This window comes from Haemorhous mexicanus, chromosome 2, assembly GCF_027477595.1.
Source record: "Haemorhous mexicanus isolate bHaeMex1 chromosome 2, bHaeMex1.pri, whole genome shotgun sequence".
Classification (NCBI taxonomy): domain Eukaryota; kingdom Metazoa; phylum Chordata; class Aves; order Passeriformes; family Fringillidae; genus Haemorhous; species Haemorhous mexicanus.
Genome location: NC_082342.1, coordinates 10,848,188 through 10,918,020, shown reverse-complemented (window position 1 = coordinate 10,918,020; position 69,833 = coordinate 10,848,188). Strand labels below are relative to the sequence as shown.

Sequence of the window (69,833 nt, the reverse complement as noted above, 5' to 3'; positions counted from 1 at the left end):
CTCTAGACAACATATGGTGTTAGATCAAGAGCACTGAAGACTGCTTTCATTCAGGTACTACAGCCAGGAGAGATGACTTCCAAAGATCCACTCCCTAGAATGAGTGATGCCCTTCTAGGATGTACCATCCACCTACCCAAAAAGAACAAAAGGCACAGTATGTACATACTCTTGGGTAACACTGCTGAGGAAGGAACAACTAGTCTCTCTCTTCATGAGAGGCTTATCTGAATTCTGTGCACCAGTCCTTCTGATCTGCAATGTTTGCAGTTCAGTCACAAATTTTTCTCTACATTTTCCACCTCACTTGAGTGTTCCAAAGCCTAATATGAGAGCAAGCAATGTGCTTTTTCTGGTCTGCAGAAACCAGTATGCCCTACTTTTCACTTTCCTTAGAAAAGAATTTTTTTTTTCTTCAGACAGTGTTCTGTAGAAATGCAATGAATCCTCCAGCCTGCTATTCTATAACATGCTGCACTCCCAAGGTCAATTGATTATTATTCTATATTAATCATTAAACTTCTGATTAACTCTTGCCATCCCTGAAATCTTATAGAACTTGCACAGAACAGTGGCCTTACTGATATTTCTTGCTTTCTTTGTTTTTCAGGTGATATGGACTGGTTAGGGGTGAGCCTGACACTACTAGAATGTAGATAACAAAGCAGAAGAGATTTTAAGATAATTTAAGAGAACTGCAATGGCATCTAGGCACTGATACAGAAACAGCAGCTCTTCTGTCATGCAGAAATTAAACCGCTTGCCTAAGAACTTATTGCTTCTAGGACTCCCAGACCAGTCCTTATAAATAGCAAACTTGTAAATAGTTTGACAGCCTTCAGGGACTGCTGACCTTGAATTCCCTTTCTATGAGTACATCCAAGATCGTGCAAGCAATCCGTGTTAAGCAACACCTATATTTATAAAACTTATAGAAATGCATAATGTAGCAGACCTGGCTTGGAAACAGCTACTGTTTTGACTAGTTTACTGTTCCATGGTAGTAATTCAGGGACAAAAGAAAATTCAGCCATTTGTTCATCCTTGCCCTTAAGGAACATCACTCCTATGATTAGCTTAATGCTTTTTGTTTGTAATCCATTCAACCCCCCAGGCCTCCTAATCCAGTTCTCACTCCCATGCTACACATAAAAATAGTCAGAATAACCCATAGTGAAGCAATTTTTCAGCATTATGCTCAGACCCAGCTTTTGGATCTCTTTGTCCCAGATCCTTGGAGCTGTTTGTCTACCCTAAATGTCAAAGAAGCAGACTCCCATGAACGCTCCTGTCTTTGGGGATTCCCAGCTGCCTCTCAGACATCTGCAGGCAAGGAGGGAGGAATGATTCAGAAAAAAGGCTTGCAACTGAGGTGTGTTTCCTTGATTTAAAGAGAACATAACATAAAGCAGCTCCTTGGATTTTTTTGACCAGGGCCAGGAACTAGATCAGAGACCAGAAAAGTCTTGTTTCAGAGCTCACACTGACATCTGTTCTTCTTTCCAAACTCACATTGAGTATTTCTCAGTTACTGAGAAATTGAAAAAAACCACAAGCAAATACAACCCCACATTTCCACCCCAACTATTAATTCTGATCCTTGACATACTTTAGGGGTTTCTCTTCACCTTAAATATTATTATCAAGGCACTGGTGTTGACTGAAATGTTTCCATTCAATAAAGCTGTTGATTCCTAGTGGCAAAGAATTTAGTAATTTTTTTTAATAGATGCTGTTATATGGGAAGTAGTACATTTGTCTGTTTTGTCAACTGAGCACCGAATTGCTCTGGTGAGATACTTAATACTATTTCTTCAGCCTAATCCAGCAAATGTGGCTTAATGGGAAATATGTAACTTTATTATTAATTTAAAACTGATATTACGTATGTTCTACTTGGACTTGCATTTAAATTTGCTTAATATTCTCTCTATATATAATTTAATGCATTTTAGCCTATCAGAGTTGGCTGATAAACTAATAACATCAGGGGGGTCCTTTAAAGTAGTGGAGTTGAAATATGCTTGTTTGTAAAATTGAAAGAAGTGCACTTATTAGGTGGAAAATTGAAATTTGCAATGTGTCTTGAGTTCTTTTGGTTTTAAAAATCCTGATTATACAGCATTAATGCCTTCAGCTTAAACTCAGGATTTAAACTGATGAAAGCAGGAATAGGGGAACATAGATCTGCAGTGCATTGCTCAGGCCTCTTGAGTTCAGGCCGTTTTGGGGGATTTACAATGAAGAGAAAGATTTGGGACGGAAGGCACCAGGTCACAGGGGCACTCTGCTTTCCATGCAGGACTCCCATCCCCCAGCTGCCCAGACTGTGTGGCAGAGCAGCTCCTGTGCAGCCCCTGAAACTGGGTTTCTTTTCCATGGACACCAGGGAGTGGGTTCCCAAACCTAAGCTGGAACTGGATGCACTGGGAATTGCTGCCAGGCTCCTCAGCTGTTAACCATTCAGGATCACACATTCAGTCCTCTACTCCAAATCACTATGATTATGTTACAACAGCAAAATATAAGATGGGAAGAGTAACTCCTCACCAAAAGAGCTTCACCAAGGACTGAGCACTACTCCAAAGAACAAAACGGCCCCAGCTTACAGCTGAAAAGTAGTTTGTCCAGGCACAGAACTGCAGTGCCAAAGGTAAATGAGGGGGAAAACAAGGCTTTAAAATGCTGCATAAATACAGCAGTATTTCATATAGGAAGTCGGTAAAGACAAAATTTATTTTGTGCCTTTATTTCTGTGACAGAGCCTTCAGTGGCACTTTGGTTCAGAATTGCAAGGAGTATGGGGAAGAACAGAATTTACCAGTCTAGATGCACTGACAAACCTTCTGAAACCTTATAAATGTAAGAACAGACTCCTTAGTTGCCTCAAGTTGAATTTCACTTGTTTAGTTTAACAGAACTTCCATTCAAGGTCCTCCATCACTCAAGGATGTTTTGTGGAGATACTGCAAAAGGGCAGTTGTTTCATTAACAATTTTGCTTTATCTCACCAAATGATGCAAAACCAATTGGGACTCCCAGTTCCCATCAGATAGAGCAGGGATGGCAGAAGAGGTTATCACTGCCAGTTGCCTGCCCTGTCCCTGTCCCAGAGGCCAATGCCACCATCACAAGTCAGCACAGGAGAACAGGCGTCCTGTCTGTACCTCTGCCAGCAGAGTTCATAACCCAGCATATTAACTTAAATTGCCACTTCTGTCATTTTAATTTGCCAGACTGTAATTTGCACAGCAGGAACCCCAGCGCATCCAGCCCACCCCACAGCCTTGTCTGGGAGAAGGGGGCACACAGCAAAGACCCTGGCAAAATCCAACACGGATTCCAACTCGGAGTCTTATATTTCTGATTGTTCAGGGCCATGTGTGTTACACTGTACCATTACACACATCATTTATGGGAATCTCTCTGAATGCACCCGCAAAGGTTTGTCACCTGCCTTGACTTTTAGTTAGAGCTGGTAGGGAATTTCTGCCTGAAAATGTTTTTCACTGATAAATACTGATGCCTCAAATTTGGGGATTGCTCCAAAAAAGAGATATAAGCAGGAAAAGGGCTAATCAGCCATATGAAGAGTAAATGTATTTTGAGGTGGAGAAGGCTGGAGGAGAGGAAGGAGATGGGAATTTGTCAAATGGGGTGGATTGGAAGCACATCTTTGTTCTGTGATTCAGAAGGGAGGAGATGTTTTATACCATGACAAGTCTTGTAGCAGAGGAGAGCTGCTGCCAGCCCAGATCCAACACTAACCCAAAGCAGAGGAAAACACACCCATAGCTGTCTCCTGCAGCATTTCCCTTTGGATCAGGCCGAACCTCCCGGGATGCAGCTCACTGATGCTCTTTGCCCCACATCCTCCACCTGCAGGGAGCTCAGGGATGCTCGGAGCCTCCTCAGGCCCCGCAGCCCAGGGCTCTCCAGGGCTCCCTGCATCCCGCCAGACAGAGCCTCCATTCCTCCAGCACCAGCAGGCACGCTCTGCCACCCCGCCAGCATCACTGCAGACGTTTCAATAATGCATGAGCAAGGCTCCTGCCCTCATTTTTTTCCCAGTCCTTAATCAGATAAAAATGAGATGTTCCTTAGGTGCTGCCGTGCACGGGGCTGCCGCGGCGGTTCGGTTTGCGCGCAGAAATTTCTCCGCGCAAAGCTCGGGAGTCGGTGCCGTGGCTCTGGAGAGCAGCCTCCCAATTAGGCACAACAAAGCACGTCATTTCCATCCTGAGACTACAGGTAAATCCTTTAATTAAAGAAGTCTTACGTACTTCAGTGGTTCCTTCTGGAACCACAGCATCCTCCTGAGGACACAGATGTCCTGCTCCACTTCTCCTACCCAGTCCTATTCCTGGACCTCCTCCTTTTCATTAACGTGAGCATGACAGGGTGGCTCTTGGCTCACTCTCATTCAAGGTCTGACCTGGCAATTGGGGGTCACTCAAGGACACAGCTGCAGCAACTCTGTGCTCTCCCTGGCAACTCCATGGTGGCCAGGATGCAAAAGCTGCACAAATGAGGCAGAGCTCACCCCTGAGGGTTCCGTGTGCCTGCTGTGATTTGCCTCACAACAAATAATTTCCATTCACCTCTCCCCTCCATGCCTGGCTTTTGCTGCACCCAGAAGCAGGTGGAACACAGCAGACATTCCCTGTGGAGTGCATCTGGTGTTGGCCAGGTATTCCCACTTTCTCGTGTGGCCAAGCCAAAGGCACAAACAAACAGGGGTTGTGATCAGATCCTGAGCAGAGATGATGCAGAGGATGTTTGCACAGCTGGCATTTCATGGTGGTCCTGAGGTGAGGCCAGGCCCCCTCTGGCTGCTCTGGGGAGGGACCCTGACCCCCCCCCCCCTGCTCCGAGGTCCAGCCCCAGCTGCTCCAGGATCCCAGCATGGACCAAGGCTCTTCCCATGGGCTCTGTGGGGAAAACACAGGGCAAACTCAGCCCAGCCTCAAAACAGAACTAGATGTAGATGCAAATACCTCTCCAGGATACCTATCCACGAGAAAGGCAGCAAAGTTCATGCATTCAAGAAGGAGACTTGTTTTTAAGGCTTCTTTCCACCCACAAATTGCACATACCAGCCTGGTATTAGCACACCTGCAACTAACATTTATTTTCAATCAATGGCATAAATGAGGCTGTGAAGTTATTTCAGCTACTATGAAATAATTACATTTTGGTACCACATGAGCCTATGCTTGCTTTTCTTTTCCTTTTTATTTTTTTTTATCTTTAACCCAATTTAGCAATTTTGCTCTTCTGCAGATGGCTATAAAAAATATTCAGAAAAAAACCCCCAACATCTGAGGACTTTTTAACCTTCAAAAAACATTCTAGAACTTTCTTTTGTAAAACTTTTGCCACATATTTAAATGGATTGGGGCAGGTCCAGTTAGTATTCACATTCCTACTTGTAATAGTAAAAATATTTTGACATATTTCTGGGAGTAGTCAACCCTGTTAGCTCCCACTTAAAGCGCAATTATTCAGGAATATTATAGATCATTATGTGGCTTTGGGGAAAAATAAGTATGACTCAAGTGCCCATTAGTGAAAGTGAAATGGTAGTAGGACACCTAGGAAAGCACATGTGGTATTCCCATGAATATCAAATTAATTCATTATGATAGCATTGGTAAAGTGTTAAACTATTTCCTATTTAATGACACAAGATTTATTTGCCAAGGCTGGAATATAAACACTACCTGACAAAGCCATAAGAAAGGGCTTGTCTTGGACAGGTTTATGTAAGAGTTGGCCATGGGTGTCCATCCAGTGGTGCTGGTGGTGGCTTATTTATTCTGTCTCCTTTTTTCCAGTTGGAAGAGCTTACCTGTGGTGTTTGGATACCAACCTTCGTGACAAAGAGCTTTTCCCTTCCCAAATTCTGCCTGGATGCAAGCAGCAGCAGCAATAGCAGCTCTCCATTTGAAGTAAGACATCCCCTGTTGGGAGGTCAGAGAGAGCACACACCCTGCAGTACACCAAATAAAGACACATTCCCTAGCAGGAGTCAGGGAAGTGGCTCCCACTCTGCAAAGCACACACAACACTCTGCCTCTGCCTTTCCTGGCCAGCTCCATGCCCTGAGGAGAGAAAATGAGGAGCAGTGATCCCCTCTGCCCATTACAGAGCAGCCAAGGCAGCCACCCCAAGGTACCTGCACACCAGCCCCTGGAGCAGAAGATCTTCTCCCCCATCCTGGGCTTTAAACAGGACTCACAAGCTGCCTCCAGCCTCCTCTGAGTCAGGGGGATTTGAAGGATTCTCGTGGCACATCACCACAGCACCTTTATTGCTTCAGCTCCTCCTGAGCCAGGGGCTGTTCTGCAGATTTTTGGAGTTTCTCACCAGATCTGTTTATTAGCTAGGAAAGGACAGAGGTTATGAAGTGACCAGAAAGGTGGCATTCTGTGGCATCTCTGTTATTGTGGTACATCTACCCAATATGGGCAGACAAACAAAATGTTTCCCCATGATTTTCTCACTCAGTGCAGTTTCAGTTCAACATCTAGCTTGGCAATAGGAAAAATCCACATCTCAGGCCAGGGTAGGGCCACAACGTGGGAAAGAAATAAAGGGTCTGGACATTGACAGGCTACTCTCAGGTGTCACAAATGGGAGAGAAGTGGGAAAGAAAGAGCAAGGACCTCCTGCCTTGCCATAGATCCCAGGTTTTGATCTTCTGATCTTCATCCTGCTTCCTGAGAGGTGGGAAAAACAGAGTGTGCACCTCCTCTCCTCAGAAGGCACCTTTGCAACCTTCTGGAGTTTCCCTCAAAGGCTTAGACATGGGAATATTAAAACATACTTCCAGTCCCACATCACACAGGCAGGACATGCAGTGATGCTTGTCTCAAAGAATTATGGTTTTCTAGACCTAAGACAGGCATTTGCACTGTGACCATGATCATTATATGAAGGGAGGGGAATGATTTTGCAAAATACCTTGACCTCAGAGAGTTATTTGCACAAAAGAGTGCTCAAAATTGACCCAGTTGCTAGTTTTCTATACTGTTTCAATGAATGCTTTTTAACAACTGACCAAATTTTTACATTCCTCCTCAAGTTTCCCAATTTCTATTACCCAGCTTGTGGTTCTATTTAATTAAAAACAAGCAAACAAACAAACAAACAAACAAAAAACAAAAGCACAAGCCAATCCACAATCTTTGAATGCACAACGAGATTTAGAGACATATTTCCAAAAAGGTTGCAAGGCATAGAATTTTTAATATAAAAGAGATGGGGGTGGCTTCCTGAGAAGATTATTGGAGGACCATTTACTAAGAAATCTCTGCAGTCTCCAGTTAAAAGCAAACAAGTTATACAGGAAGCTCATTCAGGAAGTGAGCACCACACTTCAAGTCACCAGCGAAGTTGTCACAGGTCAGCTCACACTCTCAAAAAAAGGTCTGCAGACCATCCCTCACTCTCTGTTTCCCCTTCAGCCCACCACCCTTCCTTCAGTGACCCATTTAGCTGTTCATCTTCTCCTTTAGGGAATGTCTCCCTGCTGCCAGGGCTTTTCACACCTATCCCCTGCTGTCACCCCATCTGACATAGATTTAGTCACCCAGAAGGTTCCCAAGGCAATTGACACCCAACTGATTCATCTCCACCGCGCTGCAATTAAAAGTCTGCCAACCTTGCAGAGGGCTGGGAGTGTTTCTTGTTTATGGTGTAGGTGCAAGTTCTCCTGCCAGGCTCCAAAACTTCCCTGTGACAGTGGTCTGCAAGCCTGGTGTCCTTCCAGAGAAAGTGCCCCCGAAAATGATGACACATTCGAGGGGGATTAAACCACGAGCCTTTTCTTCATGGAAATGCAGGAATCAACGTGCAGTGGAATTAAACCTGGAGTAGTCTTAAGAAAACTCAGTTACAGTCACACCAAAGTCAGCATATGCCAGACTAATAAAACAGAAGAATTAGGAAATGGAGGAGAAAACAGCTACAGCCTGAACCAACAGGGTACATATTTTCCCTTTGCACACCAACACAAAGCTCTCACAGTGATCACAACTCAGTAGAGACTGAGACACTACCTTAACACCACATACAGTTCTGAAAAAACCCACACACTAAAGAAAAAACAAGCACAGGGAGCAAACCATCATTTAGGACTTCTTAAAAATAAATATAAAGAGTTGCTGATGATACTGAAGAAACAGCTGTATTACTGTTACCTCATTAATTTTTTAAGGGGGGTTTTGTCAGGTAGTAACGGGGTATAAGACCAAAAATACACATATATAAGGGAGAATACAACAGAATTTATGTACCTAAATTTTAACAAGGAATTCCATATGTTTCCACAGAAGTTAAGCTAAAGAAAACCCATGTTAGTAGCCGTGTTGTAGATAAAGATCTTTCTAAGGAGTGCCAAAATGGAAAGCATGAGGAGGCAGGAGAATGGTGCAAGGAAATGTAGTGAAACCTACCAATCATTCCCTAAGGTTCTTGGCACACAGGAATGCACAAATGAAATTTGCTGATCACAATGTTAATGTTGAGGTACTGTTAATGCAGAGGACTATTAGGATATCACATGGAAAGAAATAAATGACAAATTGAGCAATATAAATTGGATTAAATTCAATTATACTAACTGCAAGGTGACATGCTCAGGGACAAGTAGCAGAAATCTCTTATAAATTGGGAACTTTTGAGTGGAAATCGGCTGAGTACCCAACAGACTTTGTTAGAGCTCTTTTTTCTGCATAAATACAAAGCCCTTGTAAAACACAATCATGAAAGAGAGAAATGCAACCAATCTTAGATGGGACTGGGCAGCCTCCCTTGGAATTGTGGAGATCTGACCATCCATGTCCAGGAAAGGGTATTTCAGATGAAACAAATATGGGCAATGATTGAGAAAAGAGAACAGTCACAAGAAAATGTGAGATCAAAAGTAAATGTAGACCAGAGAATTTCCAGAAAAATCCAGGCAAAAATTGTACCTACCATTAAACTGGTGATCAATCAGCTTATGAAAGGGATTGGACAAAACAATTGCAGTGATATAGGATTCAAACACTGGATGCTCACAGGAAAATCCCTAAATTTAATCAGCTGAGCAAGAGAAAAAGAGGTCAAAGAGGAGAAAGAACTCACAGAGGTTGCCAAGTAGTTTCTGTATGGGTCTTCACTCTGAGGAGAAAAGGGAAATACCTATCTTTGGTTTGTGAAGGTGAACTGCTGTCAGAGGAGCATAAGAAAAAGTGCTGAAACAACTTGACAAATTAAATTGCAATAAATCACTGAGACTGGAGCCTATTCATCTCAAAGTTCTGAAGGAACCAAACAAAATAGCTGAGCTATTAAACATATGTAATTTATCATTAAAAACAGCTCCTAGATCAGAGATTTGGAGGGGAGCCAGCAGTAGTCCAGATCTATAATTTAAATAGGTACCCTGGGTGAGCCTAAGAAACATTACTGACACGACTGGCTGGGGGGAGCAGCCACGTCAGCAGCCACAACAGGGCTGGCTGCAGGAAGGCCCTTTGTGTGAGCCACAGCACGCAGGGAGGGCAAAGCATTGATCCAGCTTAGGTTTGGGGCTGTGTTGCTTCGAAATACACCAGATCAAAGCTATACAGGAAGAAATCTCCTTTGTGGAGATGAACAAGCTCCTGGAGTCATCCCACGGCCCCATATAGCTCCACTCAATGCCAGGAGCTCTGTGGACACCAACACGTGTTTCCCTTGCACATCAACAAGTCTACTCACCATTAAAGGATTGTATTTTTTTTTTTTTCCTGTGGTGATGTTACTTGCTTTACTGCAGTTCCTTTTCTGGATCAAGATCCCATTATGCAAAATGTTACATACACAGGAAGGACAAGTGAGTGCTATCCAATTATCCAGCCGAGACATGAGAAGCCTGGGCAGGTAGAGGGGGGACTACAAGAAAACAAGAGCTCAGATCAGGAGGATGAGCAGACTCCCCTGTGCACCCACTGCCAGCTTTCCCTGGAGCTGGACTGGAGGAGAGGATTGCAGCTGCATCCTGGGGCATCAGGTCTGAGGGATCCCAGGGTGCAAACCTGTACCTCACTTATTTGGAAGCAGAGCATCCTGTAAATGAAAGATGGTGGGACTGGCCAGCAGACAGCAATAATCTTGCTAAGACCAGTGTCCATCACCTCCTTTCTGGTTCAGCATGAGTTCTCTTCTGTCTGTTTTCAGTCCTTTCTGATTTTCAGTTTAAACATTTTCTGAGAGAAGGGCAAACAACATATAACAGATTTGAGCCTAATGACAATAGACTTGCTTTTGAGTTCATTTTCACACGCCATTTAAGAGCAGCTAATGAAGCACATGTTAAAAACTACTGGTTTATACATTTTTGCACGTTAAAGAATGGAATATAGCACCATGGGAAGTACAGCTGAATTTTAATAACTTGTATATTATAAACATTTTAACATATGCATACCTAATATCATGGGCAGATTACAGCTCTTCTGTTTTTATTGGTGAACTCATAATAACAGTCTTACCTTAGTCCAATTTTTAAACATTTATTCCAGGAAAAGACTTTTTTTTTTTTTTTTAAGTTATACACAGCCTCAGACAAATGCTATGCAAGACAGGTATATTTAAGTAATGTCAGAGAGGTATCTTAAGTGGCACATGCTTTGCAGCAAACTTGACCTTTAGAATTTGAATATAGGACTGGACTTTTGGTAGACTTAGTCTGAAGGCTTATCCTGAATCTCTATTGCAAGAGTTGTATTGAACTGAATGCAAAATAAGAACTATCAACAAAAAGTCTGACTTTATGCTTCAAATGTTTGTAACTTCAGAGCTCTTGCCCAAAATGAAATATAGAAGATGAAGTGGAGTTGACGAAAACTTTAACTGATGTGAGTGCACCACACTTGTGCATTCATCATGACACTTAAATGCCTAGAAATCCAAACCAGACCATAATGTTTTAAATAATTTCATGTACTGCCATCCTGGACTAACATCTGGGGAATTGGGCTTGAAGTCAGAACTAGATCCTTGTGGCTGCCACCAGCCCCATTTTATGGGGTGACTTCCAAAAAGAGCCTTATCAGACCTAACCTATAGGAACCCTAAAATAATGGAGCAAGGGACAAGCTTTCCTCCAACAGCAATTTCAATACCTTTGTAATGCAACATTTCACATTGTCATCACCAAAAAAGACATTAGGAAAAAATAAAGCTTAGGAATTACAACTGCATTTTGGGAGATGGGAGATTACATAAGCATCTTTCTAGCTCTAACAGGATCACATAGTTAATTTGAAAGATATTGTTTTGTGTATTAAGGAAAAAAAAAGTAAAAAATAAGGAATCTTTTATTAGAGTTTGAAAGACCCCCAACAACCCACAAAGGTAAAACATCATTTTAAATGTAAATGTAAATGAAGTGTTTGTTGCTCAATGAACTTTTGCTTGAAAGAGAATTTCTCCTGACTGCAAGGTCTGTGGTGCTGACAATTCCTGATGCACAGACATGTAAGATTCATTGACCTATTTAAATTCATTTCCCTGTTAAAAGGCCTGATTACCAAGGACTGACCAAACTAGTCCCACTCTGTATCTCAATTTGACATCTTCACTCCAGCATGATTCATTACTATATGATAAGGATGCCAGGAAGTAGCAAACACACAAAGTGGGGAGGGAATGCAAACGGGAAATATCTGACATTCAGAGAGGGTGCTTGGAGCTGACAGTGAATGTAAATGAACAGCCAGTTTGGACCATTTCCTGCTTATGCTAAAAAAAGGGTTGCTTTATCAGAAATGAACCCGGTTTAAATCCAAGACAAGAGTAGTGCATTAACGTGGTTGAAAAATACACCTAAAATCCCATTTGCTTTAAAAAATATGGGGCTATTTTGGAAGCAGGTCAGGAGACAAGCCTGTTGTAACTGACTCAGTTATAATTATAGTACAGATCAGGCCCTGACTCCACTGTAATTGTATAGCATGACAGGCTCATGCATGAACGAAGAGTAGGAGTCTTGGCTAGAGCAAGAAAAATACTAATATCACCAACATAACAGTGAAAATCATAATTACAGATATGTCACTGCGGATTGGGGATGCAGCAGACAGGGACTGATTCCTGGTGACCTGGGAAAGACTGACTCAGCTCTGTGCTGCTCTGGCCGCTGAGTTTTGCCATGAGGGAAAATGACTGCTGGGGTGGGTATTCCCAGTGGGTCATTGCCAGAGGATGCTGATGCAGGGACTCATCTCTTAATTCTGCATCTCTAAATCACTGCACTACTCACAGTGTGGTGACCCCTGAAGGTGGGCAAGTGCCTTCCTGACAGGGAAAAGCCAAGGAACAAGCAACAGGGTGCCTTTCTTGCTCCTGCAACTTGTGGGAAAGGCAAGCGGTTCCAGTGGATCACAGTGGGGTTGCACTGCACACCTCCATCCTGCTCTGCTCCCTTACCTGTCTCTCACAAAAAGGTGTCCCTTCTCCTCAGCTAGCCAGCACACACCTTCAGGGGCCACCTCTGCAGCGCAAGAGGTGACCTGCAGCCAAGGCAGGAGAGGGACAGCCATTGGTGATGCTCTTCTCCACCTGGATTCACGAACCGCCATCCACAAAATCACTCTGGTGCCTTCAAAAGGAGCCAGGGCCCCCAGAGAGAAGCAGATGTGGAGAGACACCAAGAACTGGTGTCTTCAGCATCTCACCTCCTGGATGACCTTGGCAACAAGCTCCAGCCCACAGGGAGTTAGGGAGTATCTTCCCCAGTGCAGATTCTCCTGTTACGCTTTTCCTTTAGGATTTGGTGATGATATCAGTGCCTTTTATAGAACGGGGTTAAGCACTTCAATGGGCTTCAGGGTGCCCCCTTCACAAGTTCAGGGGCCTTCTCAGGTTTATGGATTCACATCTGACCTTTTCTGCTTCCCAGAACAGCATCTTTTAATCAACAACCTCTAGGCTGCAGAGAACAAGTGGATGGATCCTTCCTTCCCACCCTTCCAGTGCTGTGTGGAAGATATAATTTTTATATCCCTCCAAAAATCATTGAGAAAGGGAGACAGACACGATTATCCATTTGATTATCCATTAAACAGTTACTGGAGTTGACATTTGAGCATACAACAGAAACCAACAGATGGATATTGGCAGATGGAGGAACATGAAGAAACAATGAGACATCTTCAACCATCCTTCTCTGCTTCTGAAACATGTTATTGTTTCCCCTACCATCTCTCTTGACCCCAGCCCCATTTTCAAGTGCCTCTCCATATGCTTCCTTTCTTTGCCTCCATATGTCTTAAACACGTTAAAAAAAAAGAAAAAAAAAGTTAGAGAAAACCACAATCTCATTTTTTGTGGCCCTACTCAGTCAATTCTCTCTCCCCCTGTAAAATCTGCTTTCTTTTCCCCCTTGTCCATAGAAATGGCTTACAGCACTGCCAGGAAAGTCACCAGCAAGCTCATCCTCCCTTCCGTTGTAGGGTGACTGCCCACCCTCCCTTCCTGAAAACCACCTGTTCTCCAGCTTTCAGAAATGCCATACGCTTCTTGTTTTCCTCCATTCCCATGTCATGACACACTTCCACATCTTCAACCACCCGTTACAAACTCAGCAATTTAACTTCTTCATTTCCACTCTGCTTTGCTCACAGCTTGCCTTTCCCTCGCCAGCTGAACTTCCTCAATATCCCCCTGCAGAAGGAAAACCACATGCCAGCAAACTGAAACTCAGGCACTTTAAAGTTCCTTCTCTTCCTTGATGCTCATTAAGCTTGTAAGTATATCCTCTTTTTTCTGGCTTACTGCTTCTTGTCCACCTTTTCCCATTGCCATTCAGTCCTAAAATTCCCACAACTGTATTTTCTCTACAATCTCCAAATAACAAATATACCAGCCCTTCAAAAGTTATAGACAAGCAATACGTTCTCTTTTGGCTCCTGATATTTTTCCTAAGCTGATTTCTATCTTACCTTTCACTTGGATCAACTCCCATTCTTCTTCAAGTTCTTTTGTTGACCTTCCTACAAAATTTGGGGGTTTTGCCTCTTGCCTTCATGGACATGCACACCTTAATGTCTTTCTGTATCTCCTTCTAGTACACTTCATCTGCAGAAATCCTTCATTTGCCACTTTTAAAGGCTCTGTCCTATCTTTTCTTCCTCTATTCTTGGTACTGATCCACTGGCCCAATACAACTAATTTCTGTTGGCTCTTCTTTGAAAAGGGCTATAAATCCTACCTTCCCTGCTCTTAATATTAGAAATTACTAATGAAGATTAATGGAGGCATTAGCCAGATGCAAGCAAACTTCACTGCTTTTTTACTTATATTTCATTGTTTATTTGGGAATTTCATTTGTGATTATAAACTGTGATAAGACCTTTGCATTTTTTGATGTACCTCTAAGTATCTGGCACACTTTGAGATGTGTATGAATTACACTCAAAATGTCACAAAATTGAACTAATGTTTAAAGCTTTGTAAAATTAATCTCTACCAAATTCTGATGTATGAATTCAATACTTCATTTGGAATCTGGCATGAAATGTAATTACAGTGGAAGGTGAAATAAAGAAGAGTAGTATGAACAGTTTGCATACCTGCTATTCACCATCTGTTCTCTGTGATAGAATGATACTATTTTCTTTACAGAGGATTTTGACTTGATGGAAAAGGGAGAAATGCACTTTTTATTATACTGCAGAAATATTTTTATTTTGTTTTTAAGTACCAAATAAAACAAACTTAATATCTCTTAGTGGGCTGTGATGATATATTAGATGACTTCTAACTTCAGAAGCCATAAATTAGAATGTCATTACCAGGAAATCATAGTACTGCCTAACAGGGCTGTGAGGCACCAACAATAATTCCCCCCCTCATCTTTTGGAGTCTTTTTACCCTTAATCTTGATTATGGGCTCTAAAAGGTGAAGCCACAAGCACTGGAAGTTATCCTAAAAATGTTTTCTGTTTTCACATAGAATCAGAGAATGGCTTTAGGTTTGAAGGGACCTTAAAGATCATCTCATTGCAACCTTCCTGCCATGGGGAGGGACAACTTCCACTAGACCAGGGTGCTCAGAGCCCCATCCAACCTGGCCTTGGACACTCCCAGGGATGGGGCATCCCCAGCTTCTCTGGGCAGGCTGTGCCAAGGCCTCAGCACCCATTATGCACTGGAAGGGGCTCCAAGTTCTCCTCGACACCTTCTCTTCTCCAGGCTGAACGAGGCAACCTCTCTCAGCCTCTCCATAGGAGGGATGTGCCAGCCCCCTGACCAGCTTTGTGCCTCCTCAGGACTCACTCCTGCAGGTCCACATCCTGCTCATGCTGGGGGCCCAGAGCTGGACACGAGACTCCAGCTGAGGTCTGCACAGTAAAGGTCTGAATTATTAGGGAAAAAGTGCCTTTACAAGATTGCAGTAATCTCATGAACACTGGTGAAACAGGGTGAAAACACGGGCACAGGCATCTTAATGGACTGACACCTGGGTTGGGCCATGGTGAGAAATGTGCTTTACCCCACAATATACATCCCTACCTCACCCCTTAACACGGGAGTCGGGAATGAGGGATTAACTGGTCGTGTGAAGCTGGCTGCAGGTGTCATTTCTCCTGCCTTTTTAGAATCCCCACCTCCAGAATAGCCTCTCTTTCCCCCCCGCACCTCCACTCTGAGCCGCACAGCTCCTCCAGCATCCGCCCATCCCCGGGGGCTGCCCCAGCCTGGGCTTCCCGGCGCTGTTTTTAAAGGACCTTTTCCCCGCTACACGGGGCGGGGGAAGGGTTAACTTTTCCGCCCCAGACTGTCCCCTGCTGATCCGGTAATGAGTAAGCAGAGCCGCTGCCCGCCAATAGCTCGGTGTGAACTCGGGTAACCCAGCTGAGCCCTGCGCTGGGGGGGTAAATCAGCCTGACCCCCCGACCTTGCCCAGCCCCAGCCGCAGCCCCAGCCCAGCCGGGGTCCGGCCGGCCCCGGGCGTGTGACTGCTACGTGCTGCTCGCCCGGGTACCAAAGCCTTTTATAACAACTGGGGCTGAGTCAGCTGCTGGAGGTAATGTAATATACCTCAGTCAATAGCTCTGTGTTGCACAACATACGATGTGGCAGTTCCTTTCTAACTTGGGGAGCCACCCAGTCTTTTTAGGATTTCCAGGAAGAGCTGTGGCATCTGACCTTCAAGTGTTATTAAAAGAAGTCAAAGATTGTATAACAGTCTGTCAGAGCTTTGCATTTCTTAGCGGAGTTATGTTTCGGCGAGTGCCTCCACATTTCTGAGCTTCACAGGTTCTTTATCCCTTTACTTGTTTATCCTCTGGTAAGCATTTATTAATAGAGAGACTTATTCCTTTACTGTACTTGTTTATCTTTCAGGGGGTTTGTTTTGCTTTTCAATTTAGAAGCAGAAGGGTCTCCCACGCATTTCACATTTCTATCTGCGGGTGAAGTCACTGCATGGCTGTGATAGCAATCTTCCAGCTGTCCCTTTTCACCCTGGAATCCCTCCCTTCGGCTGATTTTCTGCATTATCACCATAGTTTTTGACTAAGACTATTAATCCACCTGTCCCTCTGTGAAAGCAGCTAGATTGGTTTGTGTAAAAGGGGAGTAAGATGGTATGAACTGTAAGTCTGCTATTAATCCTGTTAATAAGGGATTAAAGTGAAGCCTTGTGAGTAGGAAAGGCTGATTTGATTGTTTGGGACTATAACTTAGCTCTCCCTTATGAAAGCAGTGTTTGCCGTGCATCACATTTTGTCATTTGCATATTTGGTCTCTGAGGAAATCAAGGTTAAATATAGCAAGGAGATTCTGCTGGCTTAAACTGGTAGCACAACTGTGCTCCTTCAGCCTAACACTGCCTTGGATTGCACGAGAAGGAACCCTGCCTGCTCTTGCCTGGCAGTGACTGCATCCTATAATGCGACTTATATTGTCAGCTTATGCTTTGCCTCTGACCTTTACGTGCACTTTGCTTATGTACCAGATAGGATGCATGCCTTATTTTAGAAGGAAAGAAGCAACAGAGGAATGGACTAAAATAAATATCTTGCCACTGCTATTTTCAGTAAAAGGCTTACCAAAGCAGCAGCAGCAGAAAGCTGAAGAGCACCATATATTCCCTGGGCAAGGCAATCGTATGAAGCAACATCAATCTCATTAAAAAAAAATAAAAATGGATACTGTCTCTGTCTTAGAGCTTAGCATTCTGCTTCCTCCTCAGCCTTAGGAGAAGGTCTATAAATTATTAATACTAACATCAGTGTGAGACAACAGATGGTAAAGATTACTTGGAAAAAGTCTTCACATTAACATATTATGGCCCTAGTTTCACAGCACGCTGGGACTGTTTCCTGATGCTGCCAGCCAACCCAGCCCTGGGAGAAACCTCCCAGCAGAGGGAAATCCTTGGGCAGCAGCAGAAAGGTCCTGCCCTGGCTCAGCTGCAGAAAGAGCCACCCAGCTGCCCCTGCAGAGAGGGCTGGGTGTGTGTCACAGCGCCCCTCGGACACCACGCTGGCCCCATGAGGCTCCTGGCATCTGCTACCGGGGGCCAGGCCAAGAAACAATGAGCTCAGGAGGAAAACTTTCAGGTAGCTGAAAAATTTATTCCTTCCTGGTCTGCTTTCAGGTGGCATCAGTTGTGTTGTGTGCTCTGAAAAATAAGAAATACTCATTTACAAGCTTTGAACTTTTCTTGAGCTGGGGGGTGATATGAGATCCAAAGTGACACATAGGTGCATTATCCAGAAATCTGGCACACAATTTAAGTCTTTTCTTGTTCCCTACAATGGGTTACTACTGCTTCTTCATGGTTTACAAATGTACTAAAACTAGTATCAAGCAAGTAAATGAGAAATTCCATGTAAGAAAACAGGTGTAGTGCCTTGTCTCTCAAGGCAGCAGTTGGCACAGCAGAACACGTATGTACTCTTGCTTTGGAGTTACCTCCTATGACCCTCCACTCTGCTCACGCTACTTTTGAGGATAACTAAGTGCCAGAATCTCTGAGACAGAAGGAATTTATCCAGCCTTTTAAGGGACTTGTACAGGAGACCTTTTCTCATGGCCCATTACTTCTGCAAATGCATATGCCATGTGAATGTTTCACTGTGACTTAATCATGGATTAAAAACATAATTCTCATGTCCCTACATCCTCTTTGGTGTCATGCAGAATTTTCCATAAAGCCTGAATAATGAAAACACAAGCAAGTGCTACTGTTCTCGGGGTGCTGGGCCCAAATGTGGTTCTGTGAGTTGAGAAGGAAGAAGCTCTTCATTTATCAGCTTGCTGGAATCTTCTGCTCCCAAGAGATATCTGGGCAATGTGTGGGTTAGGGCACGGAGTGATTGCTGGAAAATGCCTTCAACAGTGTTGCTGCTGTCCTATTTTCATAATGAGTACCAAAGCCTGGCTTAGCAGCCTTTGATTCCCACCTCACCACTGTCAGAACCCAGTAATATCTGTTTTACTGAACAGATACCATTATCCCCTCCATGGCTGCCTTGTGTTGCCCTGCAGAGCCCCTCTTTGCCTTGGCTCTGGCAAGTCTTCTTTAAGGGAAAATGTCTGTGTTTGCACAGCTGGCAGTGCAAAACCCTTGCAGTGGAACTGTTGCTCAGATCCCCATGGCACGGTGTCCGTGCATCCATTCTGGCTTCACGTTCAGCTTTACAGGATGCTTTGGAAAGTTGGGTGCTCTGCAGGGGTTTGCTGTTGATGTGTGGTTCTGCAATTTGTCACAATCCTGGGATGCCACCCTGCAATCAGTCAGCCCTTGAAATGCATTCATTTGGGAATGAGGTGGTTGAGCAACTGTTTGAAGACACCTTATGTGCCAGTGATAAAATGTTGATTTCTGACTTTAATTACTAATTTTTTTTAATCATTTAACAATATAGTCAACAGGTTCTTGGAACTAAGGACAGTTTAATCAAGTCTACTTAATATGATTTCAGAAATAATTTTCCCCCTTTAAAATTTCACTTACTAATGTAGTGCCTAATTTTGATTTATAAAAGAATTCCCCAAAGATGCAGTCCTAGGGCCATTGAAGGCGCAGGCAACATTTGGGTTAAGGTCAGCAGGGAAAGCATTCAGGGAACAGTATTAGTGGCACAGAAAAGGGTTCAGATGTTAGCATCTGGTATTTTGAGATCACCTCTACCTAAAAACAGCTACACTGGCACAGATTTGCATTTGCCTGTGGACGACTAACAAGTGTTTACAGGCTCTGGATTACAACGGTGACAATCTGTTATGTCACAAATAATCTTGTTTCCAAGTGCTGCATGTGGGTAATTTGTAATCTGCTTTCTGTGACCGAATACACCCCTAATAACTTGTTTTTGTTGGCTGATTTTACAGGGACTTGGGAGTCCAGGTCTACATTTGTCAGCTGGGCACAACCCAGAGGGAGGGCGCAGAGCTGCTCCCCAGCTCCTCCTTGGCCCCACTCAGTGCTCATTTTGGGTCCTGGGGGAGAGCTGTTGCCACGGTTTTGAGCAGAATTTGTAAGTGAGAGGGATTTTAGGTTATTTATTTGCCTCCTGGATGAATTTCCAGATTCTTTGCCCCATTGCTGGTATCAGAAGGGAGATAACACACGGCTCCAGAGGCAGAGGTGGCAACTCTCTGCTCCCACTGGAGCAATTCCCAAGGAAGGTTGCTAAGGCTCCCGGAGGTCAAAGGAGAAAAGTAACAAGACATACGTTAAAAACAAAAGGGCAATAAGATATGTCTGAAAGCAAGTTTATGTGACTGTACAAGCTGTCCTGCACTTGCTCTGCCTGCTTGCTGTGCTGGCAAACTCAAATTCAGAGCCATGGAACATGCTCAGTCTGTGTCCATCCATCCATCCTCCCTCAGGTCCCGTCTGGACCTCAGACGGGAAGAGGTTCTTCCATCTTTAAATTATTATATGCACTCCTAGTGGAGTAATCTTTTGAATTGATGTGAATCAGCTGGCTAAGAGGAAATCATGAAGAATCAGGAAAGCCTTTTTGGGTCAGTCAACAAATTATTGAGTCTAGAAAGATGATAGGAAGATTTGGCATCATGTGACTGATGGAATGAAAGCTGTTGCTAGATTACTGTAAGTATGGAATCATCATTGTTTAAAAGAGCCAGTGCCATCTCTGTCCAAATTAGCAGTACAGGTGTAGCTCTGCATGTTACCCTGTGCAGACAAAACAGGTCCTCAAATTCTGATGCATGCTATGTTTTGTGTGAAGGTCAGCTTGTGACCTATGCAAAACAAAAATGCAATTAAAGATAACTTTGAAAGCATTGAAACAAACCTGAGTGAAGTTATTGGTATGTCTGAAGGAGTGTGTGGGGGAAACAGACACAGAGGGAAAAAAGTGTGTTAATTAAGATTCCTGGGAAGGGAGGGAAACAGCTTGCTGCTCTGCAGAGGGACGAAATGCTGAAGGGAGGAGCAGACCTTACAAGGTAATGAGAGTGCTAAATGGCAAAGTTTGGGCTGGGAGAGGGGCAGAGCTTCAAAGGAGGAATGTGTACAACTGGGATTGTAAGCTGCCTTTACATCTGTCCTTAGCAAACTCCAAGATGAAAGCATCTGCACTCAAAGGACCTGCTCCTCCGTTGCCTTTCACCTTCTGAGCTTATTTGTATCTATGCAAAGGGTATGTAAATTGCCAGGGCTCCAGTTCAGTGGTTTGTTGTTTGGCTGTGTGGGGTGAACCAGCCTAAATGCTGGGCTCTGAGTGCAGGGGGACTTTCCTGTCCCACCCTGTGCTGCTGATGGTGCCCCGTGAGTGCTGTCCTGGTAAAGGGGTTTTGTGTGGTGTACACACAACATAACAGCACAAACACAAACACCAACACCTGTGAGATGAGATACTGGAACACACTCAGGTTTCTGGTGTGGCTTTGTGGCTCCTGTGCCTGGGCCCGTGGTGCAGGGACTGTGGCTCTGTCCTTCTGCCTGCCATGCTGCTCCCCTTCATGCTGTGGCAGCAGGGGTGATACCCCTGGGGAGGGCAGCTGAGCAGAAGAGCTGCTGTGCATGAGGTCTCCACCATGAGCTGAGGTAGCAGCCTTCATGCCAATGAAAGGGGCTGGGAACATGCAGGACTTGGGGTGGGAGATGGGAAGGGTGGGTTGAGGAGTCCCAGACCTGAGGGCAAGGAGGGAGAAAAAAATGCCTCACCACGCCAAAATGAGTGCCATCAATATAGTTACCAGGAGAGCATGGAAATTGCATGGGGGAAACACTGAAGGATCAGGAACTGGCAGAGGGCTCTATGGCAGAATGGGTATTGCACTTCTTTTGTCTCATTTTTCTTGTGGGAGTGTTAGTCGTGAGCCTCTAGAAAGGCTTGGGAATGCCTGTATTTAGTGTGCTGCAGGATTCACTGCAGTTAAACCCCAATTATTCCAGTGGTATTAAGGGGTCCTGTGTGGGTTTTGCAAAATTCATTTACATCTACTTTAAGGGCCCTTTGCACAGGCTGAACAAATGATAACACAACTTAAGTGGAAAAAAAAATAAGGAAAGGAGGAAAGATTGATCTCAAAAAGAAATGAGCTTCACATTTGTGGTGCATTATAGCCAAAGGCACAATCACCTAATCTGACTCCTAAGGTTAGCCCTAAATATCAGTGTAGGCAAGTCCCTGGCCAGTTGCCAGTGTCTCAGGGCAGATAACATCAGCACAAGTCGAGAAGAGGTCTCCAGTCTAGCCTGCGTTTTAATATACTATTAAAATAAAATGAGACAGCAATTAGTTTCTCTTCAGCTATTCCACAGCATAACTTCTTTGGTCAATTAGTATGAATAAATAAATATGGGTCTTGAATTATTCATCTGCAAATAGAAGAAGCAACTGCATTTAATATTTCACTGTTCCTTCTCCTTGCTCCTTTGCTTTGCTTGGAATCTTGACTCACTTGGTATTATAGGAGTGCTATTGTCTATTCTTAACTTTTTCCAAACTTAATTTTTCCAGAGGATAATTTTCTTACTCAAATAACGCTTTTAATCTTGGCTCAAGACATATAAAGGTTGGATTTTCAGAGGGTATTCATTCACAGAGTTACAGGGAGATCAGTGGTTTAAAAAAAGAAAAAAAAATCAGATCATTTAAGTGCTCAGTGTGGGCTTACTAACTTTAGATTCCCACTTACTAAAGCCTTCACAGAATCACGGAATGGGACCTTCAAGTTCATCTAGTTCCACTCCCCCCTGCCATGGGGGTTTGGCCTTAATCTTTTCTGCGTAGCTTCAGGGGAGTAAACAATGTCTGATTATCCCACCAGTTAATCCCTTTTCCTAGTAAGAGAGGCAGAAAGAGGGGTTGATCGGGGTTAGGATATCTTTTGCTTGTGTCCCAAGACCTGTAGCTGCTTTGGGCAGGGAGTGCCAGTCTGACAGATTTGCTTAGAAAACTGGAGTGTCAAGGACTGTAGAAACCACCCTGAACCTTTGGCACCTCAGGTTTCATATGCTGTGTCTTTCCCAAATTTTATAAGAATGTGTGATGAACAGAGATCAGTCTCTTTATCTGCTGCATGGGGTCAGTCCTGCCAAAAAAAGGAAAGCCTCATTTTAATTTTAGACTTTGGTCATTTTCGGGAAACCTTCAAGAAGACAAGTTTGGCTTGCTTGTTCTCATATGGGGGTGTTTTCCTCTGGCCACAGGGGCTGATTCTTACAGAAATGGGTCACTACAGTTCTGCACTCAAGTGTCTGGATGTCAAATCATGGAAATGGCCAAAGAAAATATTAAGTATTAGTAACATGTTTAATTTTTGTTGATGTAATGTCAATGCATATAAAAGGAGGAAGAAATGTAAAGTAAGTCAATGAGCTGGAAGGAGGCTGAAAACTCTCAGGGTACTTGAGAGCACCTGCCTTCTGACCTGTGGTTTTGATTTTGGACCAAATTCACACTCATGAGGGAGTGCACCTGCCTTCTGACCTGTGGTTTTGATTTTGGACCAAATTCACACTCATGAGGGAGTGCACCTGCCTTCTGACCTGTGGTTTTGATTTTGGACCAAATTCACACTCTTCAGTTTTCTGTGCTGATGACAAACCTGAGGTGCTTCTCTATATACTTTAAATGTGTTGGTTTTTTTCTCCTTTGAAGTTGCTTGAGGCACGGTGTAAGCTGAATGCATTCTTCTTAGCTTGGCTCACTGCAGTGTATTTTGTGATGCTAATTTCAATGGGATTTGTTTTCTATTTTAGTTTGGATATTGCTTTGCCTTTTTCTGGCCTGCTTTTATGTTCTGGCTTCCCGTATTGCTAGTGTAAGACCTTTGAAGAGCATAGTTTGGGTATGTTAATAGAACTTTTCAGTAGTGCACAGCTTTAAGGTAGAAATCCTAACTGGGTCATGGCAGCAGCCAGGGGAGGATGTGACATGGATGCTTGTGGTTATGTCTTACAGGTGCTGCTGTCTGATCTGCTCCAGCCTGCAGCGTTTTCCCCTGTGCTTAGCTGCCATGGTGATGGGTGACTTGGACATGCCATAAATAGACAAACTAGCAGGGCTTCCATTGGGGCTGAGCATGAGGACAGTCCTCTGGCTTAGTGCTCTCCAGTTTTTGCTTATGTGTGTGGAAAATGCCACTGAAGGCTCTTGCCTACCAAGCCAATGTGGCGAACACCGCCGTACCTGCGAGTGTACGAGAGATTTACTGGGAGGGCTGGAGACAAGGAACAGCTTACTGGATTCTGGCCAGCCTGAAGCTGAGGGATTTGCCTCCTCAGCCCAGTTCCAGGCAACATTTTGCAAAACTGGCACATCTCCACAAGGATTCAGCTCAGTAGGGAAGTGCCACTGTTGATGTCTCCGTGTCCCTTCAAAGCAGAGACAGTGCCGTAGAGCTGGTAGTGTTTGTGGTCTCAGAGCTGAGGTGGGCACAGCCACCAGGAGTTTCTGAAATCCTCCTCATGTGTAAAATGTGTGCCAGACTATGGGGCAGACAAGTCCCTCTCCAAGAGGCCAGGGAAGGATGCTCCCTGTGTTCCTGCAGGTCATGAAATAACAGAGGGCTTGCAGCTTAAAGCTGCTGATAAAGTTTGTGCCTTTTTGTGAGACAATACATGAGGTGCAGAACAGGTCTGTGGAGAGAAAATTAAACCAGAGCTAAAGCAAGGCAAGGACTGAAAGAATAAATCTTGAAATTGGAGCTTGAGACTCAACTCTTGCGTCTGCAGGGCTGGGGTAGTCCACAGCATCATCCCTCACAATATTCCTCTTGCTTGGATTGAGCAGAAGGGCTCCTTCCCTGCCCACGTGCAGAAGGAAACCAGTGTGTGCAGCTGCTGCTCCTGACCCAAAGCCAGCCTGGAGGGCTGGCAGCAGCATGGCCAGGGCACCCTGCAGGGACCACCTGCCCTGTGGTGCCACAGGGCCACGAGAGAGAGAAGCCCATCCTGTGCAAGACCATCCCGTGCAGGCTGGTTCCTAACCTGGGAGAGACCACAGAGGACAGGCCAAGGGAAAAAAGGCTGAAAATAGTTCAAAATATGGGGGGAAGCAAGAAGAGAAGGCTTTTAGGAAGGGCAGTTTTCATGTATGGAGGTTTACAGAATTAGTTCAGCAAGAGGGAAAAGAAGCATGGATGAAAAGAGTAAAGCAAGTGGAAGGAATATGGAAGAAAAAAGAAAAATTGGGTAGGAGGACTAAAAGCATTAATAAGGGTGGTTGGAATTTTTAATCTATTACACAGGCTGTAAATATGATTTTTCAATAAAGTTAGCTATTATTTTTTTAATGTGTTAGATGAGCTCTTAAATATAATTTATTCTGCTCTTTCACATATAAATCTAATTTTTTTAAAGTAATTCCTAAAGTAGTCGATATGAAATTTTCTGAACCAATTGAGTTGGATTTGAGTGCTACATATATGTCAAAATATTTGAAATGATAGCTTTTGCAGTTGTATTGGCCCTTTACAAAGAATAAACCTTTCAGGAATGTGTCAGGTGTCAGAGAAAGGAAAAGAAACCATTCAGAAATTTAAGTCCTTGAAAAATAAGAATTCTTATATAATGTCTTCAAAATGGCAATGAAAATACAGACTGTGTGTTTGTATGTTTTTAAGAGACATGTATGCATAAAGTATAGATATAATGCAACTAAATACTTTTTAACTAGTGAGATGATGGCATATCAACCAAACCTCTCCCTGAAAAGAAGACAAAACAAGGAGAGTGAAAAAAGTGTCACCATTACTCATATGCAGTACTTTGTTGTGCTGGGGAGAGGGCATTGGATAGAGCTCAGTGACTAATTTGTTGCCTATTAGTCCTTCATTAGTTTTGCTTCCACTTCAGTTTGATTTATGTGCTACATAGAAGGATTTGCTAAACAATTTCTGCAAACAAGTATTTGTTGGAGGAATATGATATTCAAAACTAAAGCTACAAGTTAAATTACACAGATTAGTTACAGGCTCTGGTTTTGATCCCTAACTGGATTAATAGAAATTGGATTCTGGTTCAAGTACACAAAGCCAAGACTAGGTTTGAGTTTTAAAAACAAACAAACAGTCCCCAAACTCCAACTTGATTCCTTCTCCTGACAGTTCCTGTTGCTGCAGGAGACCTGTGTGTGTTGATGGGGAGAGCACACACAAGCACAGAGGTGTTCCCAGAGCAGCTGGGTGTTGCAACACCAAGTGGCTCTGTGTGCACACTCTGTGCCCTGATTTGGGAAGTCACTTCCACTTCCTGGCTTTCTGATATGCTGGTCCTTGCAGCAGGATTGAAGCACACCCTTAGGCTCTCTGACATGGCACCTACATACCCGATGGGTTTGTTGCTAGGACTTCTTGTTTCTTTCTAAATATGTCCAAATAGTAACAAGAGGCTTTGCAACCAAAGAATTCGGGTTTTGTAGGGATCAACTGATTTAACCTCATGTCTGTCAAATACTTTAAGCTGTTGTGTAAGCTCATTTGAGTTCATGAAGTTGACTCATGTTCCTAACTAACTGCTGTATCTGCATGGCCAGGCCTTGCATCCTGTTCTCACCCTACTGGATGAGATGGCTCTGGTAGGTACAACCTCTTCAAAATATGTTTTTCACAAGGTGGTCTTTTTTCCTTGATAAAAACCCACATGTAATATTGTTGGCTGATAAAACTGTCATTGCATTTTGCAATGAAAATGTTTCCCTTGTTTGGTAGTTTTGCATTCAAAGTGTGCTAAACTAAATGTAAATCCAAGTCATCTGATTCTTCTTGTATCAATTTTGTTGGAATGGATCCCCGATAGCTCCTGCTGTTATTTTATTTTAAATGGCCAGTATCTAATTTTTTTTCTCCCCTAAAATTCAGTGAGAGATCTCCTTTAATGAGTATCCAGGTCATTTTTCTGTGACCTATTTTTCTGCTGGTGTTGAGTCAAAACATAGATCTGAAGTGAAAATGAGAATAGCTTGTCAAGATCCACAACAGCATGCAGAGGCCTGGCAGTGGGTAAATGTGAGTCAGAAAGAGAGGTTCTCATGAACCTACATGATTTTTCTTTTCCGTTGTATGTGACAGAAAGGTGCTGCATGACGAGGTATTTTTGAGAGAGACATGAACCCTGCACCCTCTATCAAAGCTTTCAGCAGAAGATGGGAGATCCTTTTAGCAAAAAGGAGATAGACTTTAAATGAGCAGTGGGTCAATTCTGTAAGCTTTGTGCTTTGACTCCGTGTCCAGGGAGTCATCTGGGGCACTCTTGCTGAGCCAGGAGGGAACAGGCACTTCCAGTTGGGTTAGTTCTTGTCTGCTGTGGACTCAGCAGAGGAGGTAATCCATGGAGATGTGGCACAACACCATGGGCAGCTGTGAGCAGCACAGTAAATCACCAAGCCAAATGGAAGAACCAGCTATTGCCCATTCTCCTGTGGGCATGGAGAAGTTCTTTCAATAATCCAATTATTTTGGTGCCATGCAGATGAGTGCTGTAGCAGCTCTGGGCCCAGGACTGAGGTGGTGTGTGTGCCCTCACCTTACGCAGACAAATTCTTTGTGGTGTCATCTGCAGTCAAAGCTGAGTTTTCATTTGGTTGCTGTTTGAGTGTTGTCTTAAGCTTCTCTGGAATGTGGTGTCTCTGAGATGTTTTTTTCATTATTTTTTTATATTTACTCTATTTTTTCAAGACTATACCAGAAACACTCATAAAGCATCTCCAGTGCATGTGTTCTTCCTTCTGTATCTGTAACCTCATGGCCTTTACTGTGTCTGCCACAATAGTCTTCCACTTTTTCACATGGTTTTCTAGCCCAGGTCTGTGTGATATGGGACTGCTGAAATCACTTTCTTGATAATCCTGTGACATCTGTTTTGTAAAACCCAGAACATATTCTCTGATGCTGTGAGTATTAAATTCTTTCAGAAAAAGTTGTCCTATGTCTTCAAGACCCTGTTTGACTCAGTTTATTGCTACATGCCAGATTTTTGTTTCCTTTTCTTAAGTTTTTTCCCCCAGTCAATAACTAAAGCCCTTATCTCCATCATTTTTTCCCCATCTCTGTTGCTTTTCACATTTGTACTGTATCTATTAAGCCACCACCACTACCTCACAATTGCAAGTCACAAGTAATTAATGTATTGAAAGCTGTTCCAACTGCCCTCCAGACCCCAGTCCAACAAAGGAATTCTGTATGAGAGTAGCTGTGAGTGCACGGACTTCCCCAGTGGATTTAATGGCCCAGAGATTTTGGCAATTGTGAGCAGTGGTGCCACAAACAAGCCCCAGCAGAGCTGGATGCATGGCTGTGCTCTTCCCTACATTATTTGTCTAGCCTCTATATGTTTAGGCATTCAAAATTGGCTTGCCTGCTTGATCTGGGAGTAGGTTTGAAAATGGGAAAATCCTTGTCCTAGTCAGGTTTGATTAAAAGATCTGTGTCCATCTGGGAAATCACAGCAACATCAGTGCATGGCAGCTGCACGTGGATTGGGCCAAAAAACAGAGCACTCCTTAAAGGAAGACAAGAAGAGCCAGGCTGAGAGTGCAAAAGGTGGTGGTGGCATCCATATCCTGGTGGTGAACTTAGATGATGATGCCTCACTAAATGAGGTCATCATCTCACACAGCCTCCCCCCCATGCCCAGGAACAAACACGTGGCTGAATTCTGATGAAATATTTGTCAGTCAGTGGGTGTTTCTTGTGTTTGCTCCTACAAGTATGGAGGCTAAATCACTTGTGTCAGGATGATATGAGTAAAATGAAGGTCACTTTCAGAATACTTTAGCATGCCTTGGAGGCACTGCTGATAAGGAAAAAGACAAAAGGACAAAAAATACCAAACAAAATTAACTTTTAATTTCCCACCAAAACTATGGCTGTCAGAAATAGCAAGATGTGTGAAATCTCTTGTAATATACAGCACAGGATTGTATATTTAATATCTCATCTGATTCAGCCTATCACAGGGATAGAACATGTAATTTTGTGTGTGTGTGTCTGTATAAGCATAAATATAAATATAAATGGATCTGTACACATGGCTCAGAAAAAATTTGGTGACACTTCCATATCTAGTTTCAGTTTAAACATCTTTCTGCACTAAATTAGGAGAATACATAAACAAATCAGATATATTAATTTTCTGTTGAGAATGCTTTGGTGATTGCTTACAAAGAAAAGTTATTTACATGCTGATATAAGGCATTACTTAGCATAATGAGTGGTAATTTTCTCAGCCTCAAAGGTATTAGGCTCCCTTACATGTTATCCCCAGCTCTGTTCCATGGTTGTGCTGCCCTGTGGGATGCCCAGGTGCATTCTTGGGGTTTGTGTGATGATGGAGTTTTATGGAGCTGGCACAGAGCCCCGCAGCCAGCGTGGGGGTACCAGACAGGCAGTGCCTGCCAGCCTCCAGCCCTCACTCCTACAGCCAGGAGGCAGAGCCAGCTGCACCCAGCACCTCCCTCACGCCAGGGAAGGGGCTTTGAGCACCCCTGGGTGTGTGTTGGTGGGCAGCTCACCCCCCTGCAGGGGTCCTCAATGGATGGGCACTCTGTGGAGCTTGATTTGGGTTCTGAAACATGACTAAAACCTCTCCTAAAGATAGCTGGTGATAATGTTATGTGCTTGTAAGGTGTAGGGGGATAGAATATAAGAAAATAAAGGTAGTGTAGAAAGTAATCTTACCCCTAAGGAGTTTCAGCTGGGCCAATTATCAAAGATCAGGAACAGGCCTGACTTCAACAGGCCACAGCTGTAACCAGTGAGAAGAGTGCTATAAAAGAGTAGGGGAGGCTGGGTGAGGAGAGAATGAGAGTCAGTGCTCTGAGGAGCTGCCCATGAGAAACACCGGGAAGGTATGAAACTTTTGTGATAAGGGGACAACAGAATGGAACCCCTGCAATACGATGACAACAGTAAGGGATAGCTTCCTCCTCACCCTGTCAGGGTACATTGTCTTCATGTAATCACAGAACATGCTGAGTTGGAAGGGACCCATCAGGATCATCGAGTCTGACTCTGGGCTCTGTGCAGGATCATCCCCAGGAATCCCACCCTGTGTCTGGGAGCATTGTCCAAATGCTTCTTGAACTCATTCAGGCTTGGTGCTGTGACCACTTCCCTGGGGAGACTGTTCCAGTGCCCGGCCACCCTCTGGGTGAGGAATCTTTTCCTGGTATCCAACCTGAACCTCCCCTGACACAGCTTTGGGCCATTCCCTTCTGTTACTGGTCACCGAGAGAGGAAATCAGTGACTGCCTCATCTTTCTCTCACGTTGCAAACTGAAATGAGGTCACCCCTCAGGCTCCTTCAGGCTGAACAGACCAAGTGCCCTCAGCTGCTCCTCATATGGCTTCCCCTCCTAACCCTTCACCATCCTTGTGTCCCTCTTTTGGACACTCTAATAATTAATCTCTTTTTTTTTTTTTTTTAATATTGTGGTTACCAAAACTGAACAGAGTACTCAAGGAGACAAAATATATGTAAAAATGAAGTCACAAATGTTGCAGTGTCTGCAGATGTTGTTGATCTGGGGCTTTAAAAGAAGACTGTTTCTAAAGAGAGCTTTCAAAATCTTATTTATAAAAAACTTTGGTTTTCTGGCCTGAATTGTGGGAAGCCTCTTCACTTATTTTGAGGTTTACCAAAGAATATGTTTGTGTTGAGAGTCCATCTCAGGAACATGAGTACGTGTGTTCACACACCAAACAAATGAAGAGGACAGGAAACTAATTCAAATCTCCCTTGACACTCATTTGGTTTTGCTTTGGTATTGATGTGGCACTGAAACCACTTTGCCTTTTGGAGTCTCTGGCTTTTTGGTTTCTGGGTTTTTCTGAGCAACTTGGTCTATTTGAAGGCATTCCTGTTCACAACAGAGGAGTTGAAACTAGGTCTTCAAGGTGCCTTTCCAACCCAAACCATCCTGTGGTTCTGGGGAGAATCATGGCAGGGAGATTAGGTGCAGCGGTGGGATCCATAAGGTAGGTGAGAAATGGCATGAAATGTGCTAAATGGAGACAACCAACTTTGTTAACAGTTGAATTCAAACCAGTGAATGCTGTGAGCTCTGCAGTCACTCTCAGTTTTGATCTTAAATTATGAGCTGTTCAAAAATATATTGTATGTTCTGCTTAAATAGTTTTATGCCTGTTTACATTTTAATTGACGTGGTGTGTAGACATCTGCAAGCACTTTTCATGCAGAAGACATTTTTAAATATTGTATATCAGAGGTGCCTTAAAAATGCATTTTTATTGTGTTATGAGGTAAGCATTTGCTGAGAATCTTGCCATTAAACAATTAAGGCTGTAAGGCTTTTGCCTGTAACTGGTCTAGGTTCTGTTTTGTCAGCAACAAATGGCAAGACTGCCTGGCAATGCCAAGAAGATCTTGCATTGAGCTACAACCAGGTCACTGTGCCTGTGACAGCAGCCAGAGCTTGCCCATGTTCCAAAATGGCATGACCTGGTCTTCCAAAATCTCCTCATCTGCTCCCACACAGAGGTCTGGGGCACCCACGCCTTCACCTTCACAAAGCACGCAGGAGTGGGAGCACTTTGAAGAAGAAAATACCTGCTTTGTCCTGAAATCACATCTCTGATGCACCAGAGAGAAGGCAGGACTTCAGGTGAGCCAAAGCCTTGGATTTACTTCTTTCAAAAGGGCCATACAGGCATTCAGGTTGGGATGGATATCAAAAGATCTGTCATCCAAGCTCCAGCTCAAAGCAGAGTCACCATGCTACTCAAGCCCTTGTCCAGGCAGCAACAGAGCCTACCCAGCCTGCCTGATGATTTCTTCAACTGCCTGCCTGCCCTCATGGACAACAAATTCCTCTTTACACCCAGTCTGATATAAAGATGGATATATAAAGCTCTTGTTTCAGCTTTTAGCTGCAGTGTCTCATCCTGCCAGACACTGATGGGAGAGTATGGCTCCATCTCCTCCATCACTCCCCTGTCAATACAGGCAGCTGGACACATCCCCTCAGACTCCTCTCAGTTCCTCCAGATATTCATAGGCTAAAAAAGACCTCTTTTGCTTTTCTTGCCTTAGTGCCTGTTCTGTGAGGGTTGCTCACAGCTGTGTGACTTGGGATGTTGGGAGGAGAGGAGGTGGGAAGGGCAGCACTGACAGGGCCTCTGAAATGGGACACCACCTGTGCTGGCTTCTGCAGCTCAGTGGTGCAGAGAACTGGGTGTCCTGGCTTGGGGGCAGGAAGAGGCCTGGGCTGGCTCTCAAGCTTTAAGCCAGAAGTCATCATTCAGAGTAAACAGGAGGTGTGTGCATGCAGAACAGGAACACAAGTGTGGGATGTTCAGCACCCTCTGCATCCTTGTGCTCCAGCAGCACAGGAAGGTGCTTCCAGCCTGTGCTGGGAAAGGTAGAGTGAGTCTCAGCACTGCTTGTTCAAGCCTTCAACTCCACCAGAGCACTCTTGAGGCAGGACAGTAAGTGCACAGTACAATCACTTTAGTTCCACTATGAATACAAAATTTTCTCAATGACTAATCATGGGCAGGCGCAGTTAATAGAAAATCTCGGCAATCAGAAGGCCTGGCTTCAGCACAGGAGTACCTGGGTCCTTCAATTTTGGCAGATATTGCAGGTTCCCAGCACATTTTGATTTAGTTTTACTTTGATTTCTGTCATTTTTGTTCACTGAAGAAAAAAGCTCTTTTCATTCCCTCTCCAGTCTCTTTGTTTCTCTGTTGAGTACTGGATATGCTGTTACCCTCTTACCTAAGCCATTGTAATGTCATTAACTGCTGGCAGACCGTGGAACACAAAACAGATCTGTGATTTCCAAGGTGCTTTATTTTCTTTTTTTTTTTTTTTTTTTAAGTGGTTAGAGTTTTTCAACAAGTTGATTGGGGGGAGGAAGCTTCTACAGGAACTTTCTTAAAAGGGTTCAGGAGAAATCTACTCAGTATTCAGGTTCTGAAAACACTGGGAAAAAAACACATGAAAATGAATTGAACTTTAGTGTCTTCTGTCCTTCAACTCTAGAGGAGTTTGTTTTAAACTTTTATCTTTCAGCTGTGGACAGATGAGACCAGACAGCCAATTAGCAATGGTGCATATCTGCTGACTAGACATCATGGGACAAAGCTGCAGCTTGTTCAAAATGGTAAAATTCCACTGCCTGCCCTGAGTTTTCCTCTGCTCCGGACAGGGATCCTGCCTGGTTAGTGTGTGCAATGCAAGTGTGGGCATAATTCCACCTAGGTCTCCCTTAGAAAAACAAGGCAACCTCAGGAACAGAAACCTCGCTGTCTGCAGGCAAAAATTCTGTAGGAATTGGGAGTCTTTGCCAGAGCTGTTGTGAAATAACATTGGGGATCATGGTATGGCTGAATGTTATTTCTTTCACGTTGTGTGAGAGGCATTCCTGCTGAACCTTCTCTATTGTACTCTGCAAGGCAACTGTCTCAAAAGAGCAGCTTATAAATTTGGAAAGAAGGAGAATCTGTGAAGTAACTCCCACTGGATTTTTCAGCTGTTCCTATTTATTTGTTTATTTATTAACTCTTCATGCAAAAAAGGTGAGGACCACAAAGCTATTTATTTAATTTTTGCCAAAACGAGCTCCATCCCCATTTCAGTGCAAGCATCAGGTAATTTTAGCTAGAAATTTTCCCTGAAATCAGTATTTTTAAACAAAACTATGGAATTAAAGAAATAATATAATTGATTAGCAGATGTTAAAAGGTTTCTGCTTTCCAGCATTTCTCTGTTGATAAGTAAGTCAAAATAACAATGGGAATTGCTTGTGTGGAAGACTAACTACAATCATGCATTAAGATGTAAATTAAATGCATTGTTGTTGATTTTCCTGTTCAAGTAAACTACTTCTTAGGATGCACCTGAATAATAAATTTCCATGGGAATAGGCTTATATTAATTTTTCCTTGCTGTGTTTAGGGGTTTTCCAGAGATCAGGTTAAGATTAAAACAATTGTTGTCTTGAACACCAGGAGTGAAGTGAAATTTTAACCAAGAATTAGGAATTTAGGGGTCAGGCCTCCCCTTTTGTTGGTATATCTGTCACCCTCCTGCTTCTACCTGTGACAGCAGCAGCAGCAGCATGCAGCCTTTGTGGTAGTCGTAGGAGTGGGCCAAATATTGCTGCAGATCTTGATCCATCACTGAAACACATGCCAGCCATAGCATATCACACCTAAAATCTCCTCCCTGACTGGTCTCTGCTGAGTCTGTGAAGTTCTAGGAGAAAACAGGTGATTTATTTTAAATATGTGAGCGGTGATGACCTCTTGACTAACACAGGCTATGGGTCTAATTGACCTTGGCAGCATGAAAGGGTCATTTCTTGACATGGCTGAACTGTTCTAGAACAATTTATCCAGCATGCTGGGTACAAACAGCCTTTTCTTCAGTATCAGGCATGCATGTCTTATCTTTCTACCTATTCTTTTTTTAAAGAATCTTAGCTATTGTGAAGCAGGCAAGGAAAAATGTGTTCTCTATTTATATTGTTTGTTCTCCTCAGCCTCTACTATTCTATCTTGGACAATAACATTTCATGAATACCTATTTTTGCACTTTTTTTTTTTTTTTTTTTGCTTGGATTTTAAAGGAGCCTCTTTTTCTTCTCCAGCACTGCAGAACAGGGTCTCAGGGCATTTTTTTGTGATGCTGATATTGATGGACCCTTTCCAGTTGATTGAACTGATTTTAATCAACATCTAATATTGTCTTGTGAGTAGGGGGGTAAGGAAAGAAAGAAAAAACAACTTGGTTGTCTTAAAACAGCAGTTCTTGAAATAAAGTGCAGACAAGTGATAATACCTAGTAAGAACACTCCCTTCTGCTTTGTTTTTCAAGAAAAATTTCACCTTAATAATGGGAAGAGAAGAGGTTTTTTTGGTAGTCTGGAATGAAGAATCTAGTTGAGCTCTGCTTTCTCTCTGTGTGAGAGTCTGCAGTTTGATTTGGGGTTTGGGGAGTGCTGTGGTGGGTTTTTTTCCAATAGAAGGGACAAAAGGTCATGTCAGGTTTTGGTTCAAGATGAAAATCAGTGTTTTCTTCTCTGTGGATTACCAATGATAGCCTCTAGAACAGATTTACTGAATTAGCCGTGTCCCAGTGTAGACAGTGACAAATTCAAGTGTGTTTAAATGCAAGGTTTACTTTTTCCAAAGGAAATGTTGTAAAGGCACTGCACATGAAAAAATATCTCCGGGGAAGAAAAACATGGTTATGAAATTGAAGTGAGAGAATTAAATTCATATCCTCACCAAGCCATTCTCCATTGCCCTGGCAATTCTGTTGTTGGTTTCACTTGGGCTTTTTCCCTTCCATTTTACTGTTTCACAGATGGTTCAGGGTAATTCAGAAGCATATTTTTCTTTATTTTATTTCATGTAGCAACTATCAAACATCACAGTACAAGGGCTTTTAGATCTCTATTGCTTCTTGTTTTCCTGAGAAATATTTTTGTCATTAATTTAAAATTTTGCATTATTCTCTGTGTTTCTCTCAGAGAAGTAGAAGATATAAATGTTGTAGACAACATTTTAACCATGACATTTTAGTCCCCAATCTAAGGCTGTGTAGTGCTAATTTTAATAACGATTTTGGTGGAAGACATCTAATTCCAGTGTAGAGCATGAATTTTAGAAGAAATATACCTGTACAGTCCTATTAGGATGTCCTTGTTTGAAAATCTGGAAAGTAAAGCATAATGCAATTGAAATCAGTGATGTTATGAATAATGTAGGCCATCCATTATCCTTTGTAAAAAGTTGCACGTGCTTCTCGAGCCTACCTGGATACATCCCTGTTATGTGACCCCCATAGCAATGAGAACTGTGCAGTACCAAGGAGACCACAGAGGATTATGTTTTCCTGGAGTGTTCAGCCAAAACTGCACCCAAATCACACCAGCATGCCTCTGTGTCCTCACAGAGGAGCTTCTTCGTGGGCTGAAACTCTCCTCTCTGCAGGTGGAGGGGCACAGGGCTCATGCCTGTCTCTGCCTCACTTCCCCTGGCTGGGTGTTGGAACCCCACACCCCCAAAGAGAAATCTCTGTGTTTCTGAGCACAGGGTTTGGCTCACAGTTGCCACAAGCCTGCATCCCTTTATTGTTTCCCAATAAAAAAAGCTTCTTTGGCTGAGGTCCTGCAAAGATTTATGCACATGCTTGGTTCTCTACTCTGAGCCCAATCTCACTGGTTTCAGTGGGACAACAGGTAGTGTGCACATGTAAATCATCATGGGACTCATTTCTGAAAATCAGTGTAAATAGAAAATAGATTTAAATGTGTGTCTGATTATTCAGCCTTCTTATGTAAGGGGAGAATGAACAAGAAGCATTTTCTCTTGAAAACAGAGCTTGAAAATCCTGCAGTCAGGCATTATTGCAAAATTGGTATTGAAAGCTGATTTTAAACAAATTTTGCTGCAAAATAAACTTGATCATAAATGTTTGTACGTCTTATCTTCTCAGTAACTAGTGGTAGGTACTCAACAACAAAAATTTGTTTTGGTAAGAACTACTGGGTTTCTCACTGAACCTGTTCTAATTTTATGGTGCCCTTGTATCTTGTCATGTAAGATCAGATCTTCAGATTCTTTAGAGAAAGTAATCTTTCCAGTAATCAGAGATCCAAGAGGGTAATGTGGGATTAGAGCAAATATGGTATGGCACTTCTTTCTGTAGGATGTGCTTTCCTGACTAGGATACTTTCTCATGATGTTCTCTGCAGCTTGGGATGCTGTCTGAACACTTCAGCCACTTCATAAGATACATTGTTTTTTTTTTTTAATTTTGTGTAAATATTTTCATTTATTGGAGAAGAATTTTTTTTTCCTCCCTTAACCAAGTTTCTGTATCTTGCAAAGAGCAGACACATCAGGCTTCAGCAGGTCAGCCAACCTTTGTGCGAGCCTCCTTGGAGGGAAAGAGAAAGATCTCAGGAGGGGAAACACAGTCTGATCCAAGCTGTATGTGAGTTGGAGGTCACACAGGGGTTTGGAGTATACCAGAATATAGTGTATATCGAGGGTGCTGGGGTTAGGTTTCAGTGGGGACATACATGTTGTTGTTTTCTAATTATTTGGGGAGAAGAGGAGAATAGGAATCTTCATGGTGCAAGTGGGCTGGGTAGTTAAACTGAGATAGAGAACTGAAAACCAAATGTGCCATGTTCCTTTGGACTGCATCCCTGCTTTTCTCAGCATCACTTCACAGTTTGTCTTTAAATCCTCTTATTTAGGACTAGTAGAGAATAAGATAAAGGGAGTTAGCCAGTAGAGGAAAGAGGGGTGTTGATCTCAGCCTTGGTTACTGAAGGGCTTCTGCTATTGTGGTGTAATCCTTTGCTGGAATGAGCCAAACTCTGTTACTTAATTGGGCAAAGTTCCCCTTGACTTGTGCTTGATTACCAGCCCTGGGACCTGGCTCTGTGCAGTTGTGATGAGAGGTGCCTCAGCATTTCAGCTCGGCCTGCCAGTGCTGATCTCCCCAGCTGCTGCTTCCCAGAACTCCCCAGCTACTGGTGCTGTGCACTATTTGAGGGGGGAGGTTTCTCTTTGAGCAGCTGCAAAATGTTGTTAGTGTGCATGCTGAAGGGCAAAGCCATCAGCTGGCAGGAGGGAATGAGGGTTAGGCAAAAGGCAGAGCAGAAATCTCCCCCTTTTTCTCCCTTCCAGCCCATCCATGGTGCCCTTGCCAAAGAAAGTTTTAGGGTTGGCTTTTTTTCTCTCTTTGTCTCTTTGTCTTTTTCCCCTTCCCTTCCCTTCCCTTCCCTTCCCTTCCCTTCCCTTCCCTTCCCTTCCCTTCCCTTCCCTTCCCTTCCCTTCCCTTCCCTTCCCTTCCCTTCCCTTCCCTTCCCTTCCCTTCCCTTCCCTTCCCTTCCCTTCCCTTCCCTTCCCTTCCCTTCCCTTCCCTTCCCTTCCCTTCCCTTCCCTTCCCTTCCCTTCCCTTCCCTTCCCTTCCCTTCCCTTCCCTTCCCTTCCCTTCCCTTCCCTTCCCTTCCCTTCCCTTCCCTTCCCTTCCCTTCCCTTCCCTTCCCTTCCCTTCCCTTCCCTTCCCTTCCCTTCCCTTCCCTTCCCTTCCCTTCCCTTCCCTTCCCTTCCCTTCCCTTCCCTTCCCTTCCCTTCCCTCTTTCCTTGTTCATTTCTTTTCTTTCTTTTCTTTCTTCTTTTTTTTTTTTTGTTTATTTGTTTGGGTTGTTTTTGTCTTAGTGTGATGGGGTTGCTTTTGTGGTTGTTTTTGGGGATCTGTGCAGTGCAAAGGCCAGTGGTATTTGGCGTTAGTTAAGACCTTCTATAGGTCTGTCTTGATGGTACCAGAAGATATGGGCTGCTGGGGGCTTGTTTGTTTGTTTGTTTGTTTGTTTCAATGGAGCCAGCAGACCTGCTTGCAAGCAGCTTTCAGCGTCTTGGGAAGTTAGAGACTACCCATGGTGCCTCTTACAGGTCTGGGGTAAAGCACTCTCTCCTCTAAGTGACAGCAGGGTTAGTAAAGCACTGGGCTGAGCACACACATGTGGGGCTGCCTAAAATTTTCTTCTTCGGACAGATTGTGAGGTTTCACCTGATGCTTGTTGTACGTGGCTTTCAATGGATGCAAGTTTGAAAATCTGCATGTCAGGCATGTGCAGCCATACCCCACTGCTGCAGTGCTGCTACCATGTGCTCCTACCATGTGCAGGAGTCACTTCATGTAGAAAATAGTCTGGTCAGTACTGTCTTTTAAAACCAAATATTTGGCTGTACTTGTCTAATGGGCACTGGCCATGTTTTATTGCACATAAACTCAGAGAACACCATTCATCCCTTAAAAAAAATTAACAGTCAAACTGTGAAGACTGGGAAAATTAGATTGTACACAGGGCTGTTATTAAACCACCTCAGATGCCCTATCAGTCTCTGAATTAAGAACAAACAAACAAACAGAAGGTGCAGACTGCCTGGTGTTTAACAAAAGAAGGGCAATTAATGAACTGGGTGTGAAGCTGCATTATGATTTTTATGAAAGATTTTGGGAAGGGTGTTAAACTAGTGGAATCCATAACATTTGGCACAGGGTTTACTGGTTTTAAATTCACATTCTTTGTACATTCTTAACTGTCTCATGGACATCTAATAAACAGAAGACACTTTCTGTGTAGCATTTTCGCAGTATCTTCTCTTTGTTGTATAAATATGAAATGGTTAAGGACGGAAATGTTAACTATATATAATTTTGTTTCTATTACAGAATTATTAATGACACGGCAGATGTAGTGTTTGCATATTCTACTTTGTCATTAAAACCTTGCTGTGTATCTCCTTGATGGTAACTCCTTTTAAGCTGAGCAGTAACGTGGCTTGAATGAAGACTTTAGGGTTTAGCAAATGAGGAATACACAGGCTTGGGATTCAGAGGAGCTGATGCTCTGTCAGCTCTTCTGTGTTGATGGTGATGTGCTCCTGTCATGTTCACTCTCTGTGCTTGAGAATTGCCTTTTGAGAAGCAACAGCATCATGCTGGCTGAAATTGCTCTGGGGTCAATATCTTTATCCTTCTTCAAGTAAGGAACATGGATCCTGCCATCCTCTTTATGGCCCACAAAGTATTTCCATTCCTTTTGGTTTAAGACTGTAATTTCTATTGTTTGTTCAGGTTCCTTCCAGTCCAGAAAGTGCTAATGAATAGGGCATGAAATGAGCTGTATAAAAGGCTGGACACTAATGCATGGGGCAGAAGTAAACAATTGGATTTCTAAGTGCACTTATCTAGTTGGTTTTCTAGGTAGAGGGGGGAATATCACTAGGGAAATAATGCTGATTTGTTTTGTTATGAACAAAACCCTGATATTGTGGCCTAATTGTCTGAATTTCTGGAGTTGTATACCATCTGAAGAGTGATTTATGAGAAAAGTAAGGAATACTTCTCCTTTGTTTGAAATTGGTGTCCCCAGATATGCAGCTGCTGTATATACAGAGCCAAGAAAAACAGATGTGGGAAGAAGAAACTGGAGAACATAAGAGCATACAATAAAATAGATTATCCCATGCCCAGAAACCCACATTTCTCCAATATATGATGGATATATAGCTTACACCAATACATAAAGACAGTATAAAGAGAAAGGGAGGGACAGGTGAATTACAGCAGTGCAGTCCCTTGTCCTCTGTAGCTTTTATGGGGCTGCTATGCTTGGCTGCAGAGGGATTCTGTTTTACTGCATCCACTTTGTGTTCCACTTTCCTGCTGCATTTTCAGGAGTGTTACTTTGTTATTGAAGTTGTTGGTGATTTGTGGTTTTAATTGATGGAGACCATACGTGGGGAAAGGAGCTTCTGGTGCGTCTTCGTGTCATTGTCACGGCTCTTTCTTTGTCAGTACCTTTCTGCAGTAAATCTGCCCCTGCACTTCTGACAGGGCAGCTCTAGCAACTGAGCTGATTGATTACATGTAGGCTCACACCAGTCTTTCAGAAAGCAAATCAATTTACATTTCTCAGGGAGTGTGCTCTTTTATTATTTTGCTTAACTTTTACCAGTAGCTGAAAGGACTCTAAGCTTCACTGATATTAATCCTGTTTTACATATTGTATCTAGTCTTTGATACACAGGACACCCCTAACAACAAATGGATTCAAGGGCTGTCCCTGTGTAATTAATTCCTCTCTTTTTGTTTTTAGGCTGGTGGAATAATGGAAAAGCATTTAATTAAGGGTATATTGGTGAACCTTCCCTGAGGCCGACTCATGCATAAAACTTAGAAATGGCATGCTGCTCAGCTAGTAACTTTTCAGCAGGATCCCTTCCTTTCAGCCAAGAGACCTCTTGTTTTGAGGTAGTAATTGTCTCTTTCAGATATTTGGCCAAATCAAATAGTGGTGCAGATCAGCATTGCTTCGTTGCCTGTAGCAGATTAATGCCCATTCCCAAAGCCAAAGGCTCTGACTGTACACATAAAGGCAACCTTGTCACAAATTAATAGGAAAGTTACACTTGATTTTATGTGACTGGCACTGGTTGGTTGTTTGGTTAGTTGTTTTCTAGAATTTAAACCACTTGACGAAATCCCAAAATGTGTATGTGGCACTGGTTTTGTTGTGTGGGGATTTTTTTATATTAAATTCTGTTAAATCTTCTTGATATCTGTGTTGAGAGACTGATTACAGGGACTTGCTGGAAGACAGGCAGAAACAAAACTCTATGTCATTTCCAAAACCTAAAATAAAATAATGTTTTTACCCGATTAACCCTGTTGATACTCATGGTTTTGCTTAAGAGAAAAATAAACCAAACCTAAACAAGAAAAACATACAAACAAACACCAACCCCCCAAAGCAGAGTACAGGGAAAATATTACAGCTCAGTGGGAGGCATAATACAGATTTACTTCATGTAGTAATGCCTTTGATTTTTTTCCCTTTCATGTATGCTGCTATCCTTTATAATGCTAGTTTTTGTTTGCATGTCTCTAACTATGGTGTTTACTCCCAGGAATTGTTTTGTGATGGCTGATTGCCCCAAATAAAGGATGGTTAGATAACCTCGTGTTTAGCTAAAAGAGCTTGGGTTTTTTTCAACAGACAAAATACAATTATTGTTAGAATACAAAAATCAAATACAGTTCTTCACCCAGTAACCTGCAGAGAGAATAAAAAGAAATGTGACTTTCTGTAATAATTTGTAGCTCAATATTCACAATTTTGTTGAGAAATGTGATTATTTTATTGCACTGCAAACTAAAATTTTAGAAGCATATACTTCTGCTTGTTTTTTCCTACTTACAATGTATTCAGAGACCCAGTAAAACACTATTAACTTGGCAGCTAAACACCTAATAATGGTTTCCATTTTACACACCAAAATCTTGACTCAGAATAAAAATTTGGGAAGGTTTAGGGAAACATGCTGGCAAGTGAAAAGTGACACCTGCCAGAGATGTGACTACTGTCATCATTTTGATGTATATTCCACAATCATTCCCTCTGATATCCTATATGTACAGCAAAGATTGTTCTAAGACAAATCCCTGATAAAAACATACACAGAGACAGTTGGAGACACAAAATTCAAGAAGAGATTTTGTTGTTGGACCCTTCTGTAATTTCATCAGGTATATGTGTTTTCATTGCAGATTTGTTAAATGACTGTGCCACCCCAGTTACTTTTATATTCCAAAGTTGGTATTTTATATAAAAAACCAGCGCTGATACAGTGCAAAATGCATCTTTGTTTGCTTGAGATTCTGTAATTTTTGGGATCTCACAACTGTAGGAAAAAGAATAGTGCCGTAATGAGTAGAAGTTATGAAATCTGATTTCCTGTAGCTTTGTGCTAAATGTCTGAATCTTCTTGTGTCCAATAAAATAACACAGAAAATTTCCCTCTTCAGGAAAGGAGGAACATTATCTTTCCTCTGCCCTACCATCCATACATGTACAGAACTTGATCAGACAGTATTTTTATAACTGCTACCATTCTGTCAAAACCTTATTGAAACTGCCCTGGAAAACTGGGAGTTATTTTGCAAGGTAGACAAATGGATAGAAGCACCTGTGCAGGCAGTTGTACGAAGTGAATTCCTCAGTAAGATGGACTGATAACAAAAACTGACTTGCTTAATTCCAGCTGCTCTGACTATGCTGGAGCAGATAACCTGTGCCTCCGTTTGTCACGGAGGGAGGAAGCGAGAGCAGCCCCTTTATCACCACATTTGATTTGCTGCAACTCAGAAGTGTTGTTCAGCTTCCAGGAGATCTCTGAATGGATTTCATTCTGCAGTGGTATCAGCTGGAGGGTGATTGATTTGGTTGTGCTCTTTTTCTTCCCTATTGTGTAAGAGTTGTGGAGATTTAAAAAAAAAAAAAAAATGTTTCTTTTACAGCATTAGCTGAAAGGGCAGGGGAGAAAAATAAAAATCAACAGCATGTCCCCTCTCCATCCTTTTCATCCACCCACCAGTAAAATCCAGGGAAGCTGATTTGCTGTGCTTCAATTTTGGCAATGTATTTTTTTCCAAACTGTTAAGCTTTCATTGTTTATATTTCTTTAGAAATGGGAAACATAGTATTACATTTTGAAACCTCAAAATATGCACACAGTGGAAAATGTGTGAATTTAAAAATATTGTACAGCTTGAAGAGTGGTCAAAATGCTGCCTTCCAGGGTGGATGAGTTGTTCCTTTGGATCCACATTTTCTGATGCCTGCTGAGGTTCCATAGCTGGTCTGGTCAGAGCCTGGTGCTAATAATGCCAAGCTCATGGGTTGGATCCCTGTGTGGGCCATTCACTTAAGAGTTGGGTTTGATGATCCTTTTGGGTCCCTTCCAGTTGGAATATTTTGTAATCCTGATTATAAATAAATGCTTGCCTGTTCCAGTATTCAGGCTTGGCCAGCCCCTCTCTGAGGAGCATCTGTTGGGAGGTCTAGAGAGAAGTGTGTATCAGGATGGTTTTCCCTTCCTCTCCTTTTCCCCCTTTGTCTTCATTCTTCTTCCTCTAAGGCAACATCTGAGGCTCACAGGACTGGGGATATTTGAATAAATGAGCAAGGCTGACATCACTACCTTTTATATTGACTATCTGCATAAACCTAAACTTCTGGAGTATTTAACAGTCAGCTAAGCTAAGCAGATTGCCCAGAGTAGGTTGTTTGAAATAGCTTTTTGTCCATCATTTACACACTCAAGCAAGTTTTATTAAGTGGAGTTGGCACTGCAAAAATCAGTTCAAGTTAAAAACAAACAGCAAAATACCACCAGCCTCACAGCAAATAATTTCATCCCCCATATGTACATATCTCTACAATGTATATTTTTTCTCCCTAATATCACCCTGGCTACAAATACAAGTGCTAGCAGGGTAAAGTTTCGTGTCAAAACCTTGGCACTTGATGACATTGCCCAGGTGGGATCTTCTGAGATGAAAGCCATTTGTGTGTGAGGCCTGATCCATTTGCTCTGCCTGGTTGTTCAGCAGTTAGACTTGGGGAAGGAAGAAGCTGTTGATGAACAAAAGAAAAGAGAGATTTATACTTGGTCTTTCCTCTGGGGCCAGAGCTCTGTGTGTGTCCTGACAAGACTGCTAAAGCTGAAATTTCTATGGCAATACATGGGTGCTGATGAGGCCCTTCAGAGCCATCCTGAGTACTCCCTCTGCCATCACCCTTCTTGCCTCTCCACTGCTGTGGAGGAGGGAGATGCCCACCCAGCTGAGTTTCTTCATCTCTCTAATGCTCTTGTCAGCTGACTTGTCCCCCTGCTTGAATTAATTTCTGCTATAACACTGAAAAGCTGGCTATGAAATCTTTCAGGATCTAGCTTTTGTTTTTCCTCTTTAGAGCAGCCTCTCAGGTGGCTCTTTCTCCTGGTGGTTCTGACTCATGGCACCTCTGGATCCTGCTCCTGTCTCTGCTCCACAGGGCTGGGGAACAGCCAACAACAGCCCTTCAGAGACAGACAGGGACTCTGAGACTTCTCATGATGAATAATCTGTGTCTGATGCCTCTGATGGCCTCAGGCAACTCTGCTTGCTTCTGGGTCTTAGAGCTGCTTAAAGATCTTTGCTGGAGCCTCTGGGCCCTGTGTTAGACAGCATTTCATCCCCTACAAGGCTGCCATTTATTCAGATCTGTGGAGCTATGTCAGACTTAGGCAGGCCTGTCTTGCTCTTGGCTAGAGGGATTGGTGATGTCTGACCAGCAGACACCTTGCATGGATGCAGTTGAATCTTTTTACTGGAGCAGCTTTTTGGGAATGGTCTATTGGCAGCAGCAGCTGCTTCTGTCTTGTTCCATTGAGTGAAAACTGCTGGGGTGGTAGAACAGCATTCCTGTGTCAGTGAGGAGCTCTTCTGGAGCTGTTTCAGACTCTGTAGATGGCTTGCTGGAAGGAGTTGGCTGAGGAGCAGTTGTCCCAAGCTGACTGTGACAGCTAGAGCTGTCCTGATGGATGCTTTGTGCAGCACTGCATCCGTGGGGCTGAGCCTGGTCACCCCCACCACCAGCCACGTGCAGGGCCAGGAGGACACCACCACACCACCGGTGATTTTAGAGAGTTAAGCAGCAGAGTTAGCTCTGCAGGATGAGGTACCACCAAGGTTCTCATCTGGTTGGCTTTTTTTACTTCTAGTGCTCAAGTACTAGAGATGACAATCACCAGGAGCTACCCCAAGCATCTCCTGTAATAACTTCCTTACTGGATCTAAGCCTTGGAAATGTTTTCCACTCCATTCCTGTCTTGTCTTCAGTCCTGTAAGAGCTTTATGCTTCACCCAGTTAAAACCTTTCCAAGACTCATGTGTGGTAAAAGTTTTTAACCAAAACCAAGCTTTAGACTCACAGGCTATAGTATGTGTGTGTCAACTTCAGCTATAGGTGTGCTTTTCCCTTTAGGTTATCCTAGGCAGCAGGGGACGGTTCCCTAAAATGGTATCTTGCTGATGAAAATATTTAAAACAAAAAACAAAAACAAGAAAAAAATGCAGAAAATTTGCATGAAGAGTACAGTACTCGAGCTGTCCTAGATAATGACCTCTCTGAGAAGCTTATCAAGCAAACACTGAAGAGTCTTTGAACTTGCCCTTAACACAGGCATTGATATTGGGCTCATCAGTGCTGCAGAATTACAGTATACTTCAGGGAATTGTTTATCACTGCAATCCTCAAAAACAGGATGACTGGCATGGTTAGAGGCAAACACCAGACACTTTGTCCTGGCATGGGCTGGGCTTTCAAACACTTGAGATGATGAAAGCTGTATTCTGTCTTCCTTTATGGATGTTATCCTGCTGCTATCATCTTTAAGCATCTGGGAAATAGTTTTGCATTTAGATGGACTAACTCGGGATTTCTAAATAAAATAGAAATAATTTCCTGCATTTTATTCTGAATTTTTGAATTTTTTATTTCCTCTCAGAATTTGTGATTGCACATGTGAGGTACATCCAAACTGATGTACCTTGTGCCTTGGTTTCTACCACCTTGGGGCCTCTTTGGCTCTAGGCTTTTGGGATTCCTTTACTGAAGTGATCATTTCAATAGACAAAGCACTGAACTTTGAGTTGGGTTTGTTAGAACTTAACAACATCACTGTATTTTTCTCTGTAACTGTAGGAAGAATACTTGTAAGCTGCTCTTATAAATTGCTTTTGTTTTCAGAACTTTCTGAAATTAATTCACTGATGACTGATCCTTCTACATCTGGAGTGCAGCAGTGCTGACAAACAACTTTTTGCAGGCAAAACGCTGGCACACTTGCTGTTCACACTTAGGTGCAGGAGAGGTTGTTGATGTAAATGTTGTGGCTGGGCTATTGCAGCACGGATCTGGAAAGGCAAAGAGAAGCTCATTACAAGAGGAGACCTCAGGAGGAGCAGCACCATTCTCTCTGAAAGTGGAGAATTTTATCATCTCCCTCCTCCTGTGTGATTAGTCATTGGGAGAGCAGCTGTTCACCACGTCCCGGGCAGCTTTCCAGCAGTGTGACATTATTGACATGCCCCAGTCATCACCCATTTCTGCCTACACTTCTGGCTTAAAAGCTTGAAGTGTTCCTTTCATCAGCTTTTGGGTCCACAGGAGGCTGGGGCCTGTGTGAAAGTGAGATGAGGGTACCTCTAGAACAAACAGGACTCCTCGTTTCACGCGTCCTTACTGCAGTTCTCTTCTTTCACTGGGATTACACTTGAATTAGTAAAGCCAACAAGGGGCTCCCTCAACCTGGGGATCAAGTTGCCATGTAAAAGTTTTTTAATTCAGCAATTCTGGGTTAAATAATCTTCAGCAGCTAAATTAAAACTCATGTCTTTTTTTTCCAAGAAGGTGGGTTTCTAAGTGCTTGGATGCTGCTGAGCGGCTGATGGAGGGATTCCACAGATAATCTTAACATTTTTGTGTCCTGAAATTTTATCTGTCATCCCTTCCCCCTCCAAGGGGGACATCATTTCATCTTAGTGGAAGGGTTTTTGGAAGGGTTACAAAAATATCTCTTACACTCACTGAAATGTGACTGATTCACTTGGAAATAAAACCTATGCTAGGAAGCCCTAAGAAACAGAGGAGCTATGGCTGTCCCAGATTTTGGATATGCTCTTTGGTCTCTCTTTGCACTTCAAAAGCATTATGTAATTTTCAGAATTAATCAATGAGTTACGCTGATATGGAGAAAACTAAACCAGAAAGGTTAGTCGCTTGAGAGCAAAACCAAAAAAAGAGCAATAATCCTTTTCTTCTTAGTCCCACAGAGTAGACATATTTGATGGTGTTGTGGCTTTTTCTCTTCCTTCTTGTTCCAAAGGAGGGGGATGTCTCTTCATGCCTGGTGCTGTGCTCCCACAGACATGCTTGGGGCTGGCTCCCTTTGAGCAGGGCTGCTGTGGTCAGAGCCTGAATGACCCCCAGGGCCTTGAACCACTGGCAGGGGAGGAGCAACTTAAGGACCTTGTGGGGAAAAATGGAGATAAACATTGTACTCCAACTGCTGGTTGTTCTGTCATTGCTCCCTTGGAAAATAAAGATGAATAAAACAGCAGAAGAGTGGCATATTTAGGGTTTGGGTTATCTTGTTTTTCAGCATCTGGGCAGCTCAGTAGCTGCTCCTGAGAGCTCCAGTATCAACTGGACAATCAGTGCTCAGAGAAAGGAGCTTTATGTTTCCTTCAGTACTAAAGGACAAGAGCTACCTGCCTCGCTGGCAAATGTGATTAATTGTCACTTGTCTGGAGGAGAGGAGTTATGGCCTGCTGGCTTTTCAGACTGCCTTGTCTGCCTCTCCTACAAGGCTGTGGAAAGGAGTGGAGGGGAGGATACTAGAGAATTCGTCAGCGTGATGCTGATATACAGTGAAGTGCATGAGCATAAATATACTTCTTTTTGAACTGATTTGCATCCACAAATAAGCAGATTACAATAAAGCATGGGGTAAATATCTTAATATTTTTTCCCCAGGGAAGAGCAGTCATGAAAAGCAGATCAGCTTCCAAAACTGCTCCTTTCCCAAATGCAACCTTTCTATATATACAGAAGTGTGGTCCAGCACTGACATCCTAATAGCAGTGGAATAAAATTGTATTTTAATGCCTGTGCTTATTCCTTGTTCCCTCAATAGCTGCTCAAGACATGACTCTGCTGATAAGCATTCATAAGGTTTTGTTTAGAAAAATTGTTTTCTATGTTATCCCTGCAAGAGAGTCTGGGCAGAGGTTCTTGAAACAGTAGGGCTTCCATTTTGCTGAAAATCTCAACTTTTTTTTTTTTTTTAATTTAATTTAAAACTACTGTAAAATTCTTGTGTTTAACACAAAAAAAAACCAACAACAACAACAACAACAAAAAAGTATTGAGTTTTTGTTACTTGAAAAATGGAAGGAAGAGCCATTGAAAGATTATCTTCCTCATAATTTGAAATTCATATTTTTGCTGCTTATTTAAGCACAGAAAAGTCACAATTTTTATAACTAGTAGGTATCTGGATTATGCCCCAAGAGGTCAAAAATTTAGTCCTAGCTGTGTTGTGGGTCTGTGTCCAGATAAGGGTGATGATCATTCTCATGGTTTTATCTGGGGGATTGTGGAAGACTGGACTGTAATGAGGCATTGAAAAACCAGACCTGGGCTTCCCACTGGGTCTTCCCCACTCCAAACTTTTCTCCTGCTCTTCATTTTTACTTTATGATTGTTTTCTTTTTTTGTGTGTCCTTCTTAGCCTGCTCTCCTGACAGCCCAGCTGGTACTGTTCATAATTGGCAGGCCATTCAGGGCTTAGACAAAAATAGCTGTAAATTAAAACACGATTGACTGACCACTCTCTCCCCTGCCTTGCACCTTCTGTAGATACTTCTATGTGTGGAAAATGAGTGGGAAATTATATCACTTTGTTCTAGTAAGATTTTATGCATGCTTTGCAGGGATGTAAAGGAGCACAGATTGGTATTGTACAGACACAGAGCCACTAATTTACATTAAGGCTCGTGTGCTAGTTCTTCCTTTGGTTCACACTTTCCACTTTTCATGCATTTCATTAATTTTAATTATTTATAATATTAATAATAAATCAGTCTTCCTTCTACTCTGTCCCAGGGGAACCCTATCATGAAAGTTAAAAATTAGGTATATTATTACTGTATCTGCTAAGCATTAGGAGCCAGATAATTCTAGATAGTGATATCTGGAGAGTATGCTGATAATTTTAGATAGTCATTCACCTAGATAGTGAATTAGAATTGAAAGAGGGGTGGAGGGTGTCAAGCTATTACAAGTTCTGTAATAGCACCTCTGGAAACCTCAATGGTGATTTAATAATGAAAAAAAGACTCTAAAAGCATTTAAAAAAAATAAAAATCCAAAGCTTACAATGGTCCATACCTGTAACAAGACTGATTAATAAAACAGTTTTGAAATGCTAATTCTTAAGATGAAAGGCTAATAATTAGTCTGTGTAATTATTAACCAACTTTCAGAACTGACCTGACAGCTGTTTCCTGTGTTTTGGAAAGAATGATGGGCAGAGGGAGAAGGCTGCCACAGTGATCCACCCATCCTTACTGACAGACACACACTGGGAGGTGCAAGGCCCTCAACTGGTGCTGCAGCTCAGGTAGAAGGAAGGCAGGCAGGTAAGCAGGCTCAAGCAGAGTGAATGGGAGACATACTTAGGTTTGACTTCATCTAATTCACCTCCTCCACTGAAAAATGAAAACTTCTGGGAAGTTTTTGGCATGGTTTTGGTGTCTCTTTTGTTGTCTGTGCACCTTGCTGAAGGGGCAGTTCTTCTTGTAGCAGGTTTACAAAGGAGTCCATGCCCAATGTTCTGGTCTAGCATGTCTAAATGGGGTCACAGCTCTCCTGAGTCTACAGGCTGGTAGAGCTTTTGCAGTAATGGCTTTCCTTAGAGTAAGCATCCAATTTCTTTTAAATCCTTTTAGGTCCAGTTGACCCAGGAGAAGAAATTCTTAGCAGGAATTTTCTGTTCCTCCCCCATCCAGTCATTGTACAAACAAGAACTCAGCCTCTATGAGTAAATTACTGTGTTTGGTTTAAATGTCTTTGGATTTCTTCAAGTTCAAGATGTGCAGCCAGACTTGTTTTAATTCTCCCTTCCCCTCTCCCATGAACTTTTGCTCAGAAAAGACTTTCTGAGATGAGTTTTGACTAGCTTCTGACTTAGCATATACTTTTTTTTCTATGTGCTTTCTGGCATATTTGTTATGTTCACGGGGTAATTGCTGTTCTGTACCACATGGAGACCTTGATCTGCCACTGAAGCAAATGCAGTTCCTGTGTTGCAGGCAGAAGCTTCCTTTTGAAAGTTGTCACAAAGCTCCTGCTCTTGCAGAAGATAATAAATTTCAAAGCCATCAGGAAAGCTGTCAGAGGGATCAGGCTGAGTATCGCCCTAAGGCACATGGATATCTGTTTAATTTTTTTCCTTTTTTAATTAATTAATACAGACTAAAGCTTCTCAGGACTTGGAACGTTAGGAGTATCTTCGAAGTGGATTTGTTGGCAGAGGCTGGAATGCAGGATCAAAGATGCATAATGGATTCTTTACTGCATGGCCCAGCCTCAAAGAACTGGGTCTCATCTCACAGTGCAGAAGTCGAGGGTGACTTTTTGATTTTTCTATTGTGAACACCTGTCAGAGCTGTGCTGTGACTGTGGTTTCATTGAGCAGTGCTTAATGCCTTGGTGACTGACTTATCCTAACGTTGAAAGCATATGTGCTATGCTTGGGTTATTTTGAACCAAAAGCCCATTTTAGGATGCAGTTAGCTTCACACACTGTCCTTGTTGCAGAAGAGGACAGAATTTGAAAATGTGTGGATTTTAAATGGAAAAAGAGTGTTTTTATGTGTTGGACAGTAATTGTTTTCATGTAGAGGAGAGCATGCAAGTGCAGAATATGAATGTTGTGGGACTGAAACAAAGGGTGGAGAAGGAATTAGTGTTTTGCAGGGCACTGTTGTAAAGCTGATGACTGACTTGCTTTGAGGTTTTTTTCCTTTCACAGTTTCTGGTCCTGGAGGAACCAACCTAGGCTCTCCATAGGGTAAACTAGAACAGAACCTGAAGAGCTGTTCCAGAGGAATGGGGGGAGGGATGTGTGGAAATGGATGGGCAGAGGAACTGGAGGGAAATGAGTTCCTCATTACCACTCTTCTGACTTTTATACCTATTTTAATGGGTTGCTCTTAGTCCTGGTGAACCTGCTGTGTTGGTGCTTTTGCCTTTCCCTGCATGGTCAGATGCTTGCTGAAACAAGGATGAGAGATGGGAAAAATATGTTCATGTTGTTTGGCAGTGGGTGAATACCTGAAGTGATTCCAGGTGAAACACCTTCTAGACTGCTGCCACACCTGAACTAATTATCTTCAGAGAGATATTTTTATTTACTGTGAGGAAGTCCCCAGAAGTTGTGCTGTCTGTGTAGGCAGAAGAGTTCAAATCATTCTTATAACCCCCTTCTCACACTCATTTTCAGTTGGAATTGTTGCTGCCTGTATTTTCCAGGTAGTATTGAGAGCAAACTGATAATTGTAGCTTTGGTAAGCTGTTGGAATGATCACTTTTTTCTAGGTTAAATGATTTATGATGTTTTACCACAGTCTTATAAACAGGAAAAGCCAGCCTAAAGACTGAAGAGAGATACTAATTAGAGAATGATAGAAATACAAATTTAAAGCAGCCACAGTAAGGCAGAGAATTTAAACAAAAGAGCGTCCCTTTTATTACAACCTAAGCCTTAATTACACATCCTAAGTCTTCTATTACATCCTAAGTTTAATTGCAGAAAACAGGGGATGGGAAAACTAAACCTTCACAGCCATATTTGGCAGGAGCTCCAGAATAAGATTTGCCATTAGTGGAGAAAGTAGGAAATGAGCCCTCATGAGGAGCACTTGGGAGACGTCAGAATGCTCCAACTTGGCCAAGAGGAGATGAGGAGAGCCTGGAGCTTCTGCCACCATGGAATGGGACAGAATTAAGTCGGTGAGTGCAGGCTGGATGCCCCCTGAAGTAGTTAAGGGAGAAGGTGATGGTCAAATATGACCTGGTCGTGTACTTTACAGTTTTGTCCCTTACAAAAAATGTTTAGCTCTACATTGGTGGTGTGAATTTGTCACAGGATGGCTTAACAGACTCCCAAATTGTTTACAAGCCATCATGAACGGTGTTTTCTTGAGCAAATGTTCAAGGAGTTGTTATTTTGGGGGATTGGGAGCATCAGTTGTTGATCTAGCAGAAAGACCATATTTAGTAAATTGTGGAAGTTTTCAGAATGCAGCTCCTTGACCTCTCAGCATTTAACGACAGCAAGGTTTCTCTACTGTGTGTGAACCCTCTCCTGCAGACTTGCTTTGTTTCATTTCTCCCCATCCTCCCCAAAGTGGTCACTGAGGAGGGACGTGCCCTGCTTCAGCTGCTGCACAGGGCTATGAGCAGCCCTGCAAGCTGGCTTCTCTTCCAGGGAATCCTGGACTTCATATGTTTTCCTAGTTCAGTTTTCTTTGTTTCCAAATACACTGGATTGTCTAGCTGGTTTAAATTGAGTGTGTTCATTAAGTCTGAATAATGAAAGCATCTCTTTTTCCTCTTGGCTTAGTACAGACAATACAAAAAAGCCATAACCTAGATAATCATGGAGGCTTAAACTCCCCCAATTCATTTGCTAAATGTAGATTCCTCAAAGTTTCAAGAGTTAGAAAGGGTTTATTTTTGGTTTGGGTTCTTATGTGTGTATGTGCCTTCTGAGACAGAGTTGCCTTTAAATTAAAAATAGGTGACATTTTTTTCCTAACAAAGAAAAATGCACTTATTTCTCTACTTTTGGTTTATATTTTGAATTCTTGCTTCCAATAATGAGAGTCCTATAGAATTTCTGAATAAAATCATTAAGTATTTTACATAAGAGTATTTTCTAATTACATTCTGTAACCTGAAGTTAAACACCCAGAAAGATGATAGAGATTAGTAGACAGTCTATATTAAAGACTTAATATGTGTCCAGAGTATCTTAATATTTCAATGCTTAATGTTATCTACCTGTATTATCTCTGTAGGCAGAAAGTTGTCGTCTGTTTTCCCTTTTCCACAGACGAAGTGACACCCAGAGACAATTAGATATATCTCTTCCCAGTTGTTTTTAAAAGGGCCCAAGTTCATGCAAAAATAGTATGGCAGCGTCAGGAGCTAAACTTTACTTTTGGTCTTAGACCACATTCCTCTTCCCTCAGCTGCAGTGACTCCAAAGGGGATTTTGAAAGCTTCATACCAGGAACAGGAGCTTCCTGTGGATGCTTTCCCTCTGCTGCTTCCAGTGTAATTTTGGTAGATGTTGTTCATGGTCTCCTTTAGTAGCAGTTTATGTGAAGCATGGAATTCCTCAGAGAGAGAGCAGTTAGTGAGAGACTCACAAAAACAGTGTGTGGAAATGCAAGAAGGTCTCTACCTCCATTTTAAGTTCTGTGGGTTGTTGTGAGCTCCATTCCCAGCTGACAGAGGCAGTAGCTAAGTCTCCATGCTACTCCATTCCCAACTCAGTTTGTGGTCTTTCTTCCCAGAATCTGACCAGGAAAACAGTGTGTCACCATTGCTGCTATCTATTCATGGACATTCAGAGGGTACAGTGGGATTTTTTACCCATACAGAACTAGTTAGGACTTGGCATTATTGTAGATAAAGAAAATGATAAATTCTTCTGTGCTTATATTATACAGTTTTTACATCTGTAGTGTAAAATACATCGGCAGCAAAACCTGGGCTGTTTTCTTCTTCTGCCTTTTTTCTGTTTAATGCAAAGGTTTGCCCTCACTATGGGATTTCTTTGTCAAAAACATTGGGGTGAAGAGCCTTGCAGCCCTCACCTTGTGAAAGAGCTTTAGAGCAAGCTGCTGCCATGCTCTCCTGGACTGGGGACACAAAACTGTCTGCCTGACACCTTTGAGAAACGAGAGTATGTCTCCACATCTCTACCTCCTTTGCATAATCTGTGATATCTGAATTAAGTTTCATGACATATTAACGCTTTGAAGCTGAGTTAATATACTGTGTTGTATATAATACATTATGTATGACTTGGGCATCAATTGTGCTGGAGCATCAGCAGCCACAGACTTGAAAATGTCTCTTTCTGTGACAGAAATCCTAAATAATACTGAAACCAAGTTCTGTTGGCACGATTCTATTTTGTATTCCTTGTCCCATTGCAGCATCTCTTGCAAAACCACTCATGTTCAAGGCATCTAGATTCCTCTTCTCTCCTCCATGTACTTGTCACAGAGTCCCCGCTCCACATCTTTGGTATTACAAATATTCCCATGGTGTCGCGCAGTTAATTTTAATTTGTAACATCAGAAGTGCAAGGATTATGTTAGCTTTGCTGAGCCTGGGCACTACCATGTGAAGAGGAACAATGATGAGCATTAACATTTATAACAGCGATGTGCTGCAAAGAGTAAAAAACAGAAAGAAGACCAACCCCACTGTGTTTTTCTCTTCTTGTATGTTCACATATCGTGCTCCTCCCAAAGTGAGCTAAGATAGAGCTTGTTTTGTAGAAGTTGTCTTGTGAACTATTTGTCAGACTACATTGGTCTGACATTGGATACAGTATATACATATATATATATAGGCAAATATGCAGTCACAGGTTTATTGCTCTTAATATAACTCATCTTAAGCCTGATTACTTTTGTTTCAAAATTAGACTCTCAGAACATATTAATTATGGACATATCCCCAGACAACATGGCTGTCCATGGGGGATTTCTGCCCTTAACTCTGATAAGTATTAACAGGAGCTACCCATGTAAACTCCTAGAGGACCAAAAGAGAAATAAAGTTCTGCTAGGTGTGTTTTTTTTTTTTTTTTTGTTTAGGGTATAGAACAATGCTGAAATGTTCCAGGAGGGAATTGGTAGAGTGCCTGATAGTGCCAGTCTGAAACCTTTCTTCTCTTTACATAAATACTGTAAATATTCCTATGTGCAGAAGCATGTAGGGACGGAACAAGGGGGAACGGGTTCAAATTGAAAGAATTGAAAGAGAACAGATTTATAATAGATTAGATATTAGGGGAAAAAATCTATACTGTGAAGGTGCTGAGGCCCTGGAACAGATTTCCCAGGGAAGGCTGGGATTCCCCACCCCTGGAAATATTCAAAGCCGGGTTGGATGGGGCTCTGAGCAGCCTGGGATAGTGGAAGGTATCCCTGCCCATGGCATGGGGGCTGGAGTGAGATGATCTTTAAGGTCCCTTCCAACTTAGGTCACTCTGTGATTCTCTGTGGTGAATTCTGGAACTGATAAAAGCACATAACACTGCTATACACAATTTTGTATATTTTAATGTTTATACATAACGTGATAGTCCTTTTTTGTTTGGTTGGGGTTTTGTTGTTGTTTTGGTTTTCTATCCTGAATTAGGCATTAGGGAATGCCTTTTATTTCTTTCACTGGAAGCGCTGGACTGAGGAATGCTCCTATTATATAAATAATGTCTACGTGACCTGATGTTGTATGCCCTAATTATCCACTTGTCATAATTCTACCACCTTGAATTTCTTGGGAAATAATAATCTCATTGGAATTAGCAACAGGAACAATTTTCAGACAGAGGGGGTGGCTTGTGCTAGATGCTAGATAAAGTTAGAGATTACTGGGTTTGTGTTGTCTGAGACTTCTGGTCTCTAGTGGAAGCTAAGCATATAATAATTAAAATAGCTTCTTAGTGATGGAGAATTTACTGCATCTTTTGACAATTCATCTCAGTAGCTAATTATACTTAAAAAGTGCTTTTTATCTTCAGATTGAATTTGCAAATATTGGATTCTGTTGTGTGTCTGCCCACTAATTTAGAGTCTTATGAAATATCTTCTTCTTGTCTAGTCCCTTAAAGATTATAATCTTCTCTTTGAAGCAAAATACATTCAGTTCAGTGTCTCACTGGAAGGAGTCTTTTTTTTTCTTTGCCGGAACAAAATCATTCTTGTCGCTCTGTTTCCAAGCTTATTTATTTTTATTTATTTATTTAAATTAAAGGTACTGTAGTTTCCCAGAGGCATTCCTGCTTTATTCCCAGAGACATTATGGTTTCCTGTGCATGTCTGCAGCTGTCCCTAGCTAAGCAAATGGCACAGACCTTCGTGCCTGCCCTCGTGGGGAGAGGTCTGACACCCCTGAGCTGATGGAAAGAGCAGGCAGGTGCCATCCAGAATCCAGCCTAAAGGGTTTTATTGTCTAACACCATTCAGAGGCTGCACCCAGGAATAAAGCAGGATCTCTTCCAAACTATCGTGCCTATTCTTAGCAGCAGCTAAATCTTATGATCATGATGGTAGGCCCGTGTGACTGGAGGGCCGTGTTCCAGGGCGGAGGTGAGGAGGAATGCATAATGCCTGCCTTATCTTGGGGGGCTCCTCAGGGAGGAGAAAGTCACAGCTTGCTGGAGATACAGAGGGAAATAATAAGGTGTAACACAGTTGTAGCTGTGCCAGCTGCTCTGCAGGTCACAGCAGGGCAAAAGTAGTCTTACCCAAAATGTAGTGACAGAATAAAAGTAATTGTGTCATTTTCTATCAGTCCACTCTCTGCAAAGTATGCAAGTCAGACTCTGGGATTGGTGAATTATGATGCTGACAAAGCAGTGCCCTGAAAGTGGGAGGGGGGGGGGGGGGTAAAAAAAACATCCAAATGAGAAAAGTCATGGGCTTCTCTTAGGGAATAGCTGACCCTCCTCATCCAATCACTCCTGAGTCCAGCTAGCCCAGCTCATGCAAGGGAGTGCTTTGATATCGCTTCACATCATTTATTCTTTACCCACCTGACTTGCTAGACTGGTTGGAAATTTCCTTTTTTGTATCATACTGTTAATGAAAATGAAGGAAAACTGGGTAAGTTGTGTGTGAGGGTGTCTCCCCCATCACATGGAAGAGAAACAAAAAAGAGAGAAAAAAGCTCACCATAGAGGCATGGAAGGAAACTCTGGTTGAAAAGATGGTAGTGATGAAAAATAGGAAAAGTGTGACTGTGACCCCTCTGTCTGTGGATAATTTATTTCTAACAAGATGTAACAAATATTATACTTCCAAGTATTTGTCGTAATCTAGTTGCAGATGAAGGATTGTTCAATGCACCTTTACTTTCTTGATCTTCTTCTCCTGCTCCATATTTTTATGACAACACAGATATAATGGAGCATTACCAGGATCTTCCAGTACTTTTCTGTAACTTAGTTTTGTTACAGTAAATGCATGCAGGCATCTTGAGCTTTTACTGTTGGTACAGAAATGATTAAAGCATCTTAGGTGGCCTCTTTCTTGAGGTTTTCATTTGATGTTTAGGTAGGTTTCTGTTCCTGATCAAAGATTTATTTTAGTGAAGGACAGGGCACAAATATCTTCTCTTCAAATTTGCTGGGCTGTGCGTGTTAGCATATTTTATGATGAAATACACAGAAGCCAAGCACTGACACTGCTCCAAAGTAAAACTGGTAGCAAAAAGCTGTGCAACTATAAAACTCATGACACTGTCATAAAGTATGGCTTTTTAGTGTGGATGGGCTGACACTTTTCTACTATTTCATCTTTTTAGCTGATTTATTAAGTAAGGTTGAATGTCTCTGTGGGCTGAATTACTGTAGGTATCATCTCAGAAAGTGATCTCTGCAAAGACAGGCCTCAGAACATCGCTTGATTTCTGTATTTAGCTCTGGTTCTTAGAGCTGATCACTCAGAATAGAGCACACAGCAAATATCCACAGCATTCAGAAGGTGCATAAAGTCTGAAATTAATTTTTTTTAAAACTCTTTCACATTTAATGTAATCCTATCAAGGTGGGTGGTGCGTTTTATTTTCTGGGCATAGGAAAGTGGGGAAAAAACCCTCACACCATGCTCTAAAGCCTCATTAACAAAGAACTTTACTCAAGGAGGAGATGTTAATAAGTAATGAAACAAAGGCTCTTTTATGGAGATTAAATGTCCATGTGTCGAAGTACAAAGTTCGTGTTGCAAAGTGCAGCTGTTCCCCTGCTCACAGCCCCAAAGCCTGGGTTCAAAGTCTGCCAGTTTTCCTGCCATGGAGCTGACCGGGGCAAGGTCCGGCCGAGGTTCAGAGGTCAGTGGCTGGAGCCTCGCTGGCCCCGTGGCCCTGCTGTCTGACACACTCGGGATAAGCAACTGAAGATTATAAGTACAACCAACAAAAACTTCCCCTTCCCTTTTCTGTCGCGTCAGATTTCATTAAAGAGGGAACTTTTTGGAAGGAGTCGCTGGAGTGTTTAAAAATAATGTGCTGCATAATGGGGTGACCTCACCAAACCCCTGTGAAGGAGCAGAGTTGGAAAATGATGCATGTGGGAAGTAGTGCCCGTGTGCGTTCTTCTTCCTCCTGAGATGTATTTAAATGAGGAAAAATGAACAGCTAATTCTATATATCCAAAGAGATGAAATAGCTCTTTTAAAAAAAGAACCAAGAAAGAAAAAAAGCTCGTCCCTGTGTTCCCTTTGTGTCACGGTAACGGTGTTCCACACCACGGGGGTGAAGAGAACTTAATGCGTCTGGATATCCTGCTTTCAAATCCTCCTTTTTCGCCTCCTTCAGAGGCTTTTTCGAAGCTAACCCCAACTTTCTTATTCATAAGGGCTGAAAACCCACCTGTGCAGCTTTTTTGATTAGCTGTGGTCATATCAAAGGCTGCTGTACCCAAGCACAGACCCTGAGTGAGAACGGAGACTGACGGCTGAGAGCAAAGGCTAGTACAAACACCCTTGGAGAAATTTATATTTCAGGCAATGCTGTAGCTGTATTACAGACAGAGAAAAGTTTCCTATCTGTTGCCACATCCTTTGTCATGGAAAGGATGATAAACCATGGGTGGTAAACCAAGTCATCAGTGCTCAGTGCCCACAGCATGCCACAGGTCTGAGCAGGCTGCTGTCATCTCACCTCACTGAAAGGAACATGCATGTTCAGAAAGCTTTCTCAGACTTCAGAAGTATGCCCCTGTTGTATCATGGCTGCTCTATGTCTGGGTTCAATAAATTTAATTATAGAGAGCCACAATTAAAACCAGGATTCATAGAAGGACTGTAGTAGCCAAAACCGTGAGTTCTAGACCAAAAGATTTGTGTGTTTAGAAACGATGATTTTTTCTTTCCTGCAAACATTCATGAGTCCACCAAACACCAGAGGAGCCTTCCTCTGGTGGGTTAGTTCTGTGCTTTTCTTATTACTTCAGGTCTGACCTTCCCCTTCTAAGCAATATATCTAAGAAACTAACAAGGACCCTACAGAGAACACTCCAGACCATGGCTTGTGAGGACTTGGAAGAGAGCACGAGGTACTCAGTGCTTAAAAATAAGTGGAGGGGGTAAAAGGTCAGCCAAGGTCCACAGGTCCAAAATAATGTGTTATAGTGGCTAAGCCCTTCCTGGGAGAATGCTGAGAAAAGAAATAACAGGAACTGTACCTGTGATGTTCCATTCCTGTCTTGGACAATGGAAACTCGGGAATATTAGGGAATTTTTTTCTGCTACTCTTTGTTGTCTGCATGCAACTGCTGCAGTGAGCAGACCAAATCATTGAGCCATTGCTGGAAGTAGTGGCTGTGGCAGAGCACATCCATAATCAGTTCATTTGATCTGCACTGATGCAAATCCCTGACACAGCAGCAATGGTGAGTAACATTTTATGTTGCTCCCACTGCTGAAGTTCCATCCGGGTCTCTGGTCTCTCTTTGCTAGGCTGATAAATACACAAAAGGTGGGGAGAAGATGATAAAGTTAACAGCTATAAAATGTGTACATTGCTTGCTGCACTGATAAAAGTCCTTCAGGTGACAGAGCTCTTCTGGGTGCTGACTACAGATTTGAGCCTTGGCTTGCCTCATCTGAAAAGCTGAACCCTGTCAGGCCATTACTACTGTACTGAGTGGGATTCCTTCATTCTTTTCTGTTGGCATTGGCCACATATTAATAATAATAATAACATATTTTCAGGGGAAGGCATAATGGAAGGAAGGAGGAGAGTGCCTATAGCCCCATGGTTAGTGAGGTTTCATGGACCAGGGCAGTAGGCTGAAGTTCAGGTACATAGTCCAAATCAAGCAAAACAGGAACAGGGACTGGGTTTGCAAGGTAGCAACTGTGCTGGCTCCACTGAAGTAGATAGGTGAATCTTTGCATCTCCCTCTTGCCTTCCCCTCGCCCCATTTTCATCATAGTCTTGTGTTCCCCTGTCACCTGGCTTCAGTTAGAAAGACAAGAATAAACAGGAAAATTACTTGCAGGTCAATTCTTGTTTTCAGATTTCTGCTTCTTTACTTTTTCTCTGTTTTTTTTTCCCTGTTTTGTTTCATTTTAATTTTTTGCCTAGGTGTACCTGCTTTTGTTTAAAGCTGCCTATTTTCTTTCTCAGAAGATAGTTTGAGAATCATCCCACCTGTTGCCTGCCTGAACCAAGAACCAGATCCCAGAGAAGGACTGTGCCATACTAGTTGGTTGCAGATCTACTAGGATCCTAACGTTGTGAGAGATCTAACAGGTAAGTAAAAGTTAAAGTTTATTCAAGGTGCCGAGACTCTTAAAAGAGAAGACTGTCATTGCCCCTTCTGGAAAAAAAAAAAAAAAAAGTGGCCAGAAAGCGGTGTATGCATGCAAATATGACCTGCAGGATACTTTTTAATCTGGGAACGAGTATCTTTCCACTAAGAATCTGTGCCTGTCAAATGTTTTCTTCTCAGTTTGCACACTCCCCAGTGCCTGTTTCAAACCCCTCCAGGTAAGGCTATCAGAAAAGTGCTCCCATCTAGCTTCCTCCTTCTCATGCAAATACAGGTGTCTTAAGAAAATGCAGGGGGATTTCCTTTGGCAGGAATACTGAAAAAAGCCAAACCAGAATACTCCAAAAGTTATTTTTATTTGTTTCTCATTATTGCTTTGGTTTTGCTCTCCTCTTCAGAACTTTCTTTTCCAAGTGCCTTCTTCAGTCAGTCTTGACCACACTGGCTGGGTAGAGTAAGAGGTTTGTCTGCAGCTACAGTTTTACTGCTTTATTCTCCTGGGATAGTTAGGGCAAACTTTCCGCTACCCATTGCTTATTCCTAATGTAGGTTGGGTTATATCATCAAGAAGGTGCTTGTAGAGATACTCAGAGAGCTCTCTAAAGCAAATTGCCCTGGATCATTTGGCATCATATTCGGTAAAACTGTTTGCACACTAGGACTTTGCCAATTTTTAAAAAATTCAGATTTGAAATAAAATACAAAGTACCCTGAGTAGATGTTAAAATTAGAAGAGGATTCTGAGTAGCTCACTACTTTATATGTTGGTAATGAGGAAATAGTGCACATTAGATGAGTTACACGCATTGTTACACAATTAGAAGGAAAGAGCGGACTAAAATGTAGTTATTTTTATAGTTCTACAGAGATTTAACTATGCAAGGACTTTGACAAACTTCTTCAAAAGAGTTGTTCAAAAAGTAATGTTTGTTTCCTCATATTCAGGTTTAAGTCTTTCCCTGGCAAGAAGCTCAGGTTTTTGCACTTCAGTCATAGAGCATGGCATAAGCATGTAAAATAATGATTGAAAATAAGCTTTTCTGAGAAAAGAAAAAAGAGTAAAATAACCAAATTTGCTTACAACATATGAATTATGATAGACGTCGTATAAGATATATGATATGAGAAAGGTTTGAGTCTTTATTATGAAAGGACCTTGTTGTTTTTGGTCTTCCTGTCTGACATGAGATTTCACATGAAAATCCAGATTTGTATTGCTTCTGTGTTAAGTGAAGGGTTCTGCATGATCCCCCTGTTGTGTGTCTGGCTGCTGGTTTGCCACAGTTAAGGGTGGAGATCAGTGGTTTATTGTGAAGATGCCGGTTTTAAATTCAGAGTTGAGATTGTGCTAGAAGCTTTGGTTTGCTGAACTCTCAGTTCTCAAAACCAAATCTCAATAAACTGCCACCTATGGTGGGAGTGATTTAAATATTTAATGATGTTTTGACTGGAAAATGAATGAATGTAGAAGGATCTTCTAGAGTTAACATTGAATTAATTTCTCGCCAGTGTTACTTTTAGCTTGTTCTTCCCTTCTCTAAGTGACTGGCACACGCTGGGAGTGATCCTTTGTTCCTGCTCTTGTTCCCCAAGGTGCTCCCTGCCTGACTATCAGCACGGATACGTAGTTTTCATCTGTGGAGATTTTTCTAACTTTCTAGTCATAACTGAAAATTTATGTGCTCAGTTCAACTCGACGAATCGCATGACAAATCTGCAGCAAGGCAGACGCCATCGGGGAGACAGAGAGGCTGCCTGTCTGTCTTGCCAAGTATCTCAGCAATCCTGGGACGGCAGCAGCTCCCTAATGCGACAATGAGCCGTGTTGACTTTTAGATATACACGGGTACAAAGTTCCTGCTGAAGATTTCACTTCCCCAGCGATCGCTTGACGCAGCCGGGTATCTCCGCTGTGCTGCCCTATCTGCAGGGGAGGGAGAGGGAGGGGAGCACATCAGGGCGTTCCAGTGCCTTATCAGCCCTGCTGGTGGGTGATGTGCTCCTCCAAAGAGGAGCGAGTGTGCTCCTCACTGACTTCAAGGTGTGTGTGCCTGCACGTGTCGCCCATTTTCCGTAATGCTGCTGGAATGTTCACTAATTAGCTTTTGCTTGTTTACGTTAATTGAACTTATACACTTAGGCTGTTTTGATATATTTATTTTTATTTCAAAACTCTGTGCTGGTTTTGATGCTGGATATATAGCATCACCTGGCATTTATTTTCTGTGCTGACAAGCAGACTTGTTTCCTTGTGAGGAGATGAATTGTTTACTTTTCAGACAAAATACGAACATACTCTTTGGAATTATATTATAGCATGAACTGGTCTATTTGAGAGACTGGTAGGTACACAAACAACAGGTGCTCAAATTTATTGTACAACTAAAATAGCATTTGCTGAAAAATATACTAAGAACTCAGAGAATGCAAGAAGGACTTGAAAATGTGTCCACTTTTTTTATTCATATCCCATTTTGACAGCTCATTTTTAAGTAGCAGTGAAATTGTTTGGGCTTATTTGGTTTCAGAAGAAGTGGAGACAAGATAAAATAATTGGTTATCTTCAGTTAGGTGTTAAGATGTACTTTTTTCTTTTTCCAGAAAAGATCCTTAAATTAAAAATAAGCTGGTTGATTTTCTATGGATTTCATCTGAGCCATGAGCTTTAGGTCAATGAGACTTTGATTTCTTTTTCAAAATGCCAAATCAGTTTATGTGAGGGACAGAACTTAAGATTTTATTTCAGTCTCAAGTTTTCTATTTTTCTGAGTGTGTTTACTGAATGGGCTCCCGGAGTCTGGAATATTGGTGATGCAGGGCTTGCTTACTTTGACTAGGACCAGGAGTCAGTCACTGCTTGTGCACAAAGTGAAATGAAGCCATGGAAGAGAGGAAAAAAAACTTGGAACAAGAGCTTATGAAATTGGCCACCCAGCTTCCTTGTAATATAATGGTGATGGCAAAAAGACTCTTGAATCTTACCGTGCTTCATATCTCTGTGGAATTCAGCAGGTGCCTCTGGGTGCAGTCATTACACCCAGCTTCTATAAAGTGGTGTTGATGTTTTCACAAAACTAAGCAGATAGCAGCCCCTGAAACACTAACTGCTTGGAAAGGGATAGGATTTAGTTGCATTCCTTCACTTTGATTGTCATAAATGTAGATTTCACACAAGGAGGATAAAACAGCACTGCAATTTAAGCAGCTTGTCTCTAATGGTTGGATTTTACTTCTCTCTGTTTATGCCCTCCTTTTTTCCCTTCTTTGCCATTGACTTTTTCAGCAAGGAGCTAATGTAAAGATGGTTTTGATAAACAAATCCTGTACATCTTAAGCAGCAGGTCAGTGAATCTTCCTTTGAGCAGCAAATCTATTCCAATACTCAGGATTTTAGCCAGGGCCACAGGGCAAAACTCATACGTTGCACAAAAAAAAAAAAAAAGAAAAAAAAAAAAAAGCCAAGGGACTTTTAATGATCCAGCAGAGATGATAGGACCTTGGCATATGAAAAACCCTGATGTAGTAAATCAAAGCAGGCTGTCTTGAGTGTAGTAATATTTCTATGCTAATAAATTAGTGTCATAAGTGATTTGTCAATAAGATGTAGAATATGCTATGAGGGAAGTCAGACAATATTTTTCTTTCCCACAGAAAAATAGGGTGAGGTCATAGCAAAATCCTCAACATGACTTTTTTCTAAGAAATATGTGGGTGCTCTGACCCACTGCATGATATTTGCATATTTAAATTCTTAATGTGCCTGAGATATCCTTGCATACCTAAGCAAGGTAGGTGAAGATGGGCTGAGAGAACTGGGGCCTCTGGAGAAGAGAGGAATCTGGGGATACCTTTTAGTGGCCTTTTAGCACTAAAAGATGACTTATAAGGAAGATGGGGACAGACTTTTTAGCAGGGCTTGTTGAGATAGGACAAGATGGTTTTAAACTGAAAGAGGGTAAATTGAAACTAGAGATGAGAGAGAAATTCTGTATGATGAGGGTGGTGAAACGCTGTTACAGATTGCCCGGAGAGGTGGTAGATGCCCCAGCCCTGGAAGCTGATCTAGGTCAGATTGGATGGAGCTCTGAGCAACCTGGTCTAGTTGAAGAAGTCCCTCCTCACTGCAGGGGGTTGGACCAGATGAAGTCCAACCATTTTACTTTGCTTTTGATCTGATTTGTCTCACCAGGCCCTGTTGCACACAACCTTCCTCCACTGCTGCTTCATGCATCCACAATTACAGGCAGAAATCTAATCTGACCATTTGGCACCCCGATCTCCAGTGATAGTACAAAAACTCTTAGGAATATCAATGGATTATCAAAACTCTAAGAAGCCATATTATATAGCTTTGTTTTAATTCATTCCTGCTTTTAATGGATTTGGAAGTTGCATCTTGGAAAAAAAAATAGAAATTTTAAGTGGATGTAATTCCTCTGGAACTTGCTGGATTGGCTGCAGCAGAGCTGTAAGCCTTCTGTGGATCTACCTAAACAAATGTGATACTGAGAAAAGAGTTTCTGTCTTTCTCAACATCCAGAGAGTTTTGGAGGGTAGAACATGGCTGGTTTATTTGCCATGTTTTTCAGGTAAAATTTGCTGATCTGTGATAAGATCTTCTTCTGGAGTAGTAAATCAGGGTCTCTGCAGCTTGGACCCATCAGCCAGAGCACATCAGCCACAGCTCAGGAGCAGGTCTGAGGTGGAACCCTGGTGCATCCTCTCACACATCACAGTGTATATTTTCAGAACCACCTCTGTGCTGTACCCTCTGATTGCAGTTTCTCCTTGTGGGTTTCTGATTTCAGGTCGTGATTCCTGGGCAGATGCTTATTCCTATCTCTGGCTGCTGACCCTTGGTTTGACTTTCTGGTTCCTGGTTTTTGGCCATGAACGTTTGCCTCATTTCAAGTTCTGGACACAGGCCCTAACCTTTGGGCTGGATAGCCCCTGCTCCAGTCTGTAATCCTAGACAGCCACCAGGTCATCTGTAGTAGAGAGTACTCTAATTTACTCAATAACAAATAAAATCTAGCAGATAAATTTGGGGGTTTTGTTGGTGGTTTTTTTTTTTTAATTTATGGCAGCTGCAGCTATTTATTTATAAACTTCTACTAGTCTTTTGCTAGTCTTCTACTAGTATTTCACTAGATTGTGAAATCTGAGCTTCTGCTTTCCATGAGTTATTGTATTGTGCCTAATGACCATCCTTTCTTAGGGAGAATATTGCCATGTCTGAGCCAGTGGAGGGGGTGAACAAAACTGTTAGCATGTATAAACATTTCAAATTGGTGGCCACAAGTTCAATAAATTACACTAGAAAAGGCAACAGTGTCAGAACTTCCATTTCATTTCTATGGGACATGTTATAAACATTATTGATGTATTGTATGCATGTTCTGCTTTTTTTTTGATGGGAGTTCATAATGTCATTCCAGCACACATGACATAAGAGTGCAAACACACTCAAAATGTGGTCACTCAGACCCATAAGAGTGTCGTGACTGAAACTTGATGAAAATATGAGTTGCAAAGTTCACAAAGTATGAAGATAAATTTCCAGAAAGAGGAAGAATTGAAACTTATAATGTGTGTTAATGTTCGGGTGGAAGAAGGGTCAGGTTGCTTTGGCAGGAGAATAAATGGGTAAGGAGTACAAAGCTGAGTGGTAAAATGAGCTGAAGTTGATTCTTAACCAGTTACAAGTCATATGGTATAGACAATAATGTGAATCTGAGAGAAAAGAAAACTGCTTTTATATATGCTATACAAGTTACATTGTTTATACACAAAATGGTGTAGCATAGGAATTTACACATATATATACATATATATGTGTGTGTGTGTGTGTTTGTGTGTGTGTGTTCAACAGAAAATAGAAGTCACAAGATCTGGGTAAAGTTTATTTTATTTTGCCCATCAAAAATTCAAGGATAAAGCATTCCATGCCGATGCAATGGTTTTACTTTGTAGTATTTTGATGGAATTAGGTATCTGAAATCCAAGTAATAAGTAATCCATCTGTCCTGTTTCTATGTAAAAATGTGTGACAGTTGCCAATCTAGGAAAAATGGGCTATTTTGCTAAAGGTAAGTTATATTATACGCTGCTGTTCATGGCTGTTTCATAGAAATTTGAACCTTCCTTAATTTTAGAGCTTAAATCAAGACACATCAATATGGAAACACTGGGATTAACTTTTTTATTAAATTATAAAAACTGCCTTGCTAAACCCATCTCCTTCTGCCCTTTGACAAGAGGAACTGTCCTTTACTAAAGCAGTTTTCCTGTAGATAGATTTTTTACCCTGAAGCAGGCTAGCTCAAATAAGGGATAGCAAGATGTTTATGGGATTTAGCTAACAGTGAATTGAGACCCTTCTGCTTAGTAGAAGTGGATGGTAAAAGCAACAAGTTTAGTGCATTGCTTTGGTGTGTTTCTTCCAAATTGGCCCCGTGCATTAATATAATTTTACATACTTTTGTTAAATTATCAGATCAGAAAATGAAATAAAACAAGTACCTCCTTCAATTTGTTTTTCAGTTAAAACCTGTTAATATAAAAAGCTACAGCAGAACAGCAGGGCACAGTTTTTATCTAAACTAACTAAACTTTTTACTTGGTTTAAAGCTCTTTAATGGAACTGCTTGTGAATTTGTATGATATTCACCACGTATAATCATATCTTTTTTTTTTTCCCTTCCAAATGAATTAAAAATGGAAAGTACTTCCAGTACTTCTTGGTAAGTACCAAGAAGTCACATCCCTCGGTACCACAGAAGTCATTTCATCATTAGAGGCAGGTAGTTTCCATTATTCATATTTGGTACCATTTAATTTAAAGTCCCACCATTACTTTAAAAGCAAGATATTAATGAGAGATGTTACTGGAGTGCTGTCTTTTAATTTGATATTGTTCGATCCAGCTGTTTTTAAATTTCTAAGAATAAAGCTTCCATTACATATTAGATAAGATTTTTATAGGCAAGAACATCTAATTCTTGTCTGGTTTCCCTTGATAGCCAATTGTCTTTCTTAAATCTTCACCATTTACTTCTAGGGTAATCCTTTTGCTTTGCTTGAAATAATTTCTCTGATTCTTTGATATCCATGCATTGCAATTAGTTATATATAGATATTTTTCATACCACCCCATCCACTTAGCTGCTGAGTAGACAAGTAATACATACTTAGCACTTTTAATTTTACCTCATAAATCAGTCATTGTGGCACCAAAATCAGTTACATTTTTTCTTAAACCATCATTCAATACATGAAGTCCATTATACGTGTCTGTGAATAATACATTCGTTGTGTGGTTTAAATTCATAAACAAGGTTACACAATTAACTTCATAAAATTGTTCACTTTGAAAATTGTGTAGCTACAATTTCTATCATAGTAGCTAAAAGACAACAGCATTTAGCCAGGCATTGTCACTTTGAATTGCCACTGGTAAAGCAGAGGCCTCTTAAATGTGCAATTTTGACAGAGAGAAAGTGTATTCCTTGTTACAAATTCATCCCTTTAAGTTCTTTCTCAAAGGTTTTCACCTTCTTTTGTGCTGCTGTGCACTAATGGTGTAAGACATGATTACTTCAGGCAATGGCTTTACTAATACAAAGAAATATTACTCAAGGATTTTTTAAAACTGGATTTTTAAAAATGTATCTTTTTCCTTGTGTTTTATTCTCCATCAGGTTGTTAAAAAAATATTTTGCTCTTTTTCTTTTGGCAAACACTTTTTTCTTGTGATGGCATGAAAAACAGGATCTACAAGAAAAGGGAACACAATCCAAAACCAGAAGAAAACATATTTATGTGTTGATAATTGTTTGTTCCAAGTTTGAAGACTAAACTCAGATCCAGGTTAGGCTAGACAGCAGTGAAGGTATTTCTGTTGGATTACAGCATTTAGATTAAGGGCAGAAAGAGTTGAAATAGGCCTTTCACATCTGGGAAACTGAGGTGGGAGACGTGGTGAAGGAATCTGCCCAGCATTACAAAATTCAGCAGGACAATCAGGAGTGTGAGTTCCTGCCTTCCCATTGAACCTATCCACAAGACTATGTATTTATTCTATAATCTGTTTTTATGCTCTTATCCATTTAATCTTCCCCTCTCACCAATTTTTATAAGTATGCCTCCACAGAGAACTCCGGCGTAAGGGATGTTTCTGCCCATGAGCCCTGAGGTTTTATAGTACCGCCGCAGAATCATTACAGGGAGGTACCCGGCGTTAAAATGGTGCAAATTACCATTGGAAGGGACTCGTTCCAGCGCGGGGAAGGAGCCTTGGCCGTCTCTTCTTGCCGCCCTGCCATCGCTCCCGGTCGGCAGCAGCCGCTCCTTACATAATGTCACATATGTCACATATGTCCCGCCAGATTGCCCGGGCCTGCCGGGGGCAGGGGAGGCTCCGCGCTCGGCAGCCCTGCTGCTCTCACGGGGAGGAAAATCCCGCTTGGGATTCTCCCATCGGGCTGCTGGGGATGGGAGCCTCGGGGCCAGGCTCTGCGCCTCCGTGCTGCCAAGCGCAGGGATGGGGGGATGCTGGCAGCATCACTCGGCTCCCAGGGCCGGGCACTGCTGGGGGCTGCTGGCTCTGCTCCCCTTCTCCACAGCGCTGTTCACCTCCCTCAGCCTGGCCCGTGCCTCTCCTGTCCGTCTCTCCCCGTCATTGCTCTCCGACTAAGGGGAGAGTTAGCGCTGCCCTCCCCGATATTCGCACACAAGGGCTGCGCGGTCAAAATCAGTGTCTCGCAGCCGTTCTTACCCTCTGCTGCACAAAAACAAGCCGGGGGGGAGTTATCCCATGGCCTAGAGCTGTGCTGTAGAAATACACTCAAATGAAAGCCCGGGCATGAAATGAAAGGATTTGGTACCCTACTACTCAAAGAGCCAGTAGCTCTTTGGCATGGGGTACCAGTTACCGCACATGCTATTTGTTTAAATTGAAGACTCCACCACTGTGTGTAAAACTCCAAATCTGCTACAGTTCCAGATTTATAAAACAGCATTATAGGGAATATAGCCCTATTAATTTTACAGTCTAATTTCTGATTAGATTTTACAGCACCTCTGACGAACTGCGTAGATTTTACCCATTAAAAATGATGACAATCCAGTTCTGTCATTTTAAGTAGAATTAAAGCCAGTATTGCCAAGTATGATAATATCTTATGGGGAAAAAAAATGAACCAACACACACATATATATATAAATTAAAATAACCCAGCACCATGGTATTTCTCCATAGGAAAAGGGCTCTTGCCAAGAGAGTGGGACTGTTACCTGTTAGTGCAGTCAAGAGCCTGTGGGTCTGACAGCTGACATCAACAGAAATTCTCCATTCAGGCTGAGCAGGTTAAGTAATGTTTCCTAGCACAGCTGTGTAATGTGTCTGTTGGTAATTAAAAGGATCTGCTCGAGCTGGTTAAGGAAAAGCATAAAGTGAAGCATTTTCTAGCAGAAAATAGTTTTGTAGAGAATTAAAATCTGTGCAATGTGTATGCCTTGTATTAGAGGAAACAAATTGTTTTTTTAAAGAGGAAAAAGATCTTCAACACTGAAACAGTCTGTCCTTGGCTTATTTTAGACGCAAACTTAAATAAACACCCCTAAAACCAAAAATGGGAGTGTTGTAATATGAAAATAAAACTTCCCTTTTCTATAATGTTAGTTTGAAATTTGGGGAAGGGACTTATTCTGATTTGACACATGGCCAGATTCTGAAACCAGACATACAATGACATTCTCACTTGGGACCTGACTCCCCATTTGCATTTGTAGATGCAAGGTACGTTTTTCAGCCCTGATTTGCTACACTAATC

General features: G+C 42.2%; 1 long non-coding RNA gene across 3 annotated transcripts; it reads left to right on the top strand.

The window, feature by feature from the left end:
• The first annotated feature begins 16,232 nt into the window (after positions 1-16,232).
• LOC132324242 (uncharacterized) lies at positions 16,233-65,033 on the top strand. Of its 3 annotated transcripts, none has more exons than XR_009485549.1 (3): positions 16,233-16,327; positions 59,856-59,981; positions 64,809-65,033. It is a non-coding gene; the product is annotated as an uncharacterized LOC132324242 (long non-coding RNA). The 3 variants fall into 3 exon arrangements; XR_009485548.1 differs by lacking the exon at positions 16,233-16,327 and adding an exon at positions 59,564-59,609; XR_009485547.1 differs by lacking the exon at positions 16,233-16,327 and adding an exon at positions 59,616-59,727.
• The last annotated feature ends 4,800 nt before the right edge of the window (positions 65,034-69,833 follow it).